At 35.4% G+C, this 71,423-nt stretch overlaps 6 protein-coding genes across 12 annotated transcripts in view; 2 read left to right on the forward strand and 4 right to left on the reverse strand.

Annotated features, from left to right (window-relative positions):
* Positions 1-20,711: 20,711 nt before the first annotated feature.
* LOC18422098 (WUSCHEL-related homeobox 1) lies at positions 20,712-23,381 on the forward strand. Its single transcript, XM_020664104.2, has 5 exons — positions 20,712-21,049; positions 21,194-21,469; positions 21,689-22,000; positions 22,458-22,546; positions 22,754-23,381. Exons 2-5 carry the CDS (start codon positions 21,262-21,264, stop codon positions 23,045-23,047), a joined length of 903 nt encoding a protein of 300 aa, XP_020519763.1. The 5' UTR covers positions 20,712-21,049; positions 21,194-21,261; the 3' UTR covers positions 23,048-23,381.
* A 10,715-nt stretch (positions 23,382-34,096) lies between these two features.
* On the forward strand, positions 34,097-42,645 carry LOC18422071 (putative fructokinase-7). 2 transcript variants are annotated; one of them, XM_006826802.4, is made up of 7 exons: positions 34,097-34,359; positions 35,550-35,767; positions 36,513-36,725; positions 36,852-37,049; positions 37,175-37,312; positions 38,768-38,884; positions 42,361-42,645. In XM_006826802.4, the coding sequence occupies exons 1-7, from the start codon at positions 34,164-34,166 to the stop codon at positions 42,490-42,492; spliced, it is 1,212 nt and encodes a 403-aa protein (XP_006826865.2). In that variant the 5' UTR covers positions 34,097-34,163; the 3' UTR covers positions 42,493-42,645. The 2 variants fall into 2 exon arrangements, with proteins under 2 accessions (XP_006826865.2, XP_088721739.1); XM_088865613.1 differs by lacking the exon at positions 42,361-42,645 and adding an exon at positions 39,182-39,478.
* A 2,549-nt stretch (positions 42,646-45,194) lies between these two features.
* LOC18422072 (10 kDa chaperonin, mitochondrial) lies at positions 45,195-46,290 on the reverse strand. Of its 2 annotated transcripts, XM_006826803.4 has the most exons (3): positions 45,873-46,290; positions 45,626-45,765; positions 45,195-45,495 (listed from the first exon to the last, which is right to left on the reverse strand). In XM_006826803.4, the coding sequence occupies exons 1-3, from the start codon at positions 45,975-45,977 to the stop codon at positions 45,447-45,449; spliced, it is 294 nt and encodes a 97-aa protein (XP_006826866.1). In that variant the 5' UTR covers positions 45,978-46,290; the 3' UTR covers positions 45,195-45,446. The 2 variants fall into 2 exon arrangements, with proteins under 2 accessions (XP_006826866.1, XP_088721742.1); XM_088865616.1 differs by lacking the exon at positions 45,195-45,495 and having other exon boundaries at positions 45,622-45,765; positions 45,873-46,221.
* Positions 46,291-49,495: 3,205 nt separating this feature from the next.
* On the reverse strand, positions 49,496-56,057 carry PAHX (phytanoyl-CoA dioxygenase (PhyH) family protein). 3 transcript variants are annotated; one of them, XM_006826804.4, is made up of 9 exons: positions 55,675-56,057; positions 55,417-55,538; positions 55,216-55,276; positions 52,977-53,045; positions 52,414-52,532; positions 51,194-51,341; positions 50,930-51,074; positions 50,522-50,608; positions 49,496-49,712 (listed from the first exon to the last, which is right to left on the reverse strand). In XM_006826804.4, the coding sequence occupies exons 1-9, from the start codon at positions 55,727-55,729 to the stop codon at positions 49,670-49,672; spliced, it is 849 nt and encodes a 282-aa protein (XP_006826867.3). In that variant the 5' UTR covers positions 55,730-56,057; the 3' UTR covers positions 49,496-49,669. The 3 variants fall into 3 exon arrangements, with proteins under 3 accessions (XP_006826867.3, XP_088721741.1, XP_088721740.1); XM_088865615.1 differs by lacking the exon at positions 55,216-55,276 and having other exon boundaries at positions 55,675-56,052; XM_088865614.1 differs by lacking the exon at positions 52,977-53,045 and having other exon boundaries at positions 55,675-55,998.
* Positions 56,058-62,839: 6,782 nt separating this feature from the next.
* On the reverse strand, positions 62,840-67,759 carry LOC18421938 (Peroxidase superfamily protein). The gene is made up of 4 exons (XM_006826805.4): positions 66,058-67,759; positions 64,672-64,851; positions 64,398-64,560; positions 62,840-63,456 (listed from the first exon to the last, which is right to left on the reverse strand). Exons 1-4 carry the CDS (start codon positions 66,283-66,285, stop codon positions 63,053-63,055), a joined length of 975 nt encoding a protein of 324 aa, XP_006826868.3. The 5' UTR covers positions 66,286-67,759; the 3' UTR covers positions 62,840-63,052.
* Positions 67,760-69,647: 1,888 nt separating this feature from the next.
* The window catches only part of LOC18421939 (putative metallophosphoesterase At3g03305), a 6,112-nt gene continuing 4,336 nt past the window's right edge, over positions 69,648-71,423 (reverse strand). For all 3 annotated transcript variants that reach the window (XM_006826806.4, XM_020665877.2, XM_088865617.1), the window contains 2 exons: positions 70,133-71,423; positions 69,648-69,986 (listed from right to left, as the gene is read on the reverse strand). The exon at positions 70,133-71,423 is cut by the window's right edge. In XM_006826806.4, the coding sequence (XP_006826869.2) occupies positions 69,861-69,986; positions 70,133-71,423 (1,417 nt within the window). In that variant the 3' untranslated portion in view covers positions 69,648-69,860. The remainder of the gene's footprint in view (positions 69,987-70,132) is intronic.

Raw genomic sequence — 71,423 nt, forward strand, 5'->3', positions numbered from 1 at the left:
TCTGCAAGGGCAATTTAGGTGAGTGGTGGGAAGCGGGAGATGGAAATGGATTACGTAAAAATGGTTTCATCCAATTGGTGAAAGATGGATTTCGTGCTTATGACAGGTAATCATTCTACACGTTGGACCTGCCATTGCCATTGCTAGGAAAATTTCAACCAGACTCGTATAGCTTGGAGGTCTCACTAAAATGGGACGCCACCCAATTGAGCTCTTTCTCCATCTCCCCGCTCTGTCGCGGCGCAAGGGGTGGCAATGGACCTGACCCAGGACCTGCCGGTAGACCCGACGTAGTTTTGGGAACCTGTCACGTCTAAAACTCGGACCATAATACTATTTGGGTACATGACGTGACATGTATCTGTAAATCGTTGGAGATAAAATATTTTACTTTAAGCCATATTCGTTTAGATGTGTTAAGGATCATATATAATAAGAACTCATAGTCATCGTTAGCTGTTGTGACAAATCAGACGGCTTGAAATCTATTGGCGGGTGATTGTGACTTTGTTGTCAATAATAATATGAGTGTATAATAAAAATTAAAAATAAAATAAAATAAAATAAAAAGCTGATAGTGACGGTAGCAGTGGACCCGCCCAAGACTGTGGATCCGACAGGGATGGGTTCAATTTTTGTACCCCACGGGTCGGGTCTGGCTCCAAAACCTAGACCCTAATACTATTCGGATCCGGATCCAAGTCCAGCCAGACTCGACCCGTTGCCATCCCTACGCCGCACTCTCTACTTGAAACGTACACAATCTCTCTAAGATCGCCGAAAAAGGAAACCACACCTCTCTCTCTCGATCTATGTATTGCAGAGAACTGGGCAAGAGAGAGAGATTTATCAATTAATTAAATCAATAACTATTGATCCAATTAATTAATAACCGTTAATATGAACCGTCCATTTTGCTAGTATACACCATCTATTTTATTACCATCCAGAGCGAGATTAATTGAATCAAGGAATTTTGCTTTAATGTATTTTTATGGATAGGATTATAACAAGAAATCTCATTCAAAACACATATTTCAAAATCTAATAGATTAATTATGCAAGGGTGTGGTTTGTATAAAGCCGAGGTCCTAAACAATAAACTTAAGGTGTACCTCTAAATAGTGTCAAAAGATGATTTGTCAGCAGGAAATATCTTTATGATAGCCTAAAAATTTATTTTCATATCTAATTGTAAAATTTAAACCTTCACAAATAGTGTAGATCGAGCAAATCTACAAACACTTAAAAATATTGAAAATCAACGGTCCAAATAATGTATTCCAAGATGCACTATTTTTTAGATTTGAAATCCTGCGTAACATCAGCATAGCCAAGAAAACACACTTTTTAGATTTTGCATCCCACTTAGTTCTCTTCTCCTTTGGAATCAAAGAATATGCATTACAACAAAAAACGTGAAGGAATGAATAATCAACATATTTACCTTTCCAAACCGCTTATGATGTCTTATAGTTAATAGCAAAACTTAGAGACCTCTTGAATAGAAAAAAAGCTGTACGAGCTGCTTCTGCCAAAAAACACTGCTTTAACCCCACATCATTCAACATACACTTGGCACACTCCATAATGGTACAATTCATCCTCTTAACAATATCATTTTGCTAAGGTGTTCTAATAACTGTCAGCTCCTAACAATACTATACTCATTACAAAAAATTTTAAATTCACCATAACAAAATTATTCCCCATGATGTGTTCTTAAACACTTGATACTTCGACCTTTCTGATTTTCTACCAAAGCCTTAAATGTTTTGCAACAACTGAAGGTATTTGATTTCTTTTTCAACATATAAACCCACACTTTTCTTAAAATTCATGAATAAAAGTGATAAAATATGTAACGGCCCCCATAAAAACAACATGTGATTCACATGTATCCGAAAAAATCCTTACTTTTAGCGATGGATAAAACAAAATGCAATTTGTTATGCTATCCAAATAAGCATGACTTGCAAAAATCTAAATTAAGCAGTGAGAAGTATGCATACCCAAAATTTGAGCTCAATTCAATATATGGAAAACAAAAAGAAATTAAATGCAATATTTACTGAGACTATTTTAAATTTTAAAAATCGTCAGAATTTCCTTTTCTGGAAATAAAGGGAAAGAATTAGCTTTAGCTACATTTAGTTTGCCCATTTTCTTCAATCGTGATATATAGAAGTAAGATGTAAACCTCAAGATAGTGGATACATGATCATAGCTTACAATTTTGATTTCATGTCATTCAAGCTTCGGGCGGATGGGGATCGAGAGTAGGGGTGGCAATGAACCCGGACCCGATTCGAGACCTGTCGGGTAAACCGGACACGGGTCCGGGTATGGGTCCAACATTTGGACCTGACAGGTCGGGTTTGGGTTCGGTGGGACTCTACCTATACCTGTAAACAAGTGGAGATAAAATACTTGAAGCCCTATTCGTTTGAGTGTATTAAGGATTCCATATAATACGAACATGTAGTAATCTTTATTATTAAACGACAAATCATAAGGCTGAAAATCTAATGGTGGGCAATTATGAACTTGTTGTCAATAATATGGATATGAGCAATGATTTCATGCAGCTGTTGTATAGTAATATGATGCAACAACCTAAAAAAACCATTTTATAGTCATTTGTTTGATCCAAATTTTGAAATATACACTCTTTTTATTCTAATGAACAATCACAAAAAAATAAAAAATTGAAAACACATCCTAGAACGTATTTTTTTAGCCCAATTAATATAGTTCGTTCATTTTTGTGAGATGCTTAGATCTAGGGCTCAGTAGGATTTTTTTCATTTCCAATTTTTGTTTTTGGCTTTATTATCATTAGATGAACAATGTTAAAAAAGAAAAAAATGATTTTGAGATTATAAAGGCTAAGATCTTGAAATTCATAAAATGAATGGTGTAGAATCGTTTGGAAGGGGACTCATTTTGGCCATAACTAGAGTTCAAATTGAATTGTTTTTTTAGGGATTGATTATTGAGATGAAGAGAGTGTGTGTATAAAATTTGGGGTCATACAAATACCACAAACATGGTTTTCTAGAAATGTCGTTGCATTATACTACTGTTGCATTGGATCATTGCTTAATGGTATTATAATGACCATATTGAGCCACTTAAATAAAAGAAAAAGGGTATAACGAAGTGCTTAATAGAGCAGACTGACTTATCAGAATTCATATAGCAGATTAAAAAGACCATAATTCAGAATTCATGTAGCTTACCCGAAATAATTAAAAAAAAGCTTTGCTGATGATGATAATGAATAGGGTATATCGGTCTTTGATTCGAATATGAAGAAATCAATATATACAAGCCATATAAAATCTTCTTTAAACATCAAAATTGTGGATATTTTACTGTAGATAAGGGATCGTATAGGGGCATGCATAACTTTGCATTTAGGGCAGGGTCCGCAAAAGAAAAAGGGCTTATGCTGCCGGTCCGTGCTCTTAGACCCACCCCATCGTCCTCTTTAAGAAAGCCTTGAAATGTTCGCTGGATGCGATTATGAATTTGTCCTTCCCTCCCTTAAAAGGAGCAACCGCCCTAATTTATTTTTGCCATGACCAAGACTGCCCCCACTCCCAAAAGTGGACATTTTTATCAGTCTTAAAGCTAACGCATTTGAAGACGTTGATGAGGCCTGGCAATACAAGCAGATTGGGAGGTCCAAAAACCAGAGGGCCAAGGGTTAAAAAAAGCCCTCCGTGGTGCTTCATGCGTGGACCCTCATTTGCATTTGAGGACTAAAATAGAATGGATGGGTACAAATACCGGATATTTTTTTTTTCTCCCTCCTTTTAAAAATTTTATGCTTTAATTTCTTAATTTCTCATTTTCTTAAATCTGAATTTCTTACTTTCAATTTCTTAATTTTAACTTCGAGTTTTATTTATTAATAATTCTTAATTTCCTCATTTCTTAATTTCAATATTTCTTAATTTTCTATTATTAATTCCAAAGTTTTTAATTACCTCATTTCTTAATATCATAATCCCTTAATTATCATTTGTTAATTTCCACTTCTTAACATTACGCTTATTAATTTTAAAATTTCTTAATTGATATTCTTAATTTCTCTACTACTCACAAAACTCCAAATGCTGCAGTCATTATGGTTAGGAGATTTCAAAATTATGTGTTTGTGTTTTCAAAAACACTAATATTTTGGTTGAAACCATAAGCCCAACACCAGTATTTGTTCCTAAAACTTGTCACTATTTTCAAATTTGTTTAAAGTGTTTTAAAAAATAAAGAAATAAAAAATAAGCTTTGAAATGATGACAATTGTCCCATGCTCAGTAAACCCATCAATTTTGAAAAGAACCCTTATGGAAAGATCTTAATACCCATAGGATCCTTTAAGTCATTAAACTATAATACTTAGTATTGCTTAGGATATCCTAGTCATTCATTAGGAAATGCAAGGGAACTCCAAAAAGAAAAGTCAATTTCTCCATTATTTTGTTTCAATTCATTCAAATATTAAAAACTCAGAAATTTTGGTGACATGATGGAAGCTAGACAGCAATCCCCGATGCACATTGCAACTCCAGGTAATGCTTCGCCCCTAAGCCCTAGATGCAAAAATTCTTAGACAAGCAACTGAGATAGGGTGGCAGTCAATGTGCCGATAAATCTGATGGGACAACCATCCTCTGAGCATCAATTCTGAGTCTTAAAGTAATTCATTTGTCTATAGGGATCTACATCTTTGCTGTTTACCTGTCTTTCAAGGAGTATGATGTGCCAAAGAAGGACAACTGTAGGCACCTAGTTTGGAATTGATACTTTTTGCTCAATTTTTTGATCTCAAGGTATAGAAATGACTCCTTAAAAATCATGGGAAGAACCTTAGAATAGTTGTTTAATCCTTAGTTACCACAATAAGGTAATACACCATAGTTCATAAAATGTCATAATCATGTTTAGTCCATAGTCCAACCTAGAAATAATCCAAATTATCCTTAATCCTATAAATTTAGCCTTAAGAAACCTAAATCCTCAAAATAAGCAAGTTTTAAACGGAAAAGCAAAGAGAAATTCAAAAAATCTATGAGCTGGATAATTTTGATTAGAAATAACATGAAAATACCTTTGAAATCAGAATCTTGAGAAAATCTACATCAGTTAGAGTTGGTTAGCAGATTGTTTCGAAACTTGCAGTGCCAAAGTCGCACAATGTGCTCTGCAGAGTGCGGTGTGGCCAGCTGTCAGCTCCTAATTGGTTGTAGATCACCACTTTCTAATTTTTCATGCTCATTTATGAATAAAAACTCTCATTTTCGACCCCTGAAAGGTCAGCTCTTGAATAAGACCCTAAACCCTTGGCTGACCTAAATCATTAACCCTAACCCTTGTTCTATAGAAACACTAAGTATTAGTTCATCATAGGAACCAGAAACCCTAATCTTCCAGCAACCATGCTCACCCATTTCATAAAAAAGGTCATTCATTTACCAAGCCCCTAATGCCTTAAACCCTAGATTTTTAGGAGTATCTTCAGCCTAATTCATTCAAAAATCAAGATAAGTCATTCATTTCAAAAGAAAAGGGTTCAATCATTCAAATGAAGCTTTGATCAAAGCTCTTATTGTGGGTGCTAGCCTGGAATACCCAAGATCATTGGTAAGTATGTTTATTTGGGTTTATTTTCAATTTCATAATAATTTTTATTGATTTTCAATATTTTATTGCTTCCCACATTTATTTAGTTAGTCATTTTCTGTCTTTGATGCAATTACATCTGGCGCTACTGATGATCTAAAGAGGGTTTGATCTCTTCAGAGAATATGATCACCTTCGGTTTGGAATTCGACAAGACCCTTCAAATTTTTAGTTAATTATGTATGAAGCCAATTCGTATTAGATCCGGTATAAAGCGAATTCAACTATATATACTCATGTATTTTGATTTAATTTCCATTGACACAATGAGTTTTTGTTTGTTATGCCTGTGGATGTAGCCTTTTTCAGTGAACCACATAAGCTTTTGTGTTCATGTGGTATATACATTTTATCATTTATTTCTCATATTATGGTTAATACTCTTGTTCATATTTCTAGTTGGTTAAGTATGCAATCCTTGAAGAATCTAATTTAAATGGTTCCTATCTCCACATCTAAGAGGGTTCTTGAATTGTAACACAACTAGGTTTTTGCCAATGGAAGTAACTTTGCATTCTACAACGGCATAAGTAGACATTCCTTTTCCATTTTAAATTACCTATTGACTTTTTTATTCTAAAACTCAAAAATACAAACGATTTTTTGTTTTTTTTAGAAGTATTTTTTGTGGTGATGATTAAAAAATACCTAAAGAGATTATTTTCAATATCTAGGGTCCATGGTACAGGAGAATAGAGAGATTGAAGAACATGTAGCATATACAATTAGAGCTGGATGGGCGAAGTGGAGATGTGCATCCAGAGTTTTATGTAATCACTTCATACTATTGAGACTAAAGGGGAAGTTCTATAAGATAACTGTAAGACCAACCATGCTCTATGGGATGGAATGTTAGATGGTCAAGAAACCATATATCCATAGGATGAGTAAAGCAGAGATGAGGATTTTGAGATGGATGAGTTGTAAGATAAGAAAGGATAAAACTCAATGAATACATGCGAGGGAACTTAGATGCGGCGTCAATTACGATAAGATGAGGAAAAGTGGACTTAGGTGGGTTGGGCATATGCAGTGTCGACCCAATACAATACCATTTAGGAAAATACAATTTAATCCAAATGGAAGGCTCTAAAAGGGCAAAGGGAAGACCCAAAAACATGGACAGAAGTTGTGAAATAGATATTGAGACTTTTTATCTTACTAAGGGTATGGTCTTACTTTTAGCAGTCATACTTTTTTTTTAAGAGTTTGCACTTCGATAAAGGGAAGGGGAGGGATGTGCTTTACAATGGGATCATGATATTGGTTATAGTTCAGTAATTAGAAAATTTTCTTGAAAGATAGATGGTGTAAACTCTCTTCCAACTTAGAGAGGTCTCAATCTCTCACACGTTTATTGATAGATATTTAATTATTTCTTGCTTTTTCCTACATCAATATTTTTTTAGAAAAAATGTTCAGAGTGGGTGAAATAAGGGCCACAAGATCAAGAAGTAGGAACTCATAGAAGCAATTGAAGGATGATTTTCATATTTTTATATATTTTAGTGCTATGTAAGATAATATTTGCCCCTTATTGATTTAAATCAGTGTACATTAGATTTGTATCGACAATTGACAAATATGCCTTTAAAATACTTGAAAATAGAGATTTGAGATCTTATCTCACCTATTCAGTGCATTTGAATAGCAAAACCTTAATGCATCAGAATTGAACTTTTTTAGAGAGAGAGAATTAGTAAAAGATGTTAAAATATGTCTTGAATCCCAAGGGATTATTTTTGGATTGGTTTTAGGTTTCCTAGTTGAAACGGAATTTTGGTTTTTTAATGGTGTGGGAGATTCTTTCTTATTTTGGGGGATGATAATCCCTAGCATTCCCATATGAGAAACTCATCAAAGGGTAGGAGTTTTATGAGAATAGCTTTATCACTTTAAATAGGAAGATAAACTAGGACCCTGTTTTGGAGTTTTCTTTACTCTATACCATATTGCTTTTGTAAAGATAAAACAAATAAAACACAGATTGTATAGAGAATTCTTGGGTGTAGAGAGAGGATTTTTTGGTGGGAGGTTAAGTTTTTCTTTCGTTCCCTAAGGTAAGAGCCATTATGTAATTTACTTTTTCTTGATTAGTGAAATACCATTATCGTCTTCACTCATAAATGTAGTCACATCTGTAACGAACTACATAAAATCCTGAACATTTTTCTTGCTTGTTGCCCATTCTAATTTTCTCGCTCATTTTTTGTCAACAATCAAGCCATCGGGTTATAGAGCTTCTACGCACAACAAGTAGTATCATAACTTCATTTGGGGTTGTTTGTTGTCTGTGTATGGCAGTTAAGGTTTTAAATACAAAGTTCGAGGTAGAAAAATTTGATGGCAAAAATAATTTCAGAATTTGACAAATAAATGTCCAGGATTTGCTAATGCAACAAAGGCTACATAAAGCTTTCAAAGGTCAGTCAAAGAAACCAGAGTCCATGTTATATGAGGATTGGAAAAACTTAGATCTAGGTGCAATGAGCACTATTTGATTCCTATTGAGCAAAATGTTGTTTAACATCATTAATAAGGATTCAAGATCTCTTTGGTCAAAGCTTGAGAATATGTATATGGTGAAGTCCCTCACGACTTGCGTGTATTTGAAGCAACAATTATATACCATGCAGATGAATGAAAGTATAGATATCTTTGAACACCTAAATCAATTTAATAAGGCTATAACTTTTTTGTCATCACTCCCTCACTCGTGCGAGCATCTTGCCATGAAATTGCTTTATGGAAAAGATACCATAGATGGAGGATGGGACTTCGATTCTTCTCTCCAATAATTTGAAAAAGAGATAGGGTAATGCTCAACCGCATGCTGATGGTTTAGTGGTTTGAGGGAAATATGTTGAGAGAAAGAAAAAGGTACGTGAAAGTCATGGCATGTCTTTATCTAAATCCATTAGAAAAAGTTAATGCTCATTTATATTACTGTAAAAAAAAAAGGGGGTATACTAAGAAGGACTGTCAAAAACTTAAAGAGAAGAAAAAAAGAGCCATTAATATACAGATAATGTATTGTCAGTCTCGACAAATAGTAATTACTCTGAAGACTCGTGCGTTCTTGATTTAGGATGCTGTTATCACATGTGCCTTCATTGAGATTGGTTTATCTCATATAAGTGCCTTGATGTGGTCTAGTTTTGATGGGTAATGATACGGTTTGTGAGACCATTGGTATCATAATTATTCCTAATCGTGATAAACTTGATTGATGTGAGACATGTTTAAGATTTGAAAAGGAATCTTATCTCTTTAGGTACTTTAGACTCCAATAGTTTCAAATTTGTTGGAGAAGGTGGAGTCCCAAAAGTTTTAAAAAGAGCCTTGGTTGTGATGAAAACCAAAACTAGTGGACCCAATGTATATGTGCTTCTTAGGAGTATTGTCATTAACAGAGCTGCAATTTTTATAACTAATGGTGGTACCAACTTGAGTCAGTTATAACATATACGGAGTTGAGAAAATGTCAATTGATCAATGGTGTGAAGAAATGCAAGTTGGACTTTTGTGAGCATTTTTTTGTGGCAAGCTGTGTAGGCTATAGTTTCACACATTAGAGTATACCACAAAAGTCATCCTTGACTATATTGATTTAAATGTATGGGGCCCTGCATCAATTATCTCTAAGGGTGGATCTTTGTACTTATCTATTTTATAAAAGATTTCTAAAAAAAGGTGTGGATTTACACATTGAAAAAGAAGACAAATGTATTTAAAGCATTCAAGCATTAGAAAGCTAACGTTGAAAGAGATACTGGGAAGATGATAATGTGCTGGAAGACTGATAATGGTGGAGGGAACACTTCAGATAAATTTGTGCATTTTTATTTTTACAAAAGCGAATGAATTGTTCTTACTACACCACTCCGAAGACGTACAATAGATTGGAGTTGCTGAGTGTATGAATAAGACACTTCTTGAGAAGGCCAGGAACATGATGAGTAATGTTGGTTTGTTAAAGAACTTTTGGGCAGTGGCAGTCAATATAGTGTATTACCTCATACAAGGGCATTTAGAATATTATGGTCCGCTAATCTTGTTAATCATTATCATTTAAGAATTATTGGTTGTCTTGCCTATCTTTATGTGAAGGATGACAGATTGAGTCAAAGGTTAAAGAAGTTTATTTTTTTAGTTATGCCAATGGAGTAAATGACAATAGATTATTGTGGCTAGATCCTAAATCACTTAAGTTTATTAGGAGTTATGATGTTAAGTTTAATAAGTTTGCCATTTGAAGCACATTCAGAAGGGCGCGGAAAGAAAAATCACAACAGGGGTGATGCACTTGAGATGAAATTAACTCTAGAAAATACTCCAATATATATGCTAGAAGATCCTTGTGAAAGAGTTGAGGTGAATGTTAACTATGAGAAGGCCGTTGAGCCTACTCTACATGAGGAAGAGGCTCAACCTGGAAGGAGAAAGAGAACGAAAAAGCTATTGATGTGGTATGATTTTAAGGACTTGATAGCTTATGTATTGACTACCATGAGCCAAGAGAAATCCACTTTTAAGGAAGCTCTCTAAGGTATTAACAGTAGTAGGTTGAATGATGCCATGATGAAGAAATGAAGTCTCTTCAAAAAAATATAACTGCGATCTTGTAAAGTTGTCCAAAGGAAGAGAGCCATTGGATGTAAATAAGTAATGAGAAGAAAGAAGATTTACTTGTCTAATGGTGATCGATTTAAGGCGCAGTTGGTTGAGGTGTTGACTTTAGTGATATCTTTTCTCTAGTTGGAAACACACTCCTATTTAGGTATTATTAGCTCTGATTGTATTGTTTGATTTGCAGTTAGAGCAGCTTGATATGCAGATTGCATTCCTCATAGAGAGTTAGATGAAAAGATCTATATAACTTAGCCAAAAGGGTTTGTAGTTAAAGTCAAGCAGAACAATGTCTGGAAGTTGATAAAGGCATTGTATAGCCTAAAGCAGTCACCTAAGCAGTGGTATAACCACTTTGACACATTCATGATTAGACACATGTGTGTTGGAAGTAAGTATGATAATTGTATCTATTTTAAGAGATTTACCAGTGTTTTGTTCATCTATTTGTTGATGTATATGAATTAGATGCTTATTACTGCAAACAATACTTCAAAAATCAGTAAATTGAAGACTCAACTTACTAGAGAATTTTAGATGAAAGATTTAATTTTAGATAAGAAAATTTTGGAAATACATAGAGATATAAATTTTGGTAAATTGTGGCTATCTTAGAAGAAGTTCATTGAGAATGTCTTCATTAGATTTGGGATGGAGAATTTAAAGCCCGTAGGTACTCTTTTTGCTGCATAATTCAAAATTTCGGCAGTATCATTTCCTAGTACAGATATTGAAAAGGAATACATACCATGCTTTCCATGTGGAAGTTTCATAAATGCAACAGTTTGTACTCATCCAAATAATTCTCATACTATTGGTGTCATTAGCAAGTATATAGCTAATCTAGGAAAGGAGCATTGACACGTGGTAAAACGAATTCAGCATTACCTAATGGGTACATCAGATATGGTATGGGTTTTGATAGAAGTATTAAGCTTGGTGATAAGTTTCTTAATTATTGGTTATGTTGATGCTCTAGTTATATGTTTACGGTCGCAGTACTCTAATAAGTTAGAGGTCGATGTTATAAATCGTGGTTGCCTTATCTATGATTGAAGTAGAATATATGGTTGTACTAGGCCGTGAAAGAAGCGATTTGGCTTAAAGGGCTTGTAAGTGGTTTGAACTTATATCAAGATGAGACAATTGTCTATGATAGTTAGAGCACAATATATTTGGCAAAGAACCTGATATATCATGCAAGAAAAAAAAAAAAATATGTCAAGCATCATTTTATCTACGAGATAATAGCTGAAGTTGATGTCGTATAACTGAAAATTAAGAGTAAGAAAAATGTTGTGCATATGCTGACAAAGTTGGTTTTATTACAAAAGTTCAAGCAGTGAGTAGACGTAACTTATTTGTTGCCAAGGTGAAGCCCCGTTAGGGCATATGTGGAGAATATGATTGATGAACATATCGTTTGAAATTCAAACCAAGGTGTAGATTTGTTAGGATATCTTCAATTCTAAGTAATATGAGATTATTTTTAATTGGTTTTAGATTTTGTAGTTTAAAGGGATATTTTTGGAATCCTAATTTTATGGGAAATTCTTTCCTATTTTGGAAGGAGACAATTCCTAGGTTTTCGGAATTCTACTTTTCCTGTACGAGAAACTTAAAGGATAGCAATTTATGGGATTAACTTTATCATTTTAAATAAAAAGATAAACTAGGACTCATGTCAGTGTCTTTTGAGGATATCTTTACTCTATATTATATTGCTTTTATAGAGAAAGAAACAAATAAGACAATATGGAGTTGACAATATGGAGTTGAATAAGACAATAAGAAGTTGTGTAGATAATAGAGGAAGGCTTGATGGAGATGAAGTTTTTTTTATTAGTTATCTCAAATAAGTGTCATCTTGTAATTTTCTTTCCTTTGATTAGTAAAATACCGTCGATCATCTTCGCCTTTGGATATAGCCACATCTGTAATGAACCACGTAAAATCATGAGTTCTTTTACTATTTTTTTTTTCGTGCTTTATTTTTCATGTTTACAGTTTGTTTGTTGATGACAGCTGTGAGACCAACTTTGCTCTATGGTGCGGAATCTTGGGAGGACAAAAAATAATTTACCCATAGAATGAATGTAGCGTAGGTGAAGATGTTGTGATGGATGAATGGAAATATAAAAAAAAATATAATTCGAAATGAATACATTCAAGAAAATTTAGGTATGGCACCTGTAGATGATAAGATGAGAGGGAGTAAACTTAATTGGGTTGGTCATGAGTGGTGCTAAGCTAGGACAATACATGCTAGGAGGTGTGAGTTAGTTCAAGTAGAATATTAAAAAAGGGAAAGAAGTAGGCTCAAAACGACATGGTTAGAAGTAGTGAGAAAAAATATAAAGAATTAGACCTCATTGAAGGTATGACCCTTAATAGAGCAGAATGACCGACCTGGATTTGTATAGCCGACCCCAAGTAATTGGAAAAAGGGTTTGACGATGATGATATTTATCGTATATTTGTTGCTGGTTCTATTTTTCTCGTGCTTTATTTGCCAACCTTTCAGGTTTTAAAGCTTACGCTCACAACGAAAGGGAGAGACAAATTGGTATAAAAATGTCTATTTAAAAGGAAAAATGGAGTTCCTATTTATAGAGTGAGAAAGTGGAAAAATGAAGTTCCTAGTTATAGAGTGAGAAAGTGGTTCTTCATATTTGTGGTTATTTATGCGAATGGTGAATAACCATGTAACAATCATTAATTGTTATAACCTAATACCTGAAAGATACCTGAAAGACTCTATAGAGATAAAGATACATTGTCAAGAACATAGAGGAGGTAGAAAGGGCAGTTGGTCAGATCTAGTATGGATCGTACATAGACGATAGTTGGAGTCAACAGCTCTCTTAGGGTTACCTCATCCGGGAGTGTTTCTGTAGTGCTCTGATACCACTTGTTGTGCGTGCGGAAGCACTTTTTGGGTGGTTTCTATAAGAACACAAAGATTTACGTGGTTCACCCCAAAAGCGCTACATCCACGAGTACGGCAAACTGAAATCCACTATACTAATGAAAGTTACATCAAAGATTTTGAAACAAATCTCGACAAAAAATATCCAAGTAGAGCAAATTCTTTTAAACAACTTTCAATTCCTTCTCCTTACTTCTGGCAATATCGACAATACCAGATAGAGACGTGAGAGCAACGAAAAATTGTCTTTTTCTCTAACTAAAAGGGGAACCACCCAAAATCTCAATGAGAACCGCTTCTCTTCAAGAAACAAACCTCTCAATCTTCGGGAGTCTAAAAGAAGTACATCACAATGTTTGTCCAAAAGAAGCTTTATTCTCTTTAAAAGGAAATTGTATCTTATGCACAGGAGGCTCCAGCTCCCTCTCTCTCTAGAGGAACCATCATTCCCATATGGTGACCCAAATATGGCATACAAATTCTCTACACTTTCATCGTATATATATAATTAAGAATCCACACCCATATGGTGACCCAAATAGGACACACAAATTCTCTTCACTTTCATCCCATATATATAATTGGGAATTCACACAAAATAAGAAACTTCCTATTGATATAACATATACCTCTAAAGACCAAAAGATATACCCATCCGATAGTGATAATTGTTTTGGATTTTAATTTCCTTTAAGAAACTTATCAAATATCAATCTCAATCCCACAAAATATAGGAATATCTCAATCTCACAAAATATGAATCAATCTCAATCAATCCTACAAAATATGAGATTTCCATATGTGGGTGATTTTGGATAGCATTAAATCCAACAGTTTCTATATAAACACATCACTCTCTCTTCTCTATTTTCGAGTGGGCGACTAAAGGCCCACTACAATACACCTCTTATGATTATGGTTTGAAATTATATTGTTTTGAAGTGGTGGTCTTCAAACCAAAAGTACTAAGACATTTCCCTTTTCATAACAGTTGTCTGCACAAAAGGGGTAAATCACGTGATTTAGGATGAAGGGAAACGATTTTACTTGGTGGTACAATTGTTGTTAGGTCGGCTGGATTCTTTTTCTTTACGGCCTTACTTGAGTAGATTACGAAGGATCACCAACCATATAGGCACAAGGCCATAATAAGCATCTCTTCCAAAAGTCCAACTGATGCACTGTGTTGATCTTCTTATGGTAAAACGTTTTCTAATATGGTGGGTTTTGAGGTCATTTTCTGATTGTTTCCTTATCATTAGTTGAGAAATTTGGTCAAATATTAATAATACTTTTCAACCTTAGACTCCCATGCGTGCCTACACAAATAATTAAGATCTTAAATAAGGAAAATAGTTTCATAGGGCTGCAGGCCTATTAAAATAAGTAAAGCCTTACCTTATAACTCATCTAAAATTATGATTCAAGCATTAAAAAATATTTACATTGATCATCTTGGTTTGAACATTATGATTGTGAAAAAAAGAAGAAGAAAGATTTTAAGCTCTAAAAATAGTGTATATTGTAACAAATTATCTATAGACCATTCATTTTTCCATAAAAATAACTATTCATAAATCTGCAAGATCTGTAGCATTTTTTAACTTTCGAGTTTCATTGTTGGTGTTAGAAATTGATTTTAGAGCCATCATGAAGATTTCTTTTGCCAAAAGTACGTTTTCAGACGAGGATTTGAGGTTAGGGTTTAACTTGTTTTCATAAAGCCTAGGCTTTCTAGAAACCTCATCCTTTAAATAATATATGTATGGAATCAGATGAACCCCTATACCCATTCGTATGGGGCAGGTTTGATGCCCACCCAATGTAAATTTCTTCTTCATAAATTTAATTTGAGCTTCTTTTTTTCTAAGCAGTGAAATTTAATTTGAGCTTACCTACCAAAAAGGAGAACAAAAGTGGCACCAGGCTTGCACCACATGGAAGCAATAAGTTGCTGACATTCCCATATCTTCTAGATCTGAAGGACAAAGAAGATAAACATTATTAGGAGAAAGGGGCATTATATTTCATGAATTTCATGCTTCAGTCACAATTATATATTACCACCTTTGGTTTTACTTTGTTCATGTGCCAATAGTCATAAGTGATCATGAAAGTATGCAAAAAAATAGTTTAACTCTTAAGATAGCGTGCAAAAAATAGTTTAATTTTGGTACATAAAGATCACAATCGCCTCTAATAATCAAATGTGAAATAAGACGGTGAAGTATGGAATTACTCAAGTAAGTTATAAAGTATATTTGGTGGGTTTGTGCAAATAACAACACACACAGAGAAATCGAGTGTTAGCAACTTTCGTACATTTCCGTACAAAACATAACAATCTCGTTATATACAATTCTTTTTGTTATTGTAATTCTGTTATATATAGAGGAAAAGTTTTCTCAACATCTAGTTGAAAATAAATAGTGATTTCGCCTACCTTCATCACCGTCTAAAGGTCATTGCACGATCACGATTGTTTGATAGTGTTTTTTTTTTTTTATAAATCGGAATAATCTAAAATTTGGAGTATGTATATATATTGGTGAAGCGCACCTAATAAAAATATAAAAAAAAATAATTTGAAAAAACAAAATTGATCAAAATACCCCTGAATCTTTTCTGGGGTATTATGGTCAATTTATTTCATGGAAAATATATTTTTCATATTCTTTGTAGCTTCACCTATTTTTGATGAACACACGCTCCAAATTTTAGATCATTTTGAAGTGTAAAAAAAAAATGAAAAATAAAATACTACCAAACAATCATGACCGTGCGATAAACTTTGGATGGTGATGAAGATATGCGAAATCATTGTTCATTTTCGCCTGTAAGCATTTTGTAGTGTCTTCTACACACACACACACATATACACACACACACACACACATACACACATATATATATATATATATATATATATATATATATATATATATATATATATATATATATGTGCAAGCTTTATATGCTTCCCTTACAAGATAGAAGTTCTATCCTCCCCTATATCTAACCGTCCATTTTGAATGAAGGGCTAAGATTGCCCCAAACACAATGTCACATCTCTACGCTATTTTATTTTTAATTTTTTTCTATAAACTATTTTGACACCAAATTTTGGAAGTCTATTTCTCTATTAAACTCGCATTAGCAAAAAATATAAAAAAAATAATTTCAATAAATAAAAATGATTAAAGTAACCCTGAAAATTTCAAGGGGTATTTTGATCATTATATTTTATCAAAAAATTATTTTTAATATTTTTTATAGGAGTGCCCCAATAAGAAGATGACATGTACCAAATTTCATATTCATACAATTTGTATAAAAAAATTAAAAATAAAATACTTTGAGATATCGGATTTGAGATCAAACGGTGAGTGGCTTATCAAAATTGGATGGCTAAATGGTAGGGGGAGGATAGAACTTCTATGCTGTAGGAAAGTATATATATATATATATATATATATATATATATATATATATATATATATATATATATATATATATATATATATATATATATATATATATATATATATATATATATATATATATATATAGGGTGCGGTTTCTATAAAGTTGCAACCTTAAACAATCCAATTAAGGTGCACCTTAAAATTTTATCATAACCTGTAATTTTGTTGCAAAAAATTATTAGTATTATCTTAAAATCTATTTTCATACTTAATTAGAAAATTTTAAATTTTAAAAATGGTTAAAATCAAGTAGATATATATAAAAATCTTGAAAATGGACGGTCTAGATAATTGTTGCAAGATGTGTTATTTTTGGGACTCAAAAACTTTTTTTTTTCATATTCATACATTTCAATATCGAGATAATAGGCTAGAGTGTTTTGTCAACATTAAAACAACATTTTCGATATATTTTTGAGGGGCATATGTGATTCTACATTTTAAGGTTGCAACCTTATATATATATATATATATATATATATATATATATAATGCTGATATTAGCCCACTAGTTTATATGAACTATGAGCCCAATGGCCCAGATTGAATCTATACCGATCTGACGATTACAACCTAATTTTGTGTTTGAATTTTAATATTTTTTATAAATCCAAATAACTTAAAATTTTATGTGTCCATTCTTCTCATCAAGGTGCACCTAAAAGAAATATTTTAAAAATAATTCGCAATAAATAAATTGACCAAAATACCCCTAAAACTGTTTAGGGGTATTTTAGTCAATTTATTTCTTGTAAATTATTATTTTTTATTGGATTATCCTGTTTTTGAAGAGCATATGCATAAAATTTCAAGTTATTTAGATTTATAAAAAAAAATTAAAATTAAAATACGAAATGATTTCGTTACCATCAGGTCGGCCCATATTCGATTTGAGCCATTGGGCTCAAATGAACTCATATGTTCATATGAGCTAGTGGGTTAATTTCTCTCTCTCTCTCTCTCTCTCTCTCTCTCTCTCTCTATATATATATATATATATATATATATATATATATATATATATATATATATAGCATTGTTACGGTGCTCATATTATAGAGCATTTTATAATTGTATTACACTTATATATTGTTATTTTATGCACGAAGCATTTTTTTCAGTAAGAGTAGTTTTGGTCATTAGAAAGGATGTGATATTAGCCATATAGAGTTGCCATTAGTGTGCTCCATGTAGGTGAAGTCACATTCTATGTGGATGATGTCATACCCCTCCTAATGACAAAAAATAACATTACTAAAATATATTGTATCACAAAATAAGGGTATATAAATATTTAAAATTTATTGAGGTAAAAAGTTTATATAAAAATGCAACATTATAATGTAGAACTACGGATGTACCTCAAAAAACCATTGGAAAAGGTAGTTTTAATGTTGAAATACCCTTTGATTGATCTCGAGATCGAGATGTATGACCATGAAAAATAAAAAGATTTTAAGTATCTAAAATAATGCATTTTACAACATATATCTACACTGTCCATTTTCAAGATTTTCATATGTTTATAGATCTACTTGTTTTAACCATTTTTAAAATTTAAAATTTTATAATTAAATATAAAAATAAATTTTGAGATAATCCTAAGAACATTTTACATCAAAATTATATACCATGAAAAAATTTGGATGTGTACCTTACCTCTATAAGTACGGATGTATCCGTATGCCAACTGCACCCTTTGTTGAGTCAATTATCAAATGGTCTATAGTGGGAGCAGTCTAACCTAGCTTTTTTTTTATAATATATATAATACAAAAGGTCAAATAAAGTGCAATACGAAGATTTGAGATGCCAATAGATATTCTACTCCCTCGGGAGTATTATTGTTCATTTACTTCATAGGGTCAAACCCCACCTAATATTACTCTTAGGACCCCAAATTTTGGGGAATAAAAATTTCTAATTGCACCTTTTAAACACTTTGGAAAAAATAATGTCTCAAAATTGTATAGAAACTATCAAATTTTTAGAATGTGAAATCCAAGTATTAAAAAACTCAATTTAATTTTTTTATTTTTTTAGAGTAATCATTTGAGGAATCTAAGGTCTTTATCAAAATTTCAGATTGAAAATATCCTCCCAAGTAAATCATCTGACTGAGGAAGCAAACTATCCTCCCAAGTAGGCCACCCCGAGGGAACATAATATATGTGCTCATTTGAAATATTGGATCGCAGTAATTTTTTTGCTTTTAAATATGGTTGAAAAATAGAAACATCGGGGCCGGTTCTTATGGAAAAAACAAGAAGAAGAAAAAAACAAAAACAAAAACAAAAACTAAATTGTTTGATTACTGGAATATGGAATGAAAAACAAAACTGGAATAAAAACCCACTAGAAAAAAAAAGGAACGAGATATAAAATTGCAAAAATACGGACCATGCATTAATTAGGCCTTTGGCCTTTGTTTTCAGATCCGTAACATTTATTAAGCGAGGTGGTTCTACGATTCTTCTAACTCGATACCAGAAGTCCACTATCGGATTAGCCACTGACTCCGTTATCTGTTGTGCTTTCATACTCTACTTAAGTCTTTACATTATCACTAATTCTAAGGCAATAATAATAAGTTAATAACAAAGTGTGCAATGCACAATGAGTTTGAGAAATGGGTGTGGTTTGTATAGAGCCGGGGCTCTAAACAATCAAGGTCGATCCTATATTCAAATAGTGTCGAGAAATGTAGTTTCAATATTGAAGATCTTTATGATGGCTTTAAAATATATTTTTCATATCTAATTATAAAATTTACAGTTTAAAAAATAGTATAGATTGGGCAGATCTATGAAAACTTGAAATTTTTTAAAATTGACTGTCGAAAAAAACATTACAAGATACACCACTTTCAAAACTTGAAATCTATATATTTTTTAATTTTCATGTCAAAAAGATCAATTTGAGGATATTTAACATAAAATTTTGGAGGTAGGCTCTGATTTGATTGTTTAGAGCCTAAGCTCTATGTATGGTTTTTCCTCGAGGAAATAGGTTGGAATCATGATGTTGGTATGTTAAAATGATTGATTTTTAAAGCGTAACAACAAAACCTCTGCCCACTGTGTGATAAGATATGAAGAATGCTGGGGGATATGTTTTCATCAAGATGCATTTAAGTAAGTCCGTATATACCCATCCAAAAGAAAAATCCGAACATTCTCAGGTGTACACTGTGCATTTACTCAGTCGGGTGAAACCCCGCCCAAGATTACTTTTAGGACCCTAGTTTTGGGATATAATCTCCTTAACAAATAGATTAACTTCAATTAAAATTTTCCTATTGCACCCTCTAAGCACTTGAAAAAAAAAAAGTCTTAAACTTTTCCTATTGCACTCTCTAAGCAGATTGAAACAACAACAAAAAAAAAAAGTTCCCATGTAGGACATTTGATCGAGGGAGTAGAAGAAAACCATGGTCCTGAGGGAGCATAATGTTAAGCGCTGAAAAAATGTAAATAAGATAGTAGCATGTACAATTGAAACATTTTCAGGTTTAATAGGCATACTTTGAATATCCCAAGGCAATACTCAATTAGGAAGCATGCATTTTTAAAAGAAGCAAGGTTTTACTGCTTGAATAAATCGAGGCCCCTTTGGGGCTATAGAAATGGTGAAAGTAGGGTGATCCGTGACGACTCCTTTGTACGCTGAGATATCAGCGTCCCATGCACTGTAGAGAGAGAAAATAAAGAGAGAGAGAGAAAGCATAGATATAGAGAGAGAGAGAGAGGAGTAGAGCCTGGAAACATACGGAGAAGAGTATTTAGAGATAGAAAAAAGAGTGGGGAGGGGGGGTTGGGTTTGAAACATACGGGAGAGAGAAGAGGGGGACAGGGCGGGGGAGAGGGAAATCCGTGCATTGCAAAGATGCGTGGTGGGAAAGACAAAGGAAATGGAAAAAAGTGGGGTTAGAGAGAGAAAGAGAGAGAAGGAGGGAGGGCAGTTTGGATTGAGAATAAGTGTGAAAGGCACGAGTCAGGGTGGTACATTAAATGAGAGGGGGCAAGTGATGAGGCTTATGATAGGCCTTATGATCGTCATGTCGTTTTTGCTTCGCGTCTTCCAATGACTCCCAGAATTCCACGCTTCGCTTTCCCAGCCTCCTTCCACAAACCCTTTTCTCTCTCTCTCTCTCTTTCTCTCTACCAAAAACACTCTCTCTCTCTCTCTCTGTGAACTGTGAAATACACACCTCTCTGTTCCCTCTCTCTCTCTCTAAAGATTGAACAGTCAACCCATATTGCGTTGCGTTTACCAACACCCTACACATGCTACTACATAAGCTAGACTGTAACCTCAGGTGATATCGGGCTTCCTCTCATCAGTGAGATTTGAGTTTCTCTCTCTAGCTCACAACGCTTGGTTTTATCTTCTTCTCATCAGTGAGATGTGAGTTTCTCTCTCTAGCTCTCACTGCATTTGTTTTTCTTGTTTAACCTGTTAGCCTCAAACTCGAAGCTGATCATCATCATCACGGAGCTAGCAGTTTGTTAGTTGGTGATTGATTGTAGGATGTGGATGATGGGTTGCAGTGATAGCAGTAGCCTAAATATGTCGGAGTCATCGTCTTCTTATAGTAGTGGTACTGTGAGGAGGCTCCGCCCTCTTATTCCTAAACCCCACCTCTTCCCAAATGCTTCTTCTTCGACTTCATCACCTTCGTGTTCCACCTTTTTGGGTCACTCGCAGGGGGACAAGTACTTCACCCATAATCTTCCTGGTAAGTTAGGATTCTTCGATTTCAATAGATCTATGTCCTAGAGAGATAGAATGCTAGAGAGAGAGTGCGTTCCCTTGATAGAGAGAGATTGTACTTTGGTTTTTAGGGCTTGTGTGCTAGAGAGAGAGAGAGAGAGAGAGAGAGAGAGAGCATGCACATTCTTGTTAAAACTTGGTCGTGTGTTTTATTTAACTAAAAACTCCTGAATCTCACGAGTAGGAGGATCAGATCAAGGAAGGCGAGACGCGGGGGCTCAGCCCACGAGCTCGAGGTGGAACCCAACCCCGGAGCAGCTCCGGACGCTGGAGGAAATGTACAGGCGCGGCACACGCACACCGACGGCAGACCAGATCCAATACATCACAGGCCAGCTCCGCCGCTATGGCAAAATTGAGGGCAAAAACGTTTTCTATTGGTTCCAAAACCACAAGGCTCGTGAGCGACAGAAGAGACGCCGTAGAATCGAAGCGGCCATGGAGCTCGGCTCCTGCATTTGTAGAGAATTCGAAAGCCAAGACAAAAAGGAACAAGGTAAACTAATGCGTGTTGGTTTAGTTTAATGAAGTGAGTTTACATCTTTACATATCAAGCAAAATAAACTTTTCATAAATATTAACGAATTTATGGTGTATGAATACCAGTGTTTTGTTTATGGTAAATTCATGAATATAAATACTTAATATATAAGAAAACCCATATTTTTGTTGTATTACTGATAAATACATGCGTTATTTTTATGCATGATTCTTGCTGAATACCAATAGGTCCGAAAAGAGCAAAAAAGAAAGAAAAGAAAACAGATGCTGATTTTTTTTTGGTGTGTTATTCTAGTTGAATACTAGTGTTTTTTTCTTTTTACAATTTCTTTTACGATTTTTTATGCATATGATCTACTTCTTTGACGTGTATTTCTATTGATGAATACTAAAGCTTTTTTTTTTTTTTTTTGGGTCTGCTACTTTTTTTTATGGACATAAATTGTGATCAGATTCATTTGGGAGGAGGTGGGGAGGGTTGGAACTGAGCAAGAATTGGGCGCCTGCGCCCACAAGCTGCTGTACCATGCGGACGACGGAGGTTAATGATCGATGTCCTTCTTCTATGAATGCATACTTCTTTTAGCTTTTAACCAAAAAAGAAATAAAGGAGAGGCACAAAGCAACTGAGCTTTTTCCATTGGGAAGCGAAAAAATGGAGAGGCAAAAAGGAAAAGGTCTCTCAAAAAGTCTGCTTTACTTCCTTCCTGTCGGCTCTCCTTGTGAAACATGCTGTTTTTTTGTGCAGGGAGGCGGTCTAGAGAGAGAAGAAGAATGGGTGCAATTACCCACTTTCACCATTACTGGCAACACTACTGCTCCCAAATTTCAAAGCACTTATGCTGAGCTCTTCGGCGAGAGAAATGCATCTCAACGCTCTGGTTTTGATGTTCGTGAGGATAGAGAGGGAGAGGTTGAGACTCTTCAGCTGTTTCCTCTCACCAGCGATTCGGTCATTCAAGCCAAGAGCAACGCCGCCACCATTGCTCCGAACCAGCAATCGCCCTGCAACTTCTTTGAGTTTCTTCCTTTGAAGAATTGAAACCCATCTCCAAATGCGAGAAACATTAGCCATGCCACCCTTTTAGAGAAGCCTTCTTCCTCTCTCTCTCTCTCTCTAGTGAAGTCCTGGTTCTCGTTACCTCTCTTATTTTTGTTCTTTCACGGAAGAGGGCATAGAATTAGAAAGGCATTCAGATGTTTAATGGAGCTCTCTCTCTCTCTCTCTCTCTCTGTCTTGTCATTTTTTTTCTTTGAATTTGGCAAAGGAAAGCGAGATGTTTTAGTCGTTGCAGCTTTGTGCTTGGAAGTTGGACGTACTGTTTTTATCAATTTCTATATACTATGTTCATGGTGGAAGAAGGTTAAACATGAAATCCCCATGGCCGAAAAGGTTACCAAAAATAAATCACATTAATGTTTTTTAGACTTGAAAGGAATGAGGATCTCTCCGCTCAATGCAAAGAGGTCTCAGCTATTTAGTAGACCCTGTTTTCGGAAATGTAGATTATAGGCATAGGGTTGTGGAGGATGGGGACGTATTAAACCCTAGGCCTGGTGACATTCTGTTGGGATTGCGATGGGGTGGGGGGAATGGGGATTAGGGTAGAGAGAGAGAGAGAGAGGGATGGCATGATTGGGATTTGGGTTAGAGAGAGAAAGAGAGGGGGAATTTGTTTTCTGATATGATAGCTTCACTACTGTGCAAAAGGTTTAGTGTTTTAGATATGGGGAACGGGGGCAGGGCAGGGCAGGAGTTTTGAGATTTTGCTGCACGTTGGCAGTGGGGCATCGGCGGCTGCACATTCTTTTTTATTCTAGCCAGCCGTGCGAGGGGCCTTGTGGTCCCGGAGCTACACTTTGGAGAGCGTGTGTAGACAGAATGAGCTTGCGATGGAGACCGCCTGTAGAAAGAAGGGTACAAAGAGAGTTTTGGAGGGGTTCTAGAGCACTGTCGGAAACCATGACTCGCGATGGAACTCAGCCTTGGGCTCAGCCTGCGTGGTCCAATAACTGGGACCGAGGTCCACGTAACTCCGACCTGAGAGGGGTAGGGTTTAGCAAAGTTAAAAAGTGTTGGAAAATTCAAAATATCTCTAGAATTTAAAAAATAGGTTTTGAAGTAAAATTAAACAAAATACCTCTTAGGTTAAAAAATAGGATGCGGATTGTATAGAATCGAGGATCTAAACAATCAAAGTGCACCTTCAAATAGTATCGAGAATGTAGTTTAGATACTGAAAATCTTTGTGATAGTCTCAAAAATAGAAACCACCTGCGGCCCAGTAAACAAAATACATCTAAATGAGGTGAATGGGGTTGGGTGGTGGTGGTAGCACCACCTAAGTTCTACTTTTTCCATTCTCACCTAATTTTCCATTAAGAAACCACTAATAAATCAATTCAATTTGTAATTGGAGGTATTTTAGAGATGATCCAAGAAAGATAAAATAACATAAAAGAAGTATTCATCGCCAAATCATTTTCTAAACTGCGCCAAATAAATTTCTTATTTTTAAAATTTTTTAAAATCCCCTGGCTTAAACACTAAATAGGGATACTCGGCACGTTGTTCGGGTGAATCCAGGTTCGCTTTCCTGAATGGTCGAATACCGATTTAGAGAGAGAGAGAGATAGAGTCATGGCATGCTTATGGGAGGGAGAAAGAGGGCATGGTAGAGGCGAGCAGGAAATTTAGGGGAGAGAAAGTCGTAAAACCCCATTGGAGTAGATAGAGATTTCCTGGACCTGTAGAGAGAGAAAGGGGGTTTGGAGAGCTTGTTGTGATGCAGAGAGAGAGAGAGAGAGAGAAGTCCGCTCTGAGTTTGGAAGCGAAAAAGAAGAGAGATGTCAGTGTCGGGAACAGTAACAATAACAAGACGTGGAGGAAAAAAGAAAGGGAAGGAAGGGGAAGGGAATGAGTTAGGAAAGAGTGATGCATGGATTGATGAATAGATGGATGGATGATATGATGAGATCATCATTTGGGATTTGGGATTTGGGATCACACCACCACGTAAAACGCCGATTATGAGCATGGGTTTCACGCGCCCCTGGTCGTGGGCGTACCCCCTTTTTCTGCTGTGGTCCCCTCTCTTTCTCTTTCTCTTTCTCTCTCTAAAACTGATGACAGGGTTGGTGCTAAAATTCGGCTACAACACTGAAAGGCTTATAAAGTTGGCACGAGCCGTCCATATCTGTCCTCTAGAAATTTGGATCAAAGTATCTTTTTGCCACCTCTACCAATTTCCAAAACACAAACCGAGAGATGAAAACAAACACACATACCGCTACGGGATGAAAATATATTCATGCCAGTATTTCCCAATATAAAAACATAGGTGTCGGAAATTTTCACACCAATTGGTCCCAATGTACCTTTTCCCACGCAGCCAATCAGTAAAAAAAAAAAAAAAAAAAAAAAAAAAAAAAAAAAAAAAAAAAAAAAAATCTCTTGTAAAAAACAAAGCGTGAAAAAGCTCTCACACCTAATTTATATGGGGGGAGTCATTTTATGTGAAAATACTTCCACCAAAATATATTCAGGATCGCCAAACGTGCTTTTGGAAAATGGAGTATGATTTCAAAAGGATCCTCAAACCTTTTAACATATGTAGGAGACATCAATGGCAAGAGCCTAAACTAAATGAATGCTAGGTAAATTTCACGAACAAACCAAGAGGTTTAAAAATGGTGAGGTATGTATAAGGTGTCCACTTTATATTATGCAAGTGAGGTGCACCCTAAATTTTTTCGAAAGATATAGTTCGGTGTTGGAAACCTTACGATGGATTGAAAATCCATGTTCAACAATATTTAGAAAATTTGAATTCCTAAATGCAATGCTAATTGAGCATATATATAAACCCTTTAAAATAATGAAATAGATGGCCCAGATAACTTATTATAAGATGAACTATTTTTTAGAACTTAAAATTTATTTATTTTTTCTTTGTACCATACATCTCAAAATTGAGATGATCAGTTGGAAAGCTTTCAAACTTTATAACACTCTTTTCTACCTAATCACCTTATTTCTATGTTATAAGGTTCCAAACTGATATAAACTTTTTCCTTTCAATAATGATAGTTGGAATGGGGATATCCATTTGCTTTTCACTCGACACATACAATTGTTCAGCATTTAAAAGTTGGACTATTCCAATTCTATAAATTCGAGACAAGCAACTCTCGAGTCAAATGGGACTACAAGTCACAAAGAAATTAAAAATGATAAAATAATTTGAAAAATCAGGCCATATCATGGATTTCCCATTAAAATTTTCAATCTCCACGAAAGAGCGAACGGGGGCTAATGATTAGAGAGTGAGCGAACGGGGACTAATTTTAGTGCTGAACATTCTCTCCAAATTCCATAAAAAAACTCCTTATAATTCGGAGAAATCCCGGTTTTACTTGTTGGAGGCTGTCATGTCTAACTAACAGTTCTTTAGTAGCCGGTGAACACGAATCATGGCTGCCTCTGAGAATGGAAAAGATATCAAATTGCCTCCAAATAATCTGAAATAGGTTTATCATGTGGAACATCCAACAAGTTTCATGCCAATCCAAGATGATAGATTTGGGACTAGTGGCCAGGAAGATGAATTTGAAGATGCATCAAGTGGCATCCAGACCTTATGAAACTTGGATGGCAAGGTAATAATGTCTTAATATGAAAATATTGGAAAATTTCACCCCATTCCAATATCATTTGGTGGGGTTTCTCAAGAACGGGTTCTGGGGCCTCTTGATAAATGGTGATTCACAAAGGGGTATAACTCCTTATCAAAACTCTACCAATTTTGACTAATGGGCTTATGATGATATTGAATAAATATTCCCAAAGCTTGATCTCACTGAGCTATCCAATGACCAGTTGCAAAGCCTTTTAGGGCATGTTAGACCCTAGATGATAAGGCCTCGATATATCTGCATTCTCCACCTTGTTGAAGCTTCGTACATGGCTTCTAGGAATATCATTCCAATTACCCATGAGATCTTAGGCCTAAGAGAGCCTCCTTTATCAAATTTGAGCAGGACCAAGCCATAAGGTAAAGTTTGGAAGCCCAGTTCCTTGGAGATGGGTCAATAAAGGTCCAATCACTATATAATTAAAGTTAAAGTCTCATCATATCTTCAACAATTAGTTGATGGAATTTGATGTGGATCCGAACCCGGCCGGGGTTGATTCTTGAATAGGCTAGCGGCCAGGCATATGGTTGTCCTTAACAGCCGATGGATCCCTTTCTTCCTTCAATGGACTCAGCGTTCGGTGATGTTCCAAAACATACCCAACCAACTCGACCCACACCAACCGAGCGTCGACCATCAATCGTCGGTCATTCAATGGACGAACTCGCCCCACCCTAGTTAGCTTAACATATCTTGGTTAGCCTAGTGCACCACCCAAGTTACACCAATGGTGTTAAGTGCGCCTCAAGCTCCCTTTACACTAGTATTATACATCATCCATAAAAGCTAGTATGGTCCCGAGATGTTAGTACACTTATATATATATATATATATATATATATATATATAAAATAATTTGTTATATACATAAATTATAAAATAATTCTAAAATTATGATAAGAAATGATCCTATAGGACCCTCCCTCACCCATGTGTGTAGGACTCTAAAGGATTACCATTAAATTTGGTACGGATCTATAAAAAAGTCAAGTCTCACACCCATGTGATAACTTTTCAAAAGATCCATGCCAACTTTAGTGGTGATCCTTTGGGGTCCAACACATATGGGTGGGGGAGGGTCCTATAGGATCAATACTCAACTATAATATGTAAAACTTAAAAAAAAAATATTCATTTATTTTAATAGAGAATAAGGTTATATAATATTGCAACCTTAAAATGTAGAAGTAAAGATTCACCTCAAAAAACCATGTTGTTTTAAGTTTGAAAAAAACCTCTAATTGATCATCTCGATATTGAGATGGGTGAATATGAAAAAAGATAAAAAAGAATTTGAGTCCCAAAAATAGTGCATCTTGCAACACATTATCTAGACCTTCCATTTTCAAGATTTTCACATGTTTATAGATCTACTTTATTTTAACCGTTTTTGGAGTTTAAAATTTTATAATGAAAGAAGAAAATAGATTTTACGATAATCCTAATAATTTTTAACACAAAAATTCCATATTATGATTGTTTAAGGTTGCAACCTAATGGAAACCACACCCTTTTAATAATGCTTTTTAAAATTTGAGTAAAATTAATAAGGGAAAGTATATAATGCGACCATTTACCTTTAATACAAGGTGGTAACTATTAATCTTGATCATTGGAAGTGAACTTGGGTGGTTGCATTTAATTCATTGACCACGCTCAAAGTTCAAAAGAAATTTTCTCAAACTTTGTGATACACCCAAGCTATCAGATTTTACATTGAATGGTTGTAAGTAATTGTGATCTCCTTATACTTAAGATAAATGGTCTCATTGTATAAAATCCCAATTAATAGTTTGCTCAATAATGATGTATACCAGTTTAGACATTACATTGCACAAAATTGTTTTTCTTGTTAGTGGTAATGCATATTGCCCATAATGAAGGAAGTTGGAGGTTAAAAAGCAATTTTAAAATTAAATATTTATTTTTATGTTATATTATCATCATCGTCATAGCCTTTTCCCAACTAATTGGGGTTGGCTATATGATTCATGGTCTACCATTGTACTCTGATAATGGTCATACCCTCAGTGAGGCCATAAGTCTCCATATTTTTTCTCATTACTTCTAGCGATACCTTTTTGAGCTTATCCCCTTGCCCCTTTCGAGCCTTCTACTTAAACTGACTCACACATCCTAACATGTGTTGTACTAGATCTGTGCCACATATGACCAACTAACGTAAGTCTGCTTTCTCTCATTTTATCACCTATTGGTGTCATGTCACAATTCTCCCGAATCTATTTATTTCAAATTATATTCTTTCTTGTAGTTTATCATGCATACATAAGCACACTCCCCTTGGTGGTAGCAACATTTTATGGCTTCAGTTGTTATTGTCTTATTTTTTTTCAAGGCTTAACAATACGGATGGATGAAATGGATTGTCCATCCAGAAAATCGGTTTCGATTTGTGATCCAGCCCAGTGAACTGACCAATAAAAAATTTTAAAAAATAAAGAATAAAAAATAAAAAATAATTAAAAATAAAAGCTACACCAGTTCTCTTATCCAAACCGGCTAATTGAAGTCCGGTTCAACCTTTTTTTAAAAGGTTAATCTTTTTAAAACACATTTTTATAAAAACATATTGAAAGAAAATACCACTCACCACAATTCGAGTTTGAGCTCACTTGAATGAGGAGCATACTCTCTACCATGCAATTATGAGCCCTTTATTATAAAAGAAATGCAAGAATTCTATATAACGTGTTGATACATATTGCTATTGAAAATCAATAAAATCACCGGACACGTATGGGAATTATATCGGATTCGTGTCTGCATAATCATGAGAGGTACTTTAAAATACTCCTGCACACTGCCTTGTGCATACTCGCTCGTATGCCTCAGATGCTCTAAATACCCCTTTCTCTCCTTTTTGCTCCATGGCCATAAAGGAGAGGTGATAACTCTATGTAAACTCCGTATATAGTTTTTAATTGGAATAAAAAATTCAGTACTTCGCTATCTTCAATAAGATAAAATAAGCTTCCTATGTGATTTTAAAAATATTATTTTGGATTAACACCAAATATTTTTCCTTCGCATCAAGACCACTAAAACGCCCTCAAGTAATGGAAAAGAATAAAGCTCTATTCGTGTGAGCGACTAGATAGTAGGCATTGTACAACCATTCTTTTAGCCCAATTTCGTGGGAACACATCTGCATCATGTTTAGTTTTGATACATTTTAAATAGTCAATGGACTGAAAATGCTCCTAAATAATAGTTTTTTAAAAAATAAAAATAAAAAAGAAAAAAAAAACAACAACAAAGAACTTGTTCTCTTTGGAATCTAGAATTGTACTAAGATGGATAAAAAAAATATACAAAGAAACTATTTACTTTTATAAGGAGGTCACAATCACTCTCGTTTGCTAGATTCTAACCATTGAATATCTTGCTCCTCCTCTCCACTTCAGTTATTCAATTGAAAATGTCTTCCCATTGAACATAGGTCGGTCCAAATGTTTAGGAACCAAATATCTATTCTTTTTTGGGAAATGGTTATCCACTGTTGTTTATAAAGCGGTTCTCAATTTTGGACAAATAAGCCTTTACTTCAGTTAGAGGGAGTAAATATATTAGGAAATGGGATTAGGGATCTCAGATATGCAATACGCTCGGGCAAGAGCATGCTTACGCACTCATCATGGGTGAATGAAATTCATAGTAACTTATTTAAAAAAATTACAGGGAACAATGCACTTAGGTGGAAGCGAGTGATGACCGGATTGACCCAACCCAACTTGACCCAACTAGGTCTAAGTTAGAAATAGACTCAACTTGATTCGGTTTCGGGTAGATTTATAACTAAAAAATATATAAAAATTGTTTTATTTATTTACACCACATAATTAGTATTATTTGTATTTAATATATAGTAATATATTCAAGTTGGGGCTTTTGTGGTAGTATTGCCGAGGCCCATGGTGAGGTCTCTCACTCCATTCTTACCAAAAGGTAAGGGCCCAAATCCCTATTGACTTACCACTTTTGGGAAAGGGGTTGGGTCGTGGTGGTTTAAATACCCATTGAATTACCCCAAAAAAAAGGATTGGGTTGCCCTCGATCGTATCTGACCTGACTTGATAAGATCCATTTTGGACTCGGATCCAAACTCAAATTCAGTCCGGTCAAGATCAAGTGGATCAAGGCCGAACCCAAACCCGAGCAGATAATGCATTACCTATTTTTCGTAACGCGCACTCCCTCTCTCTCTCTCTTTCTCTCTCTCTCAATCATTTATGCCTCTAACTCTCAACAACAACAGCAAAAAGGTGGAAGGGAAGATAGAGAGACTTTCTCCCGAAGAGTCCTTTTACACTTCTAGCTATAATATATTCGAAAAAAGATCCTATAGGACCTTTTTCCACCCATGTGTATATGACTCCCAAAATATCACCATTAAAGTTGGTATGGATCTATAGAAAGGTCAAGTCCTACACCCATATGATAACTTTTTTAGATATCTGTGCTAACTTTAATGGAGATCCTTTGGGGTCCTACACACATAAGTAGGGGAGGGTCCTATAGGATCATTACTCTAAAAATATTATATAATAGTACAATATATTAAAAATTAGGAAAAATTATGTAAATATCTGTTTTATTTTTTATTATTACGAAAATGATACCTAAAACTTTCAATTATTACTCATATGTCTATTTTTTGAATTTAATAACAAATTTTTTTTACAAAGAAGAAATACCAATTTTTTGTTTTTCAAAAATTAAAATTTAAGAAATTTCAGTTTTTGAAAAATCAAATTGCATTGTTTGTGGACTCGACCAAGTTAATTGGCCTCAGCCTGTGTAACGATTTTTTATCAATATTATGTATGCCCAAATATTTAAACTTGGGGATGAATTAGCTTGTCGGATATCGTGCATGCTTCTGCACTTTCACGTTAAGGGTTTGAGTCCTGCTATGTGCAATCTAATTTTTTTAATAAAAAAATGGATTTTTTATTTTATTAAAAAGCAACAAAAAAAAACAACCATGATGGAATAGGTGAGATTTGATACTAAAACCTCTTGAAGAGACCTGGATAGTTTTACCAATACACCATTTGAATAATAGTAATATACGTGGGTATTATATTACAAAAAAACGGTTATATAAAGATGCTACCTTATAATGTAGAACTACGGATGCCCCTCAAAATCCATTGGAAAAGGTAGTTTTAATGTTGAAAAATCCTTTGATTGATCATCTCGACATCGACATGTATGACCATGAAAAATGAAAAAATTTTAAATCTCAGAAATAGTGCAGTTTACAACATATTATCTACACCATCCATTTTCAAGATTTTCATATGTTTATAGATCTACTTGATTTTAACCATTTTTTAAATTTAAAATTTTATAATTTGATATAAAAATAGATTTTGAGATAATCCTAAAAACATTTTACATGAAAATTATTTACCATGATAAAATTTAAAGGTGCACCTTACCTCTACACCTACGGATGCATCCGTATGCAAACTGCACCCTTGTATTATATATGAGGAATAAAAGATTTGGACCAGTTTTAGAGAAGGAATAATCTAATTGCATATTGAGAGAGAAAATTTTCGGTTTTTGAAAAACAAAAAATGAGTAGTTTTGTTTTTTTTTTTAAGAATTGTTATGAAGTTTAAAAACGGACATATGAGTAATAACGAAAAGTTTTAGATATTTTTGTAATAACAGAAAATAAATCGAATATTTATATAATTTTCCCTAAAAATTATGTTGTATAAAAAATATCATAATCATTAGAGCTTTATTATTTGGGGTTGCCTACATAAACCCCATTCCACCATTCTGCTTTATCAAGGGTCATACCCTCAGTCAGACCATAAGTCACTGTATGTCTTTTCACTACTTCCATCTATATCCTTTTGGGTATTTCTTTGTCCCTTTTAGAGCCTTCCACTTGAACCAAATCGTTCTTCTTAATCGGCATTGTATTAGGTCTAAACTACACTGGCCAATCCATCGAAGCATACTGAGTCACCCCTAAGTTCCGTAATATGTATTCATTTCGATTTTTATCTTTTCTTGTCTTGTTATTCATCCATCTCTGCATTCTCATCGTAGCTAAACTTATTCTATGGACATGTTGTTTCTTAACTGCCCAACATTCCATGCCATTAAGTATGGCTGGTTTCATAGCCATCTCATAAAAACTTCCCTTTCAATTTCATAGGTATGTGGCGATCACATAAAACTCCAAATGCACATCTCGACTTCTCCCACCCAGCTCTAATTCTATGCGTGACATCTTTTTCAACGTCTCTATTTTTCTGAATTATCAACTTAAGATATCAAGAATAGTTTATTTTAAAAATATATAAGAAATTTTTAATGAAGTAATAATAGATTATATAAATATACAATAAAAAATAAGAAGCAAAATATTAAAGTCAGGTTGGTTTGGATCAACCTAAACCCAAACTTGACTTAACTTAATGTTGGGTCTCTACTTCCGAACACTGATCCTACCCATCGGGTTTAGAAATAGGACCTAGACTAAACCCAAATCAGGTCAACCCGTCGGGTTAGCGGGTTACCCACCCCTAGACTTACCAGACCACGTGATGGCTTGTACTCACTCTCGTTTATTAGATATTCATCGTTTACTAGATGTGGAGTGAGTTATGACCACAGAGATCGATGCTCATATGGATCACACAGTATACTTTCTCCGTTCGCCTTAGCTCATTCAATGGAAAAAAAATTGGCGAAAAGCTGATACCATGGCCCCTGCCGCCCTGGAGAATATCCGTACCCTTACCGACACGCAGCACCTTCTGCCAATGCGTTCCTATGTTTTGTTAGCTGTCCGAACCTAAATTCTTGGCGTTATCACGGGCCATATTATGGGATTGTTTTAAATAAATTTTTTTTTTGATAGGGCTGCGGCTCTCTCAAAATGAGTGATGCCTCACTCAAAAAAGTCATCCAAATTTGCATTTCTGGTGACCAGAAACCTTGAAATCGATCGTCTGGGGAAAAAGACTAGGATTTTAAGACCTAAAAATCGTGTGCATAGTAACGCATCATCTATACCATGGTAAAAATAAGGAGTTCATGTAAGATCTGTACCGTTTTTTTAGCTTCGAATTTTACATTCACTTTTGACTTGATTGTAGAACCCAGAGTACTTTCTAGATAAAAATTCGAGGTGAGGTGAGGTGAGGTGAGGCGAGGCTCTACTTTGTTTCGATAAAGCCGAGACCCTTCAAGGAAGCCTAAACCCCTCAAAAATTTTGGTAAACAGTAAGAAGCAACAGCTTTGAGGCACTGTTCGATTCCTCGATCGGTTTTAACGCCCCTTCTCCAAACTAACAAAAATTAACCGACAAGATTTAGTAACATATCATATATTTGTACAGAAAGAAGGGGGGCTTTTCCTCGTTCAATCTCTTCCCATTTCAAGTGTTGAACTCACTCACTCTCTCAGGATCATGGCTGTCTATTCTTCCAATCTTTCCTTCAATGGCGTCCACTTCTGCAGAGGCGATTCTCACAGTTTCTTGTTAAACAATTTCTCAGCCTCTGCTTCTTTTCCTGCAAAGAATTCGACGGGATCGTGCTTTTCCTCTTGTTTTTCGCTGATTTCTCGAGAGACACCTGCATTTCTTCTTCCACAGAGAACAAAAGGTGTGGAATTTATTTATTTTCCTGAAAAATGCAGCTCCTCGAATTGTTTTGTTCATAATTTGCTCAGACTCAGAGGCTTTCATTGTTCTATGATGTGATGTCCAAGAATTTACTCTGGTATTATTGCCTATTTGTTGCGTAAGTTTCTGCTCTTGCTTAAATTTTTGCCCTGTTGTTAAATTTCCCCTTCTTATTCTATTTGATTTGGTGATGTCCGCTCCTTTTCTGGATCTTATATCCTTCTGATGCTATCTCTTGATAACATGGAGTTCAGTCGATGAAATTTTAATCTACTTTTGATATGAAATGGGAGTGTATATAAATAGGAAACCATGGAAGTGATCTTGCTTATGGGGGAGTAGCATATTCCCCGTCATGGTTCCCGTAAACCTCCAGGATTACCCTAAAACGAAATTGAAGTATGGTTGGGTGTAATAAACGAAATTTTAATCTACTTTTGATATGAAATGGGAGTGTATATAAATAGGAAACCATGGAATTGATCTTGCTTATGGGGGAGTAGCATATTCCCCATCATGGTTCCCGTAAACCTCCAGGATTACCCTAAAACGAAATTGAAGTATGGTTGGGTGTAATAAACCGAGCCTGTTAATTTACAGAAGTCTATTTAAGTGGAAAGACAGAAATTGAAGATGAAGGACAAAACATTTGGTCTATTTCCAACGGAACAAATTACATCAACGTTCTTTACAGAAACTTTGACATCGTAGCTTCTCTCAACTGCTTGTGGAAGCCTCAACCTTTTGCTCTGATGCCATGTGAAAATTGAAATTTAGAGACAAATCAAAATGCATATAATCCTATTGTTGATATACAAGTACACAAAGAGAGGGTAAACAGAGAGTACTCTTATACTGTACTGAATGGAGAAACATTAATAACGATGCATATCAACATACATGTCCTTTTCCTTGCATATCTTTTTATGGTTTCCATGCATAATGCAATGCTCTGACTACACAATTTCACATCAGTTTTGAAGTAGGTATTTTCAATGAGAAACTTGCCTTTCAAAGCGAGTATAGATTTCATTTTGTTGTCCAACCTACTGGTTTTACATGCATATTAGTATCATTTAATGTGTTATAACACTGCTTCATCATGTTCTATTTTTCTTTATCCACATGTTTATATTTACCGCGTTGTTTACATACTTGTTACGAATGTAGGCTATGCAAGAGCTGTTGCAAAAGTAACTGATGTTCTTGAGTCAAAGGATTCATCACTGGTTGTTTCCTTTGGAGAATTGCTTATTGATTTTGTCCCAACTATCAATGGACTTTCACTGGCTGAAGCACCTGCGTTTAAGAAGGCTCCTGGAGGAGCACCTGCCAATGTTGCAGTTGGCATTGCCAGACTTGGTGGTTCATCTGCTTTTATTGGGAAGGTACTTCCTTAAAGCATGTTAGTTTACTTGAAGACTAAAAATCCTTAACTCATTTAGGCGTAGTTGTGTTGAAATTTCCTTTGATGAAGAATGTCTATTAGAAAAATTCCTAATTTACTGGTTAAGAAGGGTCTCAGTTCCCTTTTAGTTTATGTTACGGCTCTTTATGTTGCACATTGCACTTATTACTATATAAAATCTTTAAGTTAAGATCATCCTCAGGATATCATATTCCATGCTACATCTATGTCAAAGGGAGCGTTATTTCCGAGGCAATGCTTGTGTAGCTATGACAGATTTTAGACTTCATTGCCATTGAATGACACTAAATTATGTATTTATTTATCCACTGTACTATTGAATATATACTGCTATTTGTAAGCAATGATTCTAGCAAGAAACCAGTGTTTCATCCTACATAAGTTCATGTCATGAGTGACTTAATGCAAAGCTAGGGTTGCATATTCAATGAGAGATTTTAGCCTTCAGCGCACAAAATTATTTATGTACTTATTTTCTATTGATTCCTGGTTGGAAGTTTCCACGTAACCCCATCTCATCAAATATTATTAATTATAGATGTTTTCATAAACATCAGAATTAATTAATTCTCCAAAAAAAAAAAAGAACATCAGAATTGACTGTATGTTTAAAAAGTTTGTTTACTTGTTACTTCTTCATACTTTTAGTGGCTGCTTCATGCTTCCACTTTTCATTTTTAAGTGTTCGGCAATGGAAATCACAGGTTGGTGATGATGAGTTTGGCTATATGCTTGCTGATATTCTGAAGCAAAACAAAGTTAACAACAAGGGTTTGCGTTTTGATCCTGGTGCTCGCACTGCACTAGCATTTGTTACATTGAGAAGCGATGGTGAACGTGAGTTCATGTTCTATCGTAATCCTAGTGCTGATATGCTTCTAGAGGAATCAGAGCTTGATCTAGATATCATTACACAGGTAGGAAAAGTTATTGTATTGGATTGACAATGGGCAACTACCTTCCACTAGTTTATGAATAGCAAACTGTTTGGTTTAATCTGGTGTTGAGTTAGTTTTATGCATTTTTTTCTTTGCTTGAAACAGGCCAGAATCCTGCATTATGGTTCTATCAGTTTGATATCAGAACCATCCAAGTCCGCACATATTGCTGCTATAAAAGCTGCAAAAAATGCTGGAGCACTTCTTTCATATGATCCAAATCTTAGACTTCCATTATGGCCATCTGCTGAGAGTGCCAGAGAGGGAATATTCAGCATATGGGACACTGCAGATATAATCAAGGTCCCTACAGCTTTCAAACTTGTCATAGTTGCCAAGTACAGGATATGTTTGCTTTCAGTTGACCACCACTTGCATGCTATACATCTGTGATAAATTTCTGATATGCAATTAACTTGTGCTATCAGACCAGTGAAGAAGAGATTGCATTTTTGACCGATGGACAAGATCCCTATGATGATTCTACGGTTCGGAAATTGTTCTGTCCAAATCACAAATTGCTTCTTGTAACTGAAGGGCCAAATGGATGTAGATATTTCACTAAGGTGAGCAGCCATGTTGGTTTCTGCATTTTCTAATTGCTATGGTGAACCTTAATTTATGTTTAGTCTTATCGATCTCTTTAAACAACCTGTTTTTTAAGTTTGTGCACATAAATATAAGTGCTTATGGGTCTACGACTGCAGTTTGGTGTTGTTCTTCATGTCAATAATTCTTTGAATATGGCAACAACAATTAGCCATAAACAGTTGCAAAATTTGTCTTCTGTGGGATTCTGTATTTCAATAACAGGATTATCAATGATAGAGTAGTAAATTAAGAGTTTTTAATGAACTGGAAGGAATAGGAATGATTATATATATATATAGATATATATAGGAAAAAGCTGGGGTTAGCCCACAAGCTCATATCAACATATGAGCCCAACGGCCCAGATTGAATTTGGGCCAATCTGACGATCACTGATGTCCGGTAGTGCTTGAATTTTATTTATTTATTTACAAATTTAAATCATTTGAAATTTTAGGCGCGTGTTCATCAAAAATAGGTGAATCTTCAAAAAATATCAAAAAAATATTTTACATGAAATAAATTGACCAAAATACCCCTGAAAAGTTTTTGGGAGTATGTTTGTCATTTTATTTTTCATGAATACTTTTTTTAATATTTTTATTAGGTGTGCCTTGATGAGAAGAACACACACCTAAAATTTTAAGTGATTTGGATTTGTAGAAAATAAAATAAAATTCAAGCACTACTAGACATCCGTGATCGTTAGATTGACCCAGATTCAATCTGGGCGGTTGGGCTCATATGTTCATATAAGCTAGTGGGCTAACCCCAGCTTTTTCTATATATATATATATATGTATATATATATATATATATGCAATATAGGGAAAATGGCCTAACTGATGTTTCCTCTATGAAAGCTAAAAACTTCAGCTAGAACAGATAAAAATGCTGAATCTGCTTTTGTATAAACTTCGGGACATACTACTGTGTCACTTTATCACATCGAGTTGAAGATTAAGTAATGGATACTGTCTTTTGAACATTATGCTTCTAATGCGCTCTTTTGGCAGAAACAGATGTACATGCAAGATATGATCTTTTAAAATATTTGGTCACACGATCAAGGCATTAAAATACATCTAATTTCTAATAGCTAAGGCTTTATATCCAGATAACAATGGAGGGATCTTCAGTGTTCATTCGAATTGCTTAAAGTGCAACAATAATAAGTGAAACTATGCATATTTGCACAGCTAAGAGTCTAATTATCAGTAGATTCTTCTTCAATAGGGTCAGTTTTACTCCCTCACGTTTGAAAATCTGTGGCATATCGGTGGATATGAGACAGTACATTTTATTTGAGTTTTTTTTAATCCGACTATCGATTAGCAAAAAAAAAAAAATCAGCATTTGTCACAATGGTATGTCTGCGCTTCTTTATCTGTATGGGGTATAAGAATATGACAACTCTTTAAATCTTTCAGGAATTCAGTGGGAGGGTTAATGGATTGAGTGTGGAAGCTATCGACACCACAGGGGCAGGAGATGCCTTTGTTGCTGGGATTTTGTCACAGTTGGCTACTGATATTTCCATTCTCAAGGTATTTCCTATGTCTCCATAAAATATTTTATATGTATGAGCCAAGAAACCCTTTTAATTCATTATCATTCATTTTGGTTGTCTATTTTGGCTATGCTCCTTTTAAGCTTTCCTTTGGTATGGAGCCAATGCATATTGCTTCATGGTTGTAATTTACCGTTACTGAATTCACTTCATTTGGATGCTCTTAAAAGATGCAGTACTACTTTGTTACTAGCACATCAGTCTTTCTTGGAGGAAAAATAACTCAAGAAAAGTTTTCTTTTTGGTTTTCCTTTCTTGGAATTGAATGTTGCAGGAGGCTCTTACGTGGCTTTTCATATAATATTGTTTGATGATCTCCCCGAATTGACTTCTGTCACTAGATACGAACTTAAGGGATTTGAAGCTGCCATCAACTATTCTTGAATATTATTTGAAGTTGTTTTATTAGTGATCTATATTGATCATTGTAAAGGATTTATCTGAAGATAGCATTGTATTTTTTTAGCGGACCCCAATTAATTGAGAAAAGGCTAAAATGTTGATAATGATGATGATAGCAATGTATATTTCATGATGTTAATATTAAATAGTTTGGGTGGTGGTTCTCATATATGTTTCCAAGTATCGCTTGAGAATGTCTCCTTTTCTTCCTTCTTAATGATAAATATCAATGATCTGTCTGCTCTAAGTGCACATTATTGTAGTTTGCATCGCATAATATATGAAATGTTTCTTCGATTATGGTACTTAAACCTACGTTCAAAACTTGAACAAAATTGCAACCCAATAGCCACCAAAAAGATATGAAGTAAAGCATCTATAATAGGACTCGAACTCTGCTTGTCATCTAAGAATACCACGATACTCATACATTACTAGGACCTTTTATAGGTCAAATCAACATAGAAAGATATCAAAATGAAAAACGTGGGCACGCTCTAATTTTTCATTTATGAGACTTGGTCAATTGACTTGTCGAGTTGACTGGGGGTGAGATTTTCCTGCTTGAAACGAGTTCTACTTGCTAGTTGAAACATTATGTTGATTTAGTAGTTGGAAACAATCATCATCATCATCAGAGCTTTTTTCCAACTATTTAGGGTCGGCTAAATGAATCCCGGTCCACCATTCTACTCTATCAAGGGTCATACCTTCAGTGATACCATAAGTCCTTATATCTTTTATCATTACTTCCAACCATGTTTTTTTGTGCCTACCTCTTGCCCTTTTGAGCCTTTCACTTGAACCAACTTGCACATCCTAACAAGTGTTGTACTGGGTCTGCGGTGCACATGGCTAGCCCACCTAAGTCTACTTTTTCTCATTTTATCACCTATTGGAGCCACACCTAACTTTTCTCGAATATATTCATTTCGAATTTCATCCGTTCTTGTCTTGCCACTCATCAATCTCAACATCCTCATCTTAGCTATACTCATCCCATGGGTATATATTTTCTTGACCGCCCAACATTCTGCCCCATAAAGCAAAGCCGGTCTCACAACTGTCCTATAGAACTTCCCCTTCAACAATCACATAAAACTCTGGTTGCATATCTTCACTTCGCCTACCCAACATTAATTCTATGTGCGATATCGTCCTCAATCTCTCCAATTTTTTGGATTATCGACCCAAGATATCAAAAGTGCTATCTTTTTGGTATTTCTTTGCCTTCAATCATAGCTACTTCCTCTTCTTTGCTCCTATTATTATTAAACTTGCATTCCATATACACTATCTTAGTCAGGCTAATTGAAAACAATCAAATTTTTAAAAATAATAGGAAGAGGAATGGGGTCAGTCCTTTCTTTTTGCTGATTAGGGAGATACAAATTTGGGCGTGACATCTTTAGTCCATTCAAAAGGGGATTGCGACTTGCCGTGCTAACTTGAGGTTCACTTCATGAAGATGCATCTTAATATAGTGTTCCCACCCCGGCCCCCCACCTAAAAGAAGAAGAAAAGGAAAGAAAAAGAGAATGAAAACTTGAGGATAATTTGAGCTTAATGTGGACTGTCAAATGTTTAGCCAACTTGAGAATCATTGTTGGAACATTTTGCATGATATTAAAAACTCTAGAATCATTTGAATACAAAGGCGAATATCACCATATCGGGCGGCTAACTTGAGGATCATTCTGGAAGATTTGTTGTGTGATATTTTCCACTATTTATTCGGTAATATTTCATAGGTGTTCTGTGGGCATAGAGATATTTCCATAGTTTAGGTAAATAATTCTAGAGATGGTTGAATGTGGTGCTTTAAACTATGCTTCAGCCATAACTTTGAAGTGGAAGACCTACGGCCCTCTCTATGTACAGGAGATCTGTGCTACTAATCTATCTTCTGCTTGATAGCAGTGAAGTTGACTTCGTCTTCATCACATCAAATTGGGGTGTATTTTCTACCAAAGTATGAACAGAGTGCAACCCTGTTAATCCAAGACAAAATTATGTTAATTCCTAGGTGACCATAAATACTGGTAATTGGTGTGACTACTTGAATAGCTTAAGATATCTGAAGACACCAAAACATGATCTGTGTTTAGTCAGGTGCACTTTTATGTTGTCATAAAATCACAAACACTGGGCTATCAAAGTTTGAAAGACCATTTACTTTTGAAGCTGCATTGGGTGAATCTTCCAGTCGTAATAAATTTGTTCTTAAAGGCACTTCTTATGTTTTACTTTTGTGCTACGGCCCAGTTGGGCAATTACATTGGTCTATTGTTATTCTTTTGGTTTCACCGGCAGTTTGGGGTACATTTTGTTTATTTTCTCTCTCCTGATTACAAGGGAGAACATGCATTGTCTCTATCCTGATACATGCTTCCAAAGTGGAGCTGCCAATTTGCAAGTTTCTTTGCTCAACATAAGGATACCTCAATTGCCCCATCCCATTAATGTGCATACTCAAGCTAAAAATGGGTAGTGCCTCATTCCAGTAACTCTTACAAGTTGGTTGTGTTCTTCGCTATAGAGGCAGTGACGCGGCACTCTGTGTAGACAAAATGGTCCATAATTTTTGAGAAATGGAATATCAGAGACGCTAACCAGTGTAAGTATCCATCATCTGTCTCCTCGCTCTTGATCAGATCTAGAAATATAGATTTTCAATTTCTGTGTGGTCTACCAGGTTACTTGGCTTATATTTATGTTCCTTCTTTTATTATACATTGACAAAAAGGAAAGAAACTGTGAGAGCATGCAATACAATGGTGTTCATTAACAGATGCTCTTTGATAACCGACCTTAAAAAAATATTTTGAGACAAGATACGTGTTGGCTATAATAAACAAATTATTTAGTGTTTGCTGTTGGCTGCCAGCTATAGTTTCCAGGTTCTTTTTGTATATTATTCAAAGAAAGACAGGATCCCTCCATTTCAAGCCTTCATTTTCTGACTTTATTGGAGTCGAGTAATTAATTCTCCCCACTACTTATGTGAATGAGTTTTGCCATTTATTTTGACTAAATGTTTTTGTACAACAGGAGGAAGACAAATTAAGAGAAGCTCTAAAATTTGCAAATGCTTGTGGAGCTATAACAGTCACGGAGAGAGGAGCTATTCCTGCTTTACCTACACGACAGGCGGTGCTCGATAAATTGACACAATATGATTAGATATTCTTACCTTGATTCTGTAATAATATCAGTCTCCAATTTCTTGTAATTTTGCATCCTGAACAACAAAAATGGAACATTAGACGTGCTTCATTTGGATATTTTTGTTAACAGGTATCAAATGGTTTATAATCCTAATAGGCTTTCCTGGTACATGCATTTTTTGCACAAAAGGTCTTGAAAAACCTCTAAATTTTTGCCCTATTTTTAGGTGCCTAAGCCTCTAATTCAATGCCATCTTATTTCCTGACTCTGTTTTGGTCAAATGCCCGTTCTTTTATCTATACATCAGTCTTGGATTGCTTGACTAACAAAGATGATACAGCATTGGAACATAATGTACAAAGGTGATGTGAATAATTTTTTGGATTCCTTGACTAACAAAGATGATGCAGCATTGGGACATAATGTACGAAGGTGATGTGAATAATTTTTTGCAAGAGACTTGAGAGATGGAGCCTTGGTGGCAGTACCACCGTCCCCCATGAATGAAGTCTCAGACTCCTTTCTCATCAAAGGATAGAGGCCCAAATCCCCTTGACTTACCCTTTTAAGAATTGGGCTCAGGGTTAATTGTTTAGTGGCTTATACATCTCGAGTTCAATTCCCACTGAACTACTAAAAAAAAATGAAAAACCTCTTAAAGAGACTTGAGACAACGTGCCGTACAATATTATGCTAGATCATTGTTAGTGTTTGTGGTTGGAAGCTCACTTGCAGCCTTAAAATTGTGGTTCTAAGTATAGTTATCACGATCGAACTAAATCTGCAAGGTAGCAGCCTTAAATTTGTGGTTCTAACTATAGTTATCAAGACCGGACCAGATCAATGAGTCCAATGTTTGGATTGTTGATATGGGCCTTGGCCAATTTAATTCAAAGTGAAAAGAGTCTAGTTAAATACTCTTTGACTAGTTTTAGTTGGTCGTAGTTTTGATTGAATAAGTGGGTTAACAAAGTTGACAACATTTCTTATTATATTTTGTAATTTTAAACTATTTGTTTTAGGTTTTATTTAGTTTTGAAAAGCTCAAAACAACTAATTCCACCAGCGGCATCTTGACTGAACCATCATAGGTCTTGTATATGAATCCAAGAGTGATTCTCTATATACCACTCAAACTGCTTTAGTGGTTAAAAATGAGTGAGAAATCATGAAACACATGTCCAGCTTATTAGAGCCTCGTTGTAACACTTCTGAATGCAGCCATGAAGGCAATTTATTGTTTCAAAAAATATCAAAATGTTCTTATAAATGTTCAGAAACTCGGACTGATTCTAAGTCCATGAAATTGAAGGCATTTATGTGTGTCATCAATATTTGAACTCAAATTAGTCGACTTGGACTCGGTTACTTCATTACCCTCTAGCCAAAGAGAGTTCTACCAGCCACCTCGCCATTATACAGTAACTCTAGAAAAATCACAAATTTTATTAAAACATCATTATCAAATGTTTAAGCATATCTCAATATGTTTATTTTTCACAATGACTGAAGAAGTCCCCATGTTACATGGTCTAATTTCTTTTCTTTTCTTTTTTCCTTTTTTTATTTTTTTGAAATATTTAAAGATATAGGTCAAAATTCAATAATTCATCTTCTATATAACCTTTTCATCTTTTGTGGACTTCTAATCGTTTCTAATAATTATTTTAATTTTTACTAATTTATTTGTAATAAATACTAATACATTTATTTTTATTTTTAGGCTTTGCACGCCGGGGCTCAATCCAATGCATGGGCTGAGTTTCATAACATTGGTTCTGATCTGCTTAACCTTGAAGACAAACAAGAATATGACGTAAACGCAATTTGGTCGCATGTCTCAGCACAATGAACCGAGCATTGGACAATGATTTCTCAGTCAATATTAAGCACAAAAACAAAAAGGACTTGATGCTGCAATTTCGCAGAAAAAAGGTCCGTTCATTATCAAAAACAGAGTGGTGTACAGCAGACTACATATGTATCTTTCCATCTTGTCATGTTAGGGAAGAAATGACATCTTTATGGTGAACTTGGTACTAATGGTGCCATTTTTAAGTGGCTTCCTTAAGGGTAGATCACAAGTATTTATCACAAGTGGTTCCTTATCATAAGAAATGAAGACCAGCTGCTTCATTAGTTTTTCTAATGTCTATAAGGTTCCAACCTTAAACAATCCAATTACGGCGCACCTCAAAATTTTATCACAACATGTAATTTTGGTGAAAAAAAATTCTTAAGATTATCTCAAAATCTATTTTTTCTGAAATTTTAAACTTTTTCCAAAAGTGGTTAAAATCAAATAGATCTATAAACATATGAAAATCTTGAAAATTGACTGTCTAGATAATCTATTGCAAGATGCACTATTTAAGTGACTCAAAAGTTTCTTTTTTATATGTTCATACATCTCGATGTCGAGATAATGGATTATAGGGTTTTTGCAACATTTAAACAACCTTTTTCGATGGATTTTTGAGGTGCATATGTGATTCTACATTTAAGGTTGCAACCTCATGTAAACCTTTTTTCCTTTTCTAATATGTATACTCAACATTCCTACCTTCAATAGACCCATAAGCAACTGGAGCTAATATATGGGTACAATTTTCCACATCAAAATCTGCTGTTACTTGCATCAGGCATCTTTTTTTTTTTCGAAATGTATCATATTTCCATTTGATTGATTAAGAAAAGAGAGATCACCAAAACTGGTATAGACCAAAATAGAGTTTTAACTTCCACGGTAAAATATCTCTAAGACACTACAATGAGAATCCAAAATCCAAATGTTCTGTGACACAAAGAAGTCCTACCCATTACATATCACAGAGAGAAATCTTCAAACTAACATACCCATTCTTTCATGCTTTTCAGCCTCAGTTCAAATAAACCTACACATAACAAGTAATTAAAGGAAAATAAGATGGACCCAAAATTTCTCAAAACCCAATAACGCATTCCTCTTCCTAATGGTGCAGGGTTCCCAATATATCTTCGTCTCTATAAATATGATACCTGCAAAGTCAAAAACCCCAAATACTATCAACCACACAGCTCAGAACTTCATTTCTTTTCCAGTACGAATTTAACCCCACCCCGATATCAAAATTAAAAAGTAACTGGGGAAAATGTTTCCATTACTTACTCTTTATCACCAAGCTTGACTTCAGTTCCACCATATTCAGGTAAAAGAACGGTCTCCCCTTCTTTCACAGAGACAGGAATGACTTTGCCATCTCTGTCACGCCCACCAGGGCCTACTGCTACGACTTTCCCAGAGTTCAGCTGCTCAAACAAAGTTATTGCAAATCTAGAGAAAGAGAGAGAGAGAGAGAGAGAGGAAGATGATATAGGGAAGAAAAGTTAGAGAGAGAGAGAGAGTAGGGAGATACCTTGCTAGTCTTCTCAGGCAAGAGAATACCGGTGGTGGTTTTGGAGGGAGGGACGATTTTCTCGATCAGAACACGGTTGAAAGTGGGGATGAGGCGCTTTGCCATTTCGAACAGAGAAAGAGAGAGAGAGAGAGAGAGAGAGAGATGGGGGAAGAGCCCTGATTAAAGCCAAATGGTAGCTTCTAGAGTCTTGTGGAAGGGGAAAGGCAGGGTTTAGGGTTTATGGGTCTGCACGTGTGGTTCCTGATCTGTTGTTATTGCAAAGGGGTTTCGCGGTCCGGGTGAGTATAATATGATCCACATGAGCACATGAAATGTATGTCATTAGAGACATTACAGTCTGATCATTGACTGGACGGCGATGACCGATAACTAAGATTTATGCCCAGTCCCTCTTCGTCGCCGTCTAAACCATTAAATGACGGTGATCTGATCACGCATTTCATAAGCTCTCCATGCCATTATTAAGGCCATGTCCCTAGGGAATTAAGGCACCTTTTAATTTCCCAGCCAAATTGTGGTTTGGGCCTACATGAAAATTTTTGACGAGTAATTTGACCTCACACTAGATTTAATTTGCATATTTAAATTGATTGCCAACTGCAATTGAACCACCCTTCTCTCCATCCCCTTCCTCTCTCCCTCTCGCAAATGATCTCTTCTTGACTTTTTTGTCCATCTCTTTCCATTTAAAGTTATTCTCTTCAAATAAGGTTAACGCTTAATATGTGATTTCTGTTTTTTTAGGGTTTACTATCATGTAGTAGGGTTTTTTGAGCCTTTAAGGTGTCCTTTGAGGGCTTCGACATTCAGGTATTCAACCGCTTACGTTAATGCTTAATAGGGTGGGGCTTAGTGAGCCCTCATTTTCTCTTCACTTCAGCCTTTCACTTGACGATCTATTCTCTTTTCTCTCCTGATTCTCCTTTGAATGATTTTCTAGTCTCGACTTTTTAGTTGCTGGTTGTGTGTGTCCGGCTACCATCCTATATACTGCCTTAGTTTTCTTTTAGGTGTGCCATTTTAGTGCAGGTTTCATGCTGTCTCAATCACGCCCCATGAGATGAGGTGAATAAGGAAAGGCATTTCATGGGGTGTCTTTGCAAGAAGCTTTGGTTGGAAGTAGAGATTATTATGGTGGATGTCTTTGGAAGCTGCTTGTGTGGTTTCGTTGGGGTCTTTTACAATTCAATGGTGGAAGACGAGCAGGGACAAAAAACCACCTAATCATTCAACCTTCGATAACTAACTTGCTCCTCCTGTTGCTGCGAAGATAGATCTGAACCATGGCTTCTAGTTCTTGTACTTACTGAAATAAATTTGTGGATTGGGTTTTGAGGAGACAAAATATAATCTGCCTATCATCTCCAATTAAAGTTATACTATTCCTTAGAAAGATTTATTTGCTCCGGTCAATACTTTTCCATATAAATGAAGCTTGGAAACTAGTGTTTGGGATTTCCATAGTTCTAAAGGGAACCAAGGCTCAACCGTGAGTAATACACGTCTACGTCTCCAATGTCTTTAGTGATTAACCAAGCCTTAGAATTAGAATTTTGTTGTGTTTGGAAGACGAGCAGGGACAAAAACCACCTAATCATTCAACCTTCGATAACTAACTTGCTCCTCCTGTTGCTGCGAAGATAGATCTGAACCATGGCTTCTAGTTCTTGTACTTACTGAAATAAATTTGTGGATTGGGTTTTGAGGAGACAAAATATAATCTGCCTATCATCTCCAATTAAAGTTATACTATTCCTTAGAAAGATTTATTTGCTCCGGTCAATACTTTTCCATATAAATGAAGCTTGGAAACTAGTGTTTGGGATTTCCATAGTTCTAAAGGGAACCAAGGCTCAACCGTGAGTAATACACGTCTACGTCTCCAATGTCTTTAGTGATTAACCAAGCCTTCTCTACTGATCCTAGGTAGAAAATGACCTTATTAAAATGGAGTTTCTTATATTCTATGGACCGAGGACTGCCACACTCTGTTAGCCCATTTCTTCATACTTCTGGGGGACCTTAAGAAGCTACGACAGCGCTGAAAACCTGTGTTCTTTATCTTCATAAATGTCTTCTTAACAAGAAGGATGAGTTTCTTCTCGTACTGTGCATTATCACATGAAACAGATGGATTTTGAGACACTGCTAGTTTATCTTACGTAAATGTCTTTCTCAACAAGAAGGATGGGTTTTTTCCGCATACTGTGCACTAAACATGAAACAGATAGTTTTGAGGCGTCTGTTTTGAAAAAGAAGGGGCAATCGGTGCTAGGATTGAAGCACTGGTCTCCAATCCTTCCTAACATCAACCATGATGGCTGAGTTTTTGCAATAGATTTCTAGTACTCAAACACCATATTGCTACGACTCTTCAATTTCACAAGAGCATATTTGGAATGCTAGGGAGAGTAGATTTTAAAGGTGTGGTTTATATTCGATTTAACAAGAGCATATTTGGAATGCTAGGAAAAGTAGATTTTAAGGGTCTGGTTTATATAAAGATGTCAATAACGCAAAACTTTAAATAGTGCCAAAAGATGTAGTTTAGGGGTTGGAAATTCCTATGATGGCTGGGAAATTTCACAAGATGATATTTGGAATGCTAGGGAAAGTAGATTTTAAGGGTGTGGTTTATATAATGCTAGGGACAGTAGATTTTAAGGGTGTGGTTTATATAAAGTTGTCAAGCGAAACTTTAAATAGTGCCAAAAGATGTAGTTTAGGGGCTGGAAATTCCTATGATGTCTAATTACAAAACTTGAAGCTCCAAATAGTCTATAATACATTATAAAATATATATTTTTTTTAATTGGAGGGTTTTCCAGCATCAAGACAACTGAAGGTGAGCCCTATTTCTACAATATAAGGTTGTTACCTATATAGAGGGCATTTCAATATACGAAAGTAAATTCTCTTATTTGAAAAGAAACAATTCATATAATCCAATTTATATTTTGGATTTAATTTGGTTCAATTATGCATCAAGTTTCCCAAAAACCTGATCATGACGCCTCTTTTTTATCCCAACAATGTATGCCATATTAGATATATAGGAAAAGTGTAGAATAAAACAATTACCTTTCATACAAGGAAGTCAAAACCACCTTGTGGCCATTAAATTTGAAATCAGACAGCTGGCGGTGTACCATTGACCAAGCCCATATTTCAAATGAAATTTTTTTGAACTTAGTAAAAATCTCAAGCATTTGAATTTGACACCCTTTTTTTTTTTTTTTTAAAGAAAAATGCTGTTAACTGCAAAGCTAAGGGGTCTTAATGCATACAATCTGATAAGTATTAACAACCAAATAACTCTTTAACAAAAAAAAGCCAAAACAAATTGCATGCAGTATATTTTTATATACCTCAATTTATAACTCTATATATCCCCTATTTATAACAACCTGTAGTATATATATTGCTATTTATCCCAATTTGGGAATGCAAGCCATACAACCCATTTATAACTGGTGCCTACGTGGTACAGTAGAAAAGATTATGGTGGGAATAGGATGGTCAAGAAGAGTAATATCCCTCTAGGTTCCCATAGTTGAGTCCACTGGCATATCAACTCTAATACATTAAAAAGGAAGGATATATGAAATCATAACAAAAAATGCAATCAAAATATCCAGAATTTATTACCAATGGAAAACTTAGTAGTCTTAGCTATAACTCAAGTAATTGGCATTGTGGCTGTCATAACAAGCAATAAAAGTGAGAGGGGGGATATACAGTGTTTCACAAAAGATCATCATCAGTGCAACTTTCTTTCATGGCTATTCAGCAAGTCAAGAAATGTATAGAGGTTCTGGATCCACTTTCCGTCTAAGCCTAGACAAGTTCAACACAACGGAAACGTAAGCTTACAAATAGTAAATCTGAAAGGATCTATAGAATGCTGTTGTTTCTTTGAAAACTATACAAAACTTTTGAAGAAAAAGCTACACTTGAATACTATTTGATACTCCCACTTATGGACATGCCTGTTAAACATTTTCAACCATGATGACCACAACTGATGCACACCCTTAAGAAAAATGACAATAAATGATAAGTTTGAGAGAACTATAGCGTAGTGGTCGGCAAACCAGCACTTGATATGCAGATGCTTGATATGTACTGGGAGGCACGTAGAAGCTAGAACAGTCAACATTTTTTTAAATAATTCCATTATGCCCAGTATGATTATGGTACTTCAAGTAATGGACTATTCTTCTCCGTAAAAAGAAAAGTAGAATTTTATTTAAAGTACCAAACCAGGGAGGGCATAGTGTTCAGAAAAGAATTTCAGAACATTCCATTTCCAGGCTTCCCATAGCATTTGATATCTGGGGCACCTGTATACCGTATGTAGGTCACCCAGGCACTGTTCCATAATTTTCTCTAAATCTTTCATTGCCCAGCTAGAAAGAAATAGGTTCCTTAGTTCTATCACAATAGTAGACATGTCAAAGTTTCAGTGGAAAAGAGGACCCATTCTGTTCTTGGAAGTTAGGATGACATTGGAATTTCAGTAGTTAATGAAGCGAGCAGAATTTGGTAATTTAGAAAAACTCAGCGGCAAAACAGATGTTCAAATAATAATTAGCAGCCAATTCTAAAAATAAATTGCTATGTGAAAGCAAATCCCTGATTCATACCAGTTGTCCTGCACCCAGATGCAACCATCGGTTTCCACAGCATGCAAGCTGTATGCATGTCTTGATTTTGAGGATCGGTTTTCAAAACTACAAACAAAGCCAAGGTAATTGCCAATTATAATTAGCAATCAGAGAAAGAAAAAGTAACAGAATCCAATAGATCACGGAATAACCAAGATCTCATTGTCACTCAAAATCATGGATGGTGATGCAAGAGATTTGTTTTGACAAGATCACAATGTCACGCTCCCTCATCAGCTTCCATCAGTTCATTGGACAGTGATAACCAATGGACCAAAGCATTTTACATCATCCACTGACTGGAAGAGACTTCCTAAATAGAAGCAATAAGGCAGCAATGCTCAAAAGTTGTATGATAATTTTGTTTACCATGACTAACTGACCTACCTCTGATGTATAAGATCACCATGAATGATTACAAAGGAGCCAGCTTTTACTTCAAGCGGCACAAACTCACTATAATCATAGGATGGTGATGGTTTATCGAAATGAACACCATTATCATCTCTGATGAACCTCCTCACAAGACCATCTACATGAAATCCAAACAACACGGCACTTTAAGGAACTCCTCAATTATTCAAATGGGTCAGCACTTAAAAAGTCTTGATGAAAAGATATTTAGAACCCCAAAGAAGAGAGAGAGTCTACTCTTGTGGGATCCTGGGAGGGCCCAGAGGCAACCGTTACTAGTTGTTGCATCCTCCAATGCCAACCACAAGCCTGTGCAAGATGAGGGTTCAGTGTAGAGGAATGAGTTATCCTGGTGTGGTACCACTTCACCTCCTATTCCTGGTTGCTGTAAATGTAATACAATACAAATACATTAAATAACAGAAGAATGTGCATTAGAGTTGAATACTAATCCAAGACAATAAAATAACAAAACTGTGCAAAATGGGGGAATGATATAAGAAGAGCTCATGCTTGGAATAGAAAAAAAAATCAAATAAAAGAATTACAGCTGGTGGGTTACCAATCCAAGGATCTTCATAACAAGCATTTGCAAAATCTGAGCTTATAGTTGGGCAAAATAGTAAGATACAAATTTACTATTCAATGGTGCAGTAGCATTTCTGCTAGTGAATAATAGCAGCAGATATTGTTCCAACTTTGTTGGAAAAATGTAACTTTCAAATTTAGTATTTATTGGTGCAATAGCCTTTTTGGATGTTTCACATTAAAGTTTTTGGAAAGCCGAGGTATCACTTCTTAGATGGGAGCATGAGCAAGTAAACTGATCTATAATGAAACATTAAGGAAGCTTTAAAAATGGACCACAAACTGCCACCAAGTATAAGGTTCAAAACTGATATTTTGACTGTAAACATGAGCAGTTGATCGGTTTACCCCATTACTTGTTCACTTAACACAAAGAAACATGAACAATTCACAACAAAGATAACAATGCACAAGAACGAAATATTAACAAGATTCTGTTTATAACACAATCATTATAAGTTTACTTCCCTAGGGAAAAAAAAGTGAATGGCATATCATCGTTTATAGCATGCTTAGTGATGATTTGGCATAAATAATATTACTGCCTTGATACTGAACCAGAAACGAAGTAGTTGTTAATATGTTGGAGTAGGAAATGAATAGAAAACCAGAACAAATAGTAAAATTGATCACAAGAGGATAGCAAACAACAAATACTAGTTTATTAAATCTCTTGGTATAGGCCTACGATCGCAAATGTAACTCTGATGGGGTACAATAGAACCATAAAATCCAGACAAACATAGTGCCAAAAAATATTTGAGGCAAAACAAATACATTATCAAACTGAGAGACTGGAGTTAAACTATCAAAAGATCAGAATATTATATAGCAAATTAAGGAACTACCAAAACAAGCACATAGCTTACCTTGAAAATATACATAGATTGAATAATCACTGGCCTCTTGTAACCCAGCGACAAAAGCAAACCGGTTACTTTCTCAGAGTAAGAGAATTTTGAAAATACAGGATCCAATCCATGCAAATCTGAGAAAAACACCATTCAATCAGATTATGAAAAGGTGTGCATAATTAAATATCGTTAATTAGGAATCCAAACTGCTGTATGAAATTTTGTATATTATAAACTCTGAACCCTCCATTATCATCTTATAAATCTTGTGATCTAGACTCTAGTAAATCAGGACATGTGGCAAAACATGTCATGTACATATTTTACTTCGGGTATGCATAAATGACCACATTGAGATTGCCTCCAGTTCTTCACATCACCCCAGCTATTGGATGTCAACAAGGCAAGGCTGGAGAAGTGCTGTTTCTCAGCTCAAAGCATGCTGAGTTTGAGAGGATAAATGGCATGCCCCAGCTGTCTAACGTTGACATCTGATGGCTGGAATGATGTGAACATAATGCACTGAACCTCATTGCATTCATTGAATACATTTTCTTTTGTTTAATTTATGGACAAACCATGTCCAACTTTGTTGATGGAAAGCTCCTTTGACTGTTTCAGCTTCCCATCATCATCAAAGGCTTTCTCTGTCAAAAGAAAGAATAAAACAATAAGAAACAGGGAGAATCATATATTAGTTGAGAAAATAATATAAAGACATGCATAGAGCTCAATTGCAATCCAGCACACCATTGCATAAACATTTCAATGTCAAAGATCAAGAATCACAACAAGTAAAAAGGGGCTCAAATAAAGCTCATTCAAACTATAACAGCTCATGCTAATGGTAGCCGCATCTATGCATGTGATTTCCACATCATTTTATTGAGAAACTTGGCAAAAATTCAAAATCTGCAAAGACCCAACAAGCCATTCAACAGAATAATGGAGGCCATAGGACCTCAAATGCATACCTCAAACAGCATTCAAAAACTCAAACCCAGATGCCGACTCATTCACTGCCAAAACCAAGTCAACTCACCTAAAGCATAAGTAAGCTCCATAAAGCTCAGCTAGTTTTTCAAAAGCTCTTGAGAAGAATTAAAACCAAAATCTTATCAATGAGAATCAAATCCAAATTGCCACCAGCATCATACCACAACCCAACCAAGACCCTATATTGGTCAAATTAACGTAAACAGTTCTATATAAGGAAAACCTCGAATACATCTCATCATAAAACTTGCTCATTGAACAAGTTGAGTTGACTCAGGGATGTTTTTCAGATTCTAAATGAGATTTTAATCATTCATCTCAAGAAAAATGGCTTAAAACGCCTATATAACACTGCAGATGACCAAAGTGCACTAATGCCCATGCACAATTATAAACATGCAGCTAAACATGTCCTAAGACTGACACTTGACAAGTTAGTGTACAAGAGGAATTATTTGCACTAGCAATAACTAGCCCACAAGAAATTTCTACCTAAAAGTACAAGATCAACTTAGCAAGGTAATCTAGTAAAGGAATCTAAATTGCATATAATTACTAGAGTATTAGCACCTAAAGTCAAACGATTCCACATAATATGTCAGTTCGCATGGATGAGTTTCATTTGACCAAGAAACAAAGAGTTTGTCGTGATCCGAAGAACACTGAAATCGCCTCCATAGGGTTGGGCTTGAGACATAAATTCAATAGAAAAGTTGTGGAGAAGCATGTATAACCCATATGATTGTTAATAATAGATGGCAAATCTTGGTTTTATGCTTCATATAGTATTTTTTATGTTGTAAAATGTTTCTCGCACCTCCATGAAACCAATAAGTTAAGAAATACACAGTTCCATGTAAGTCAATACCTGATTGGCCAGTCCATGCAGCATCTACACATGTTATCAATTTACCTTGAGATGATAAAGAGTACAAAAGTCCAAGTCACTGTGTTGCTCTAGAAAACCCAGTATCCTGTGAATTAACCATCAGATGTGGTTCTCAATGATCACACAACATGGTCAATTGATTCTTCTCCGCTGCAAGAACTTGCAAGATAACAACTTTTTACCTTCTTTTTTAAAACTTTTTCTTAATTGGATCTATGCATTGGTTGTCAATGATGTAGCGTATTTTAGGCACTCTTTCACTTCAAAGAAAATCGATGCCACCAGTGCAACTTCAACTATTCCATACTTGCTCCTGTACCCTCACTGAATGGATCCCAGTATTCTATCTGTTTTTTTTTTTATGTTCATTCACACTCAGATGGGTGAATTTATTAAAAGAAAAGAAAAAAAGGATAAAGAAAAGAAAAGAAATCCAAGGTACGTCCTTCATCTCAATAAATTCAAAATGCAGGTTGCTTGAGTCAACAAATCAGGGTCCTTCAAAATATTGGTGGCCACCAATAGACTTCCTTGACCTTTGGTAACTGTATAATTTTTTGAGTTTATCAGGGCACGCACGTAAGCACATGAACACACACACACACACACAATTTTCGTATAAAATTGGCACTTAAGCATCCATATCTCTAGAAGTCATAATATTTAGTAGTGTAAAAATCACATATCTCCCACTTGTTATAAACTTATAATCAGTCCAGGAAAGGAGAAAGAAATATAGTGTTTTAACAATTTCCCATAATATTTATTGATAACATTAGAACTGGGAAGTCTGATATCCCTAGACTGATTATGTTCTGAGAACAGATGAACATCACATTAAATTACTAATAAACAACTTTATGTACTAAGAAGAAAAAAAGAACATAACAAACAATCAATAGTTGAAAAATTAGATAAACATAAATGCATACCTTCAAAGAAAAATGAAATCTTTTCTGCACTCTCATAGAAATAATCATCCGTCAAATTTGTCTAAGGAAAAGAAAAGAACAATAAAACTCAAAAAAGGGATGGCATATTTACCCAAAAAAAAAAAACATCACATAGCTTAACAATTCAGAATTAAAATTTAGTCAGCAGGTTTCATCATTAATGAATAAAAATAAATAAACCTGCTTTTTCGTAGAGAAGATTGAAACGTTAGAGCAATCGAAGTTTTGGAGGAGTTCATCCATCCTTTTCCTCATGGATTGGACCTCTTCAGGATCAGAGAACCCCTCGATTACCAAATATCCTGAATCATAAAGCAAAATAGGATTCATTTCTTGGCAATAAACTTTTAGTTCAGACCATTTATCTTGCATCGTTAAAAAGAAGAAGAAGAATAATAATTAAGAGGAAAACGGAAGAAAGAGGAAGAGGAAGACAACCGTGAGTATCGAAGAATTGGAGTTGCTGACGAGTGAGATTCTTGACCAGCCCCATCTTCCTCCTTAACGTCTGCCCACCTTCAGAACCAGAGAGAGAGAGAGAGAGAGAGAGAGATTTATAAAATTTGTAGGAAAGGGCACTTACATATTGTCGCGTGAATTGGCGGATGTTGAGTCAATAGATCACCAACCAAATTCAAAACATTTTATGACTCGAGCACGTATAATGTGCTCTTTTGGGAGCATAGGAGCCGAACCGTAGTTTACTTCTACTCCCTCGGCTCCAAAACCTACATGGAAGAATCCTTTTCCATCCACCTATTTAAGAATTGGGATTTGTCTACAAACGCAACATTTATCTTAGGGTGCAGTTTGTACAACAATCAAAAGTAAAGCGCACCTTTAAATACTGTGGTTTCAATATTGAAATTCTTTGTGTTAGCCTTAAAATATCTTTTCATCTTTAATTCTAAAATTTAAAGCTTCAAAAATAAGTAGAAAAAAGGGTCCCATCAAATTACTATCCGGGCAAAAGTCAAGCCACAAGACCATCTCCGCTCGAATAGTCTGCAGAGCCTGCCTCCGACACATTTGAATATGAAGTCCGAAAGATATTTTTGAACCGGGGGTTAAAGAAGGGAAGATTTATAAGGAATTCTAGAAATAGAAAAGAAAACGAATAAAAGAAAATAAAAACGAAATAAAAGATACCTTAAGCTGGCCCCCAGGCCCGGCATCAGGAGTCGATGCTGGTTCGGGAGTCGATGGTCGCATGACTACTCCCAGTCCTTCGGAGTCTTTCCGAGAGAGGCGAAATGAAGTTAATGGGGTCCGAAAGGTCTGATTATCCAGGATTTTTGGTTCGATGAAGCCAGGCCAACGTATTAAAGGCCAAAGGTTTGGGTTCGGTTTTGGGTATAATTGGGCGTGGGATTAGTGCGGCAGAGTCTGGGCATATTTGTTTTGGGGATTATAGTTGGTTCAAGTTTCAGGATAGTTGTCCTAGGTATAGTTGTCCTAGGTAACTTTAGTTTTTTATGATTTTCTCTATCAGGATCAGAGTATCTACACATACGCTTATCAAATGAAGTTTGCATGAGAAGGTTTGCCAATCCATTGAAGCCAGCAATTAGCAATACAAGATGCACGCAAATGCTCGACGTCGTCCGGAAAGGGTTTCAAGGAGATGAAGTATTAGCCTCCCAATGAATAGAGTGATTTGTGCAAGACACAACTAGTTCAATGCAAAGAAATTCAATTCATGTAAAATATTGAAGAAGGTGGTATCAAAGTGTTGCTACTACCCACTTGTAAGACCTCAATCAGAGTTGTTGAGGTCGCCTTCTTTGGTAGACAATCCCTTCTAGGATCTCGATTCTGTCGCTCCCAAAATTGATCTCATGGATTTTGATTCTTAAACTTTGGGGTCTTGATCCCCGTCCAAACTAATGGTTTTTTTCGTTCATAGGCAGCCAGCACAACTATATTTTTAATATAGCTACATTGCTTGCTTGTTATAAATAATAAGATATCCACTTTAAAGAGTGTATATAATCCTAGATTATCAGACACTTTAAGGTAGATAACAAGATCCCCAAAAAGTTGGGATCAACATCCCAGAAGGTCAGAATAAAGATCCCCAAAGGTTGGAATCTCATTCCTCAACACTTGGGGATCTCGATCCCTAATATATGCATTGTACACACAACGTTCCCAACCATAAGGATCTTCTAGCATTTCACAATCGCCCACTCCTGATATCGATCCTAGTAAAGTTCCCACTGCCGATCCCAACAATTATGGCCTCAACATCAATCTCGTCTTTGATGGTGTTTAATTGTAGTACCGAGGGAATGACAACAAAAAGAGTGATTTACGTACAGACCCTAAAATTTTAGGTAAAATACAAAATGCTCCACTTATAGGTAGAAATTACAAAGGTTGGCCAACCCACCTTTTTTTTTTTTTTTTTTTCTTTCAAAATTACCCCTCGATCAACTCAAATTTTGATTTTTTTTTTAGTTTATTTTAGTTTTTTCTTAGTAGGCCAATGCCCAAGCTTTAAGGCAATACCATTCTAACGAAAAAGCTAAAACGAAATAAAACCAAAAGTCAAAATTTGGGAGAAATTTTGAAAAAACAAAAAAAAAGGTTTTTATTGACCTTCTTTGTAATTTCTGCATATAAGTGGATCATTTTACATTTTACCGAAAATTAAGGTTTGTATTGTTAAAATTTTGAATCCTTCAGAGAAATCTCTGTGTATTGATTAATCGTCAAGAATATACAAAGTCTCGTATACATATACAACTAATCAGTTATTGATAATGACAAACTAATCTAGTCTTATCAAGAGAGATATCTACATCAAATACAAGATAACCTATCATCAACTATCTCTATCTCCTCAACTATCTCTATCTCTACACTCCCCCTCAAACTGAGGTTGGGTGAACATCCTCAGTTTGTCAACGAGATAGTCGCGACGAGCACGAGTCATTGATAGTCGCGACGAGCACGAGTCATTGCCTTGGTCAATATATCTGCAAGTTGTTGTTGGGAGGTAATATACGAGAGTATAACTTCTCCGGTCAGAAATTTTTTCCGAATGAAATGACAATCAACTTCTATATACTTTATGCAGTCATGAAACACTAGATTTAACGTAATACATATGACGCTCATATTATCAACATACAATGGTGTTGGAGTTCGATAAAGAATATTGAGGTCCTATAAAAGGCCTCTCAACCAAGTAATTTCACTGCAAGCTAAGGACATTGCTCGGTATTCGGCTTCCGCATAAGATTAGACACAGTTTGATTTTTCTTACATTTCTATGATATGAAATAATCTCCAAGAAGAATACACCACCCAGTGGTTGAGTGTCTAGTATCGACGTATCTTGCCCAATCCGCATCAGCATAGGCTCGTAACTGGACAGAAGAGCTAGAAAAGAATAATAGACATCTATGGTATGTACCCTGTAGTAAACGAATGATATGATGGACAACAGAGAGGTAGATGCAACGAGGATCAGCAATAAATTGGCTAACGACCTGAACCGCATGAGAAATATCTGGACGAGTCATAGTGAAATAAAGTAGACTCCCAACCAACTGTCTATAAAGAGTAGGGTCCGGAAGTATGTTTCCATCATTATTTATATATTTTATATTCACCTCCATTGGTGTATCCACTCGTTTCTCATCAGATAAGTTGGCCAGTTTGATCAAGTCTTTGGTGTACTTCTTCTGGTTAACTATGTATCCATTAGTGGAATAATGAATCTTTAACCCAAGAAAATAAGTTACCCAAATCTTTCATTTGAATGATTGACTGAGAAGCTCTTTTAAGTGTCTAATATTATCAAGGTTGTCTCATGTGATGAGAATATCATCAACATATAAGAGAAGAATTGTTATTCTTGAAGAACAATGATGAGTAATAGCGAATAGTCATAAGCACTTTGTTTCAACCCAACATGCAGAACAACCTGTCGAAATTGTTCAAACCAAGCTCTTAGAGCTTATTTTAAACCATACAATGATTTTTTCAAATGACATACCATAGATTTATCATTGCAATAATCAGGAGGAGGTCACATAAATATTGTCTCTTTCAAATGTCCATGGACAAATGCATTTTTCACATCCATTTGTGATATAGTCCACTGACGAATAGTTGAGAAGGCAATTACGGTTCGTGCAGTAGTCATTTTAGCAACATGAGCAAACGTTTCATCATAATCTATGCCATACTTCTATTTGTAACCTTAAACAACTAATCGTGTTTTATATCGCTTGATGCTTCCATCAGATTTAAGCTTCACATAAAAGACCCATTTACTACCAATAATAGATGTGTGAGAAGGACACGAAACAAGATCTCAATTATCATTTTTCAACGAAGCACTGCTTTTGCATCCATTGCCTCTTTCCAACAAGGCATAGTCAAGGCTAGCTGGTAGAAGGAAGGAATATCCACTGAATCTAATTGGGCAAATAATGATCCAGGGAATAAATAGAGATCTAGGTCTTTAGAAAGAACCTCAATCGTATCAAGAGAAGTAAACAGAGCTCTAGGCTGTAGTGAAAAGTCAAAATCATCCAGGGAGAAGCCATATCGATTAGGTGGATGAGGTACACGTGAAGAACATCGTAACTGAGTAGAGCTATCAATAAATGTAGGAAAAGAAACACTTATAGGTAGGGTGGAGGGCAACGAATCACTTACAGGTATGGTGGAGGTTTGACCTTACTTTAGTTGGTGAGATGGAGTGTGCGTGGATTGATATTGTTGGCCTTGTTGTTGAGGCGTTGGTTTATCAATGGAGAAATCTGGAAAGAAATGAGCAGAAGACCCTGATGATTTTGCAATTGAAGAGTAATAAAAGATGTTTTCCAAAAAGACATCATTGCAAAAAATACATATACGACGAGCTGTTGAATCATAACATAGAAACCCCTTTTGGTCGGGACAATAACCTACAAAAATACAAGTGACTGCTTGAACAGAAAATTTTGTTCGTTCATGCTGAGGAAGATGAACGAAACATACACACCCAAAAATATGAAAGAGAGAATAATCAATATGAACATGAAATAATGAATAATATGGAGATTGTTTATGCAAAACCAAGGATGGGAGGCGATTTATGAGATAAACTATTGTTGATGTAGCCCAACCAAAAAACTATGAGGGATATGAGAGTCATGCATAAGGGTCATCACAACTTCTAAGATATGGCAGTTTTTCTTTTCAGCTATGTCATTATGTTGTGGAGCATATGGACAAGTTTTTTGTGATTGAATACCTTGTGTTTTAAAAAAGTCTTGAAAATCATTAGATAACTATTCCCGCTGGCGTTTGACCGTAAGATTTCTACTTTGGTATTAAACTGAGTTGCAATCATGGATAAAAAAGTTTTAAAATGGGAGAACACTTCTGATTTATGGTGCATAAAGTATATCTAGATATATCATGTACAATCATCAATGAACAAAACAAAATTCTTATATCACATTCTGGATAAAGTTGGAGCAGGACCCCACACATCACTATGAATGAAATGGAAAGGTGCAGTTGTTTTATCTACTCGAGTCGAAACAGGCAAACTGGGGTGCTTTTATTCAAAGAACAACTAATACAAGATTTATTGATAGAATTCAAATCAAGTGTTTTATTGGGCAATGAACCAGAACAAAACAAAGTATCTAATTTACTTGCATTCGAATGACCAAGTCTCTGATGCCACATATGCCATTGTTTATTAAAAACAAAAAAATTAGAATTCGATGGAGAAAAGAAAGAAACGTCATGATTAGGTTCTCAAACTCCAAGGCAAACAAATGACCAATTCTACGCCCCTTCCCAGTCACTCTCCACGTGCGTTGGTCTTATATTAGACAACCATCACGATAAAATTGAACATTATAACCATCATCAACTAGTTAGCCCACAGAGATTAGATAGCAGTTAATTTAGGAACGAAAAGGACATTACGTAAATGAAAAAGTGTACCACGGGAGATAGAAAGTGAAAGATTATCAGTACCAATAATATACAGTCTCTCCCCATTAACGGTGATAATCTGACTATTACCTTGGTATAGTTTAGTAGATGTTGGACTTATGTGTACTCCAGTCATATGATTAGAGACACCCGAGTCAATAACCCAAAAGGGATTTACACTAGGGGATAGGTGAGAGTTCATGCCAGACAAGCCCATAGATTTTAAAGCAGAAGAGATAGCTGTAGATACAGAGTTTTGTAGCCATAAAGTTTTTTTGAGTGTACATAATTCATTCAAAAATAATGAAAGAGTGCAGTTGAAGGAGTTACAATTGGGCATATTGCATAAAAGAATGGAGCAATTTACGTACAAACATAGTTTGGAAGCCTTTATTACTATTTGTTGACATTTTTCCATAAATTACGATTGTGTTCACTTGAAAAGGCAGCATCTACAATCTATAAATTCCTTATCAAAGGGAGGGATCAACCAAATACAGTGAGTACATGGTCACAACACAAGGATAACAAAAATCAGTCAGAGATGTCTTTGGTCTTATTTTTCTCTTTTTTTTTTTCTTTTTTTTTTTAATAGTGAACCATCAAGAAAGAAGGTCTCCTATCTGTTTTCATTCAATAAATAATCTTACAAATTACATTGAGGGAACCCTTTGATGGAGAATATTGGCTATATTTGAAGTAAGAGGTCTAGTTCGTCTAATTGTACCTCCAGAAAGCATGAGCCTATACTTCACTAAAAAATCAATCATAGGATTAGCTTCCCTATATGCATGAAGGACCAATGAACATCTTGTAGAACCCAAAGGCAATTATGAATAATAATGTGCAACAAGGTACTGGGACTCTACTCAGCCAAGAACTCGCCCTTTGGCCGAGGCAGGTTACTCGGGCAGTCCAACGTACTAAAGTTAATGGTAGCATTGAGCGCTAATAACTTGTGGTTAAGGTTATAATTAACACTTTGGCATTAATTTTGTTAAAACTTTTGCTCCTATTGCCTACATAACTAGGGTTTATATCCTGATTTCTATGGATGTTGTTCATTAATAGCCCTCTAACAACTCAATGAAAACAATGCATTTCTCAATGGTGATCTCGCATCGCAGAAGAAGTTCATATTAAGTCATCCCATGGGGTCTCCAATCCCAATAATAAAATATGTCGACTACAACATGCACTCTATCTTGGTTCGAAAACTTTAGTTCTAGTATTGTATCCATAGGTTTTAGACAGAGCCATCAAGACCTGCCATGTTTGTCTCAGTCATACCCAAGGGACGTGCAATTCTCCTACTCTATGTCAATAATCTAATTATTTATAGTGATGATGAAGCCACTATTTATCTACTCAAGCAACAACTTAGTCAGCTTTTTGGAGGGGGAATGTGTGTGTTTGTATGTTTTCTTTCCTTTGTTTTATACATCATACTAGACAGGATGATCTTTCCTTAATCATGCATATTGTATTAGGATACTTCTTTTCTTTTTTATATATCACACAAGATGTATAATGTAAGCACCTTTGTATGCATAGAAGATTTTCTCCCACAAGTTGAACATAGAAAAATTATTCTTCCTCCATAATCTAGAACTTGAGATGGACTCTTCTAACACACCCCACTTTATCTCCATTTGGCATCGAAAGTAACCATGCGTTCCATTGTGGTTTATTCTATAAATCATGAATTATTGTTCCTCTCAACATAATGCACAGTCTTTCAATCAATACTTCCCCTAAACCAAGAAGAAAAACTATAAAGAAAACAAATTTGAAGATGTAAACCTTGTTCCATTGCAATTTCTCTTTGAGAAGGAGAAACTGCATGTACAAACAAGAAGAATTTTTAACGGTTGACAAAATTGCAATTAGTTCTGATCTGGCCTTCATGAGGCCCAGTGAGCACTTGGGTGTTGCCAAGGTTCACCATGGACACAGCAAATTGCTGGAAGAAGAGCCCTGACTGCGTTCCAAGGGCCACAACAATGGGTGCAGTTCTTGAGTCAGACTGGAGCAACTGATCAGTAGAGAGAAGTCCCATCTTCTTTTGGAGGTTCATGTAGTAGACGGAGTCGAACTTTGTTGGGGTGATGGCATCAAGCTCAACCTCCTCTGAGGCCCACCTGCATTTCCTCTTCAAGTAGTTCCGGTAACTCACGGATAGGGTCGGGTCGGGCTTGACAGTTCGGTTGAAGTTATAGAGTCTGTTTTGTACTGAACCACACTTGCACCTTCCGATTGTGTGTGCACCTGAAAATTCAACTGTGCTTCAGCTAGAGCCCCTGTTTATATGTATCCCCCTTCAAAGTTCATCTTAGAGTTGGGTGTGGGATCCAAAATTTTTGGGGATCTTGACCATTGCAATCATCAATATGAAAATATGAATAAATGTTTAAATTTAAAATGGTATATCTAAATGAAAAAGTGTACATAAGATTCACAACCTAAATTGTAGAAATAAGGTGCACCTCAAAACTCGATCAGAAAGGCCTACTTTGACATTGAAAAACCATCTAATTATTCATCTTGACATCGAGATACATGAATATGGAAAAAAAATAAAAAATTTGAGTACTAAAAATGATACAACTTACAATATATTATATGGACCATCTATTTTCAATATTTTTATGTATTTATAGATCTGCTTCAGTTGAGCCAATTTTGGAGTTCAAAATTTTAGGGAAGAAAATATATTCTCAAGCCATCCTAAAAGCTTTTGACACCAAAATTGCATCTTATGATAAAATTTGGATGTGCAGCTTTCATTATTTAAGGTTGCAACCTTATGCAAACCTCACCCATATCTAAAACCTTGTTTTGCTCTTCATTTTACTTCTTCAAAGATCATCAAATTAGCACCATTTTTGGAAATGTACAGATGGATTTGTGGCCATGGTTGAACTGTATTTCCAGTGATTCGAGATGTCCTTTACATCCTAAATCTATATAAATAAAGGATTATGCCAAAAAAATACTTACCAATATTTATCAAATATTCCAAATTATATATGAAAATTTATATAACCATCGCAAATATTTATAATTTTTAAGAATTATTTTAAAAAATTTATGTATCCCGTGCCCTGCTCAGAGTAACTCACCCTCCCCTCATCAGAGTTGGACTCAGGCGAGTCCCGTATCACTTGAAGAGAGAGAGAGAGAGAGAGAGAGAGAGAGAGAGCAAGTACCAGAGAGAACGACGAGATCGAGGACATTGAGACCTCTTGACTGGAAAAGCTCGATGAGCGACGTGATATTCTCGTGGCCGCCTGGAACCACATTCGTTTCCTTGGCAATGGACACCACTCCATCTTTCCTTCCAAACGGAACCGCCCAGAATGGACCTCCAATCTGCACATCCTCAACAACTTTATAATCAAACCCAGTAACTCCCCCTCTCTTCCTTCCATCAACCAAAAACTAACAGCAAGAATAACCCTCACGGAGAGATGGAGAACCAACCTTGAGCGTTGCGTCTCGTGCAGCAGCAGTGAGTATGTCGGAGCAAGACACAGTTTTGGGGCACTGCTTCTCAACGGCTGCTTTAATGTCGTCGATCACATTGAAGCCACGTAATGTGGCGCTCGCCTGGGCTTGACGCTCACTCCCCGCGTGGTTCAGCAAAATGGACGCATCGCAGCCCTAGTATCATCAGATAAACAATGCAAGATAGATTCGAAGCTTCGAACTGAACCCAAAAAGAGAGAGAGAGAGAGAGAGAGCAGTGTTCAAAAAAATTGAACCAGCCTCAAAAACGTTCCAGGGGCTGGGTCCGAGTAATTGGTAAACTGCCGCTTCAACCAGCCCAACGGGTCAGGTCCAGGTCAATCCAAAAAGGGTTAAAAAATAAAATATAGTATAAAAAACAATATGTGCAGCTTGTGTCCAAATGAAGTTGAAAAGAGTGAAAAAAATAAATTTTGAAAAATCTAGAGAATTATTGATACCTCTACCCTCAATACTTTTTTAATATACCTAAACTCCAACAATATTTTTTTATATATTTACCCTCAATCAAAAAGTCACCGCATTTTTAAACCAAAATTCCTTGTTTTTCTCTTTACCCCTTTTTTCTGTCTTTTTTGACGCACAACCCTCTCTCACTTTTTTTTCTCTACCTCTGTCCACCTATTATCTCTCTTTTTTTTTCTCTGCAAGTGGTATGGGACTCCCCTGAGTCCAACTTTGATGACATATAGAGAGAAGATGGGTGGAGAGATGTCAAGAAAGAACACAAGAGAGGATCACATGTCTTGAAGGACAAAGAAAAAAAAAAAAAAAAAAAAAAGAAGAGAAAGAAAAAAAAGAAGTATTTTGGTTCCAAAATGCTTTGAGTATTTAACCAGGGGTAAATACAAAAAAAAAATGGTATTGAGTTTAGAGTATAATAGAAAAACTATAGGGAAAAGAGAATAAAGATGAAGAGGAAAAAAAAAAAGTGTTGAAGTTTAGGATACAATAGAAAATGTATTGGGGTAAAATGTATAGAAAGTTAAATGGGGTATCTATAATTTTTTCAAAAATCCATTTGTGCCCCCAAAGTATTTTTTAAATTTTTAAAAATTAAAAAAATATAAAAATAAATAATCATTGCCTAAACACTTTCCAATTTTCGCCAAAAATAATAAAAAAAATATTTAAAAAATAGGATTATAAATAAATCCCTCATTTTTTGGGATTTTATATATATATTGATATTTTTTTAAAATACTCTAGTAGACCACCAAAAAGCAGTCAAAATCGGATCAGCCAGTGCCCCGATTCTAGTTTGACCCACCAGTTCTAAGTTAGATCCGCCGAGTTTGCAAAGAGAGAAAGAGAGAGAGAGTAATGGGAATGGTTAATTACCCTGAGAATGCAGTCGTGAAAGTGCAACCTGATGAGGCTAGCGGCAAGAGTGTAGTCCTTGTTGATCCACGCCGCGACCTTGTTGTGGATTATGGACTCCACCTGAGGACAGCTCTTAACGTAGTAGTCAAAGGACAGGAGGCCCTCCTGAGGCGCCATCGCCGTTGCATGCTTTGCCTCCGCCAAGACCACAAGAAGGACCACCACAGCGCAAATAGCGCACCACATTTTCTATGAGACAGTCGCCTGACCACCGTTCCCTTTGCTAGCAACGATAAGAACATTCGGTTTTTATAGGCTGGTTGGTTGCTTCACTGTGGGTCAGTCGTGACGAGCACTCGCACGTTTCCTTGACATACCCGCACGACGTTCGCTATCCATTTTTGCATTCATACATGTGATTAAAAAAATGGGTCCCCTCCCCCACAATTATGTATCAAATAGTTCGACTCCGAAGGTTCCTGATTCCATGAGCCTACCCATTAGCTTAATAAGTAATAGATGTTTGAAAACCCGTCGATTTTCAATATAGATCATCGATCCAACAATCTGACACGGATCTATGGGTGAATGATCTATCCCACTGAATTGGGTTTTAAAATACTAGAAAATAATAAATAAGGAGAACAGTGCGGTTCAAGAATTTCCCGGACCAGAATTGCCTACTCATAGATTTTGAACAGACCCATGGCTCGATGAGTTTGAAAACATGAACTTTTACTGATATTGATATACTGAGAGTCCGGAACTTATTTATCACAATTACCTCCAACCATTCAAATGTGAAATCAGGTGAGAAGGTACTATTTGACCGTGTTTGAAGTTGGTGTCTTTGAGGTTCATTTATGGTTTCATTGTGCATGATGGAAATGTATACAAGGGAGATCATTTACTTAGTTAAAATCAAGTCACAATTACTCGTCTGTTAGATTTCAAATCAAGTGATTGTAAGAGTGTTATTAACTAGACTCAGTTTATAAAAGAATATGTTGAACTTCATGACACACCTCAATTCATCCATTTTGACATCTAAAGACTACAAATAATTGTGACTTCTTTATGATAAAGATAAATGGTCTCATACTATACGATGCCATATGTAATCCCATTAGTTTACATGGGAGGTTTGTATAAGCTGACTTCCTTGTGCTATAGAAGTAGGCACACCTCTAAAGTTTTTTTGGAGGCATAGTTCTGGCTTCAAAAACCCTATGATGATTTGAAAAATCTATTCTTATCCACAGCCATAAAATTTAAAATTTTAATGTTGTACAAATTGAGCAGAGCCGTATATACTTGAAATCTTGAAAATAGATGGCCCAAATAACTTATGGAAAAGTATATAATGAGACCATTTACCTATGGTATAAGGTGGTCACAATTAATGTTGACCATTAGATATAAAATTGGATTGTGCATTTATTCCATTGATCAAACTCAAAGTTCAAAAGAAATTTTTACAAAGTATGTGACACACCCAAGCTATCAGATTTCACATCAGATGATTAGAAGTAATTGTGACCTTATTGTAGCAAAGGCAAATGGTCTCGATGCATACAATCTCATAACTTATTACAAAGAATATAATTTTTAGTACTTGAAAAAAAAAATTCTTCATATCCACACATCTCAAGTTCAAAATGACCAATTGAAGGGTTCTCCAATCTTAGAATACTCTCTTCTAGATAATTTTAAAGGCCCAGTATGCAACCTTATACAATTTTTTGTCCTTATTTATTACATTCTTTCCTGTAAAGGGAACGTATATAATAAGACCATTTATCTTTGTTACAATGTGGTCACAATTAATCTTGAACATTGGATATGAAATTGGGTGGCTGTACTTATTTTATTGACCAAGCTCAAAGTTCAAAAAAAAATTTCTCGAACTTTGTGACACACCCAAACTATTAGATTTCACATCGGATGGACGTAAATAATTGTGACCTTTATGTACCAAAGGTAAATGGTCTCATTATATACAATCCCTTATATTAATAAAGTATCCATCTATATTAAGGACCCAGTTTCTATGTGTCCATATAAAAATTAGTCACATCTTAAAAATCTATTTTTGAGATGAATTTTTAAACCTAATTTTTAAGGACATGTAATATCTAACATGAAGATCACGAATATGAAAAACTAAATAAATTTTAAAAATTAAAAATAATAATTCTATTGAGAAAACATTTAAACATTTTTAATTGTTTTTAGATGGACCACCTATTTGCATCAATTTGTAAGATGAATGCTTTATACCTCGGGAACCGCAATGTAGAAATGTTGTCCCCCGCCTCAATAAACAATTTTCCTTATATTAATAAGGTACTTAGAGTTTCACCCTATAATTATTCTTAGGACATAGTTTCTATGAGTCGATGTAGAAATGAGTTACCTCTTAAAAATCTATTTTTGAGATGGATTTTTTGACGTAATTTTTGAGGGCATGTAATCTCTAATATGAAGATCATGAATATAAAAAGATAAATAAATTTTAAAAATTAAAAATAATAATTCTATTAAAAAGGCATTTGGACCTTTAGTTTCAATTAGTTTTTGATGGACCACCTATTTTCATCCATCTTTAAGATGGATGCTTTATACCTCGGGGACTACAAATGTAGAAATGCGGTCTCTGCCACAAGAAACAAATTTCCTTATTCTTATTGTAACAACATTTACTATACCAATTATAATGACTAAAATGCCTTTACTCATTGTTTTTGCTATAAAATAGCAATTAAACTTGATGATACACGCCACTTCCTAAACATAAGCTATAGGATTTCATATGAGATTTCTTAGGATGTTAAATATAAGCCCTCTATTATACTAATGGAACATTGTCAAATTCCTTCTGGATGTTCAAATAAATTAAGGAAAATGTTTATATAAGGGTAAGGCCCTAAACAATAAAAAATAAAATTGAGGCACGCCTCAAAAATTCACTAGAAGATGTTATTTCGATGCTAAAAAACATTCAATTCGACCATCTCAACCTCAAGGACATGAGAAAAAATAGAGTTCAAGTCTTAGAAATAGTGCATCTTGCAATGCATTATCTTGACTGTCAATTTTCAAGATTTTCAAACGTTCATAGATCTTCCCGATTTGTCAATTTTCAAGATTTTCAAGTGTTCATAGATCTTCTCGGTCTACACTACTTTTTAATTTTTCAATTTTACAATTAGAAATGAAAATAAATTGGCAGGACATCACAAAGATTTCTGATACTGAAACAACATGTTTCAGTACTATTTCAAGGTGCGCCTTATTTTAATTGGTTTGGACCTCATCCTTATACAAACCACATCCAATAAATATGGAATGGCCTTTGATAGAGCAGAATGGCGGGCCATAATTCGTTTCGCCAATCCAAAATAGTTGAATCCTATGAAATCATTTTATGTTCTTCAATTTTACATTATTGAATCCTATGAAATCGTTTTATCTCCTTCAAATTGAAGAACATAAGATGATAGGGTGGAAATGGTTGAATATATACATAATATGGAAGAAGAATATATACATAATATGGAATAAGATAGAAGAATCTACATTTAAAGATAAACCAGTAAGGAAGATCATTTCATAAGGGTCTCCTAAGATAATCACTATGAAAGATCATTTCATAAGGGTATGTTCTTTCCATCTCATAATCATATCATACGTAACAGAAATCAAGCTCAAATAATGAGCCTACCTAATTATCCGTAACATTCTTCGTGCCCTATGGGTGAGCCCGGTGAAAGCCTCCAACAAATGGATCAAATACTACAAAACAGATGGCCCTAGCAATTTTAATTTCCACTACGTGAACCTGTAGAATAGATTGCCATGGCTAGTAATAATAATGGCGCCCATAAGAAGCCTGGCGAAAAAATAACAGCTTCCACGCCATAAGCTGCTGCAAGAAGGGTGCATTGCTGCATCCATAGAAATTCAAACTGACTAAGAAAGCAAAATTTCATTTCCCTTGAAAATTCAGCGATATAAGTAAGTTTTAATGAGGAAAAGGTACTCTTAAATGTAAATAGAAAATGGACAAAATTAGCATATGGAGAACACTTACCCTGAAATGCACGAAGAAAATGCAGAATGCTACCAGTACTAGAGCAGTCCTCATCCAGCCTTGGCATACTTTGCAAGAGGTATTTGAAGCCATGATGGACCTGCATTGTCTACTATCTCCATTTGGCTTTGGAGACTTTGATGATCCCTGAGAACTTCTCAATTTGTCACCGCAGTGTATGTAAAACAATGCCCTTTCAGTGTACAAGCCATAGATCAAAATAAACAAAGGACCAACGATGAGATACATGAAAGGGAGGATTATAACCATGACATCAGGAGAGCCAAGCCCATCCTCGCCAATGTGGATGCCAGGAATAGTAACCCTCCACCCATGTATAGACATGCTGGCAATCGGGCTATCCACTGCAGTACCATGACCCCAGAACCATGGAAACGTGAGCAAATATAAGAGATAAACAGCCATCACGCACCATATCTTCACATCTCGGGATCCCTCTATCAAGAACCAAAGAGGCAGGAAGTATTTTCCCCTCTGGCCCAAAGGGGAAGAAACAGAGACCGACATTGCCCATTTCTGGTAAGAGGAACTCTTTTGCATGAAGTAGTTTAGCAATTTTGGAAGAAAAAGCAATAAGAAAAGGAAGCCAATGTTACTCCATAAGAGAATAAGATATAAGTCCTCCCAACTTGTATGAAATATCAAACATTCCAGCCATGTCTTATGCAAATGCCCAAGTTTACCATCAACTGAGAAAGGTATCAACGTGCTTGATGCTTCTCTGTTAAGATTATCAATGGCAAAAACCTGAAGCCAAAAACGGGTTGCTGGTGCTCCTGTGTACCTGCCTACATTCAATTTGGCACGATACAATGCTGGGGGAATAGCAGATCCAGTTATTTGTAGTGGAACCTCTTCCACTAACCGAAAAGCTCGAGATGAGTCAAAAATTTTTGCTGTGACATTAAGAATTAGATTTTGACTAAAAACAAGAGCACCAACATCATCTCTTGGCAAATCATGCCCCAAACTAACCCCATTCATGCTTCGTGAATCAAGAGGATAGTTAACATGGATGGTTGTCAGGAAACCATCACTAGGTCCAGTTTTTGTCAAAAGATCGATATCAGAGAATGACACTTTTCCTCCATCTATAGCCAGAATTCTTATCAATTTAGACTCTTTCCAGTCTCCTAGTTCCCACTCCCAAAACTGGCCAGATTTTCCATGCTTGGTATCAGATGCGGAGTTGAAAGAATGATGCCTAAAGAGTCGTCTACTGAACTTTGCATGCAAATGACCACAAAGGTAAGCAGAAACCGAGTGCCTT

Source organism: Amborella trichopoda, chromosome 4, assembly GCF_054954075.1.
Source record: "Amborella trichopoda isolate Santa Cruz 75 chromosome 4, AtrichopodaSantaCruz75HAP2 v2.0, whole genome shotgun sequence".
Classification (NCBI taxonomy): Eukaryota; Viridiplantae; Streptophyta; class Magnoliopsida; order Amborellales; family Amborellaceae; genus Amborella; species Amborella trichopoda.

Bases quoted from the DNA above. Each gene is read 5' to 3' on its own strand.
- PAHX (XM_006826804.4), bottom strand. From the start codon at position 55,729: ATGGGGCTGGTCAAGAATCTCACTCGTCAGCAACTCCAATTCTTCGAT. The intron at 52,533-52,976 runs GTTTGTCCATAA...TGTTTTTCTCAG, and splicing joins CATCAACAAAGTTGGACATG to ATTTGCATGGATTGGATCCT. The intron at 51,075-51,193 runs GTAGACTCTCTC...GATTTCATGTAG, and splicing joins CCTCCCAGGATCCCACAAGA to ATGGTCTTGTGAGGAGGTTC.
- LOC18422072 (XM_006826803.4), bottom strand. From the start codon at position 45,977: ATGGCAAAGCGCCTCATCCCCACTTTCAACCGTGTTCTGATCGAGAAA. The intron at 45,766-45,872 runs GTATCTCCCTAC...TTGTTTGAGCAG, and splicing joins TGCCTGAGAAGACTAGCAAG to CTGAACTCTGGGAAAGTCGT. The intron at 45,496-45,625 runs GTAAGTAATGGA...TTGACTTTGCAG, and splicing joins GTCAAGCTTGGTGATAAAGA to GTATCATATTTATAGAGACG.
- LOC18422071 (XM_006826802.4), top strand. From the start codon at position 34,164: ATGGCTGTCTATTCTTCCAATCTTTCCTTCAATGGCGTCCACTTCTGC. The intron at 36,726-36,851 runs GTAGGAAAAGTT...TGCTTGAAACAG, and splicing joins ATCTAGATATCATTACACAG to GCCAGAATCCTGCATTATGG. The intron at 37,313-38,767 runs GTGAGCAGCCAT...TAAATCTTTCAG, and splicing joins GATGTAGATATTTCACTAAG to GAATTCAGTGGGAGGGTTAA.
- LOC18422098 (XM_020664104.2), top strand. From the start codon at position 21,262: ATGTGGATGATGGGTTGCAGTGATAGCAGTAGCCTAAATATGTCGGAG. The intron at 21,470-21,688 runs GTAAGTTAGGAT...TCTCACGAGTAG, and splicing joins CTTCACCCATAATCTTCCTG to GAGGATCAGATCAAGGAAGG. The intron at 22,547-22,753 runs GTTAATGATCGA...TTTTTTGTGCAG, and splicing joins GTACCATGCGGACGACGGAG to GGAGGCGGTCTAGAGAGAGA.
- LOC18421938 (XM_006826805.4), bottom strand. From the start codon at position 66,285: ATGTGGTGCGCTATTTGCGCTGTGGTGGTCCTTCTTGTGGTCTTGGCG. The intron at 64,561-64,671 runs GTTGGTTCTCCA...GAGGATGTGCAG, and splicing joins CACGAGACGCAACGCTCAAG to ATTGGAGGTCCATTCTGGGC. The intron at 63,457-64,397 runs GTACTTGCTCTC...TTGAATTTTCAG, and splicing joins CGATCTCGTCGTTCTCTCTG to GTGCACACACAATCGGAAGG.